At 39.6% G+C, this 72,089-nt stretch overlaps 2 protein-coding genes across 8 annotated transcripts; one reads left to right on the top strand and one right to left on the bottom strand.

Moving 5' to 3' along the window:
* Positions 1-14,530: 14,530 nt before the first annotated feature.
* On the top strand, positions 14,531-44,699 carry LOC149011297 (heat stress transcription factor A-4c-like). 7 transcript variants are annotated; one of them, XR_016174711.1, is made up of 4 exons: positions 14,619-15,150; positions 15,228-16,469; positions 41,742-43,473; positions 44,191-44,697. XR_016174711.1 is itself a non-coding variant. In XM_089163880.1 (3 exons), exons 2-3 carry the CDS (start codon positions 14,935-14,937, stop codon positions 16,395-16,397), a joined length of 1,386 nt encoding a protein of 461 aa, XP_089020006.1. In that variant the 5' UTR covers positions 14,531-14,608; positions 14,722-14,934; the 3' UTR covers positions 16,398-18,588. The 7 variants fall into 7 exon arrangements, 3 of the variants coding, with proteins under 3 accessions (XP_089020006.1, XP_089020007.1, XP_089020005.1); XM_089163880.1 differs by lacking the exons at positions 41,742-43,473; positions 44,191-44,697 and adding an exon at positions 14,531-14,608 and having other exon boundaries at positions 14,722-15,150; positions 15,228-18,588; XR_016174710.1 differs by having other exon boundaries at positions 41,742-44,699.
* Positions 44,700-50,932: 6,233 nt separating this feature from the next.
* On the bottom strand, positions 50,933-54,310 carry LOC149011296 (GDSL esterase/lipase At5g45670-like). The gene is made up of 5 exons (XM_089164065.1): positions 53,962-54,310; positions 52,663-52,787; positions 52,304-52,549; positions 51,418-51,673; positions 50,933-51,322 (listed from the first exon to the last, which is right to left on the bottom strand). Exons 1-5 carry the CDS (start codon positions 54,215-54,217, stop codon positions 51,099-51,101), a joined length of 1,107 nt encoding a protein of 368 aa, XP_089020191.1. The 5' UTR covers positions 54,218-54,310; the 3' UTR covers positions 50,933-51,098.
* Between the last annotated feature and the right edge of the window lie 17,779 nt (positions 54,311-72,089).

Below are 72,089 nucleotides of genomic sequence, written 5' to 3'. Positions count from 1 at the left end.
CAAGATGTTGCAACTAGACTAAGACATGTATGGTGTTGAGATGGACATACGTTTTATTGTATATAAAATGCTCCACCATAGCACATATATCATACTATGTGTACTTAGCGATCATTGGAAATGAGAGGATAGATCCATGCTCCTCTCATTGTGTGAGTCTTGGACTTTATAGTCTGTTAGTGTTCTTAGTGACTTTCGACGACATGAAACGAAAGATTGATGTGGCTACTTTGGGGTGTTACCTATGGTCATGATAGATTCGACCTAAAATGTAATATCCAGCCCTATTCTAACCCTGACCCTAACCCGGATCCACTGTTGTATTCAGGTCCGAAGACCCGAAGCGGTGGTAGAAGAGACCTATGGACCATTCTGATTGATGATCATGATTCGGAGAATGAGCCTATGGACATTGATGATAATACCCCTTGCTTAAATGCATTATCAGTGTTTAAGGAGATTAATCTCGTTGATGTACCTAATGACCTCCTGTGCACAATCCGAAGGTATTCCCTGAAACTAGACTTCTTGATTGAATTGTGGAAGAAAACCTCACTCAAATTGACCTTGTATAACCTTTCAAATCCCTACTTGAAGTTGCTGAACTAAACCTGTTTTTCTACTGAGAAACATTTTGGTCGATCCTTTTGGTCGATACCATCACCAAAACCATCGACCAAAGTTTCCCAGTCTGCCAAGTTAAAGATTCCATGGAATATTCCTATTCTATTTATTATGACCTCGAGCCTTGAGCCTTGTGCAATCATTTTTCTCACCTGAAATCGTGGGGAGAGCTCCCCAAGGCACCTCCTTGGCTAATGTGAAGGGCACCTCATCAGAAACTCATTGTTTACTATTGATTCTTGTATACTTCTTCCACACTAAGGTATTAATCACCATTCCACTCTCTATCCTACCATTTTCTACTCTTTTCTTTTCCTTTCTTGCTGGTGAGACATTGGAAATGGTGCTGCAACCTTGCAACCACCACTCCAAGTGTCTACACATGATTAACCTATGAGTTTCTTAGCCATCCATTGATGCTATGCCTCCACCTCATGCCTAGCTTATGTATTCCTCTATTTTTCTATTAACATCATGTCATTTTGTACCAAACTGAGTTGTAGGGCATGCTATGTTCATGTTTATCACTTCTATATGATTCCAATCGAAATCCTAGTAGTTCCCCTAGCTATTACATGCCATTTCCATGACAATGGAATCAATCCCAACTCATGCCATGATGTTTGTCACTTGAACTTGTTAGCTCAATTTGGGGCTTTTAGTTTGGACCATTGGATTGGGTAATTTTCTTGACTTATAGTGTCCTACTACTGTTGTTAAGTGTTCCTCCAAGTTTCAGATTGATCCGAACACCGGAAAACCAATTTAGGATGAAAACACCCAAAATCCATCATTCTGTCCCGAAGGAGATTTTGGTCGATCCTTTTGGTCGATACCATCGACCAAAACCATCGACCAAAGTTGTTGCTGACAGCAACCTTGGCCAGCTTTGATCCCATTGATATCCAATCTTCCTAATTTCTTCTCTAACTTATTATTGATGTTTGTTTAGGGCCTTAACAATTATTTTGGACTATTTCTTGGTACTCTCAATTCATCATCAATTCAACCCAAGGTAAGGATGGTTATCTCCATAAACATATAGATCACCAACTTATGATTTATGTTCTTGTTTATGAATGGAACTTTTTGATTACTTTTAAATCTTTATAAGACTGTTATATATGTGTTAGAACAGTAGTATTGACATCTTTATACTCTTGTCATGTTACATTACTATTCTTGTTTACTTTTGTCTATGATGATTCATTTCAATATCATGTTTTAACTTTTATGATAAAATGTATTGGATGCATGAAAGATGATGAACTTGAATATGTGATTGCTTACGTATTGACTTGGGATTGGAGAGTGTTCTATTGACACTTTTGTCCTTAGGCATCGGAGGGAATAGTATGGGATGTTCTCCGATGGTGCCTATCGACACTCTCCCGGGTTATTGGATGACATACATAGGACTGTCTAGTTGGTTGGCTAGGTTTATCCTTGTCGTGTCAGACCCGAATCGGAAGGGCATTGAGACCGAACAACCCGTGGTAGTGTATGGTTGGATGGGCGCTCTAGGCCGGTAACCAATCCAGTAGGGGACATAAACCATGCTACGGATACCTGAAAGGGGCCATTTATTGGTAGAGTTGCATATGGATAGACTTGGGCTCACGGGCACTCAAGACCGGTAACCAATCCGTGAGAGGACGTGAGAGCTTCCCGTTTACTATATGTGGATGACCAATAGGGTTGATGAGTCCGAAATCTGGGATTTCGCTGACTCTAGTGTGAAGGATACCGGAAAGGATCACCGGGGGCGAGGAATGGACGTATCTGAATCTGACTTGACCGACTGAGTAGATGACTTGCATTGGGCTAGGCTTTACTGTGACATGCGACAGTACTTGACCAAATGGTGATGTGAGAGAGCGGTGACCGATCCCCTTACCACGGTTTTTTGATGACTTTACCGATCTTCCCCGGGCATCCCCAAGATATGGAAATGGGAGAGTGACTGACGACCCAGAGAAGTACGGTGCTATGACTTAAAGCATGTCTACCCTAGAGACTAGCATTTATAGAGTTAGAATCATACTGCATCATATGTTCCATATCTCATTGCATTTGTTCTGTATGTGTATGATTTCTAATTAAGGGATAACTGCGTTGCTGAGTTCTTCGAACTCATTCCTTTTGTACAAATGTTTTTAGATTATCCCACAGGTACTGATGTGAAACCCAGCCCTAACCTTGACCCGGAAAAACCCTGTTGTTTGTAGGACCGACAACTCGAAGTAAGGCAAGAAGTCAGCTTTGGGCCATCCCAGTGGAGGACTTGGTGTCTGGCTTTGAATCCATGAGTGTTGATGTCAATGTTCTATTTATGGAAACCGAATCTTGATGAAGATCAGATTAGTTGATGGACTTGGAGTGTTCTCTATCATGGTTTGAAGGCATTTCTACCTATTTGGTAAGTCACTTGGTGTGTGTGCAAAACCCCTTTATGTTTGGATTTGATCTGAGCCTTCAATTCCCTGTTTTGAACTTGCTGAACTAATTGGTCAACTCATTGGTCGATTGGATTGGTCGAGTCGACCAATCCAATCGACCAATGGGTTCTGTCTTTGGTAATTAGGTCTTGCTTGCTCTATTTAAGTCCAATCACGAGTCTACTTCGTATTTTCTGCCTCCAAACTCTTTGGAACGAACCAAAGACCTCTGCAAGTCATCTCCCTTGCGCTCTTGGTGTTTATCTTGACGGATCTTCGTCAAAACTCGTGTTCTTATACAAAAAGGTATGTTTACACTCTCTTCTTCTTCATCATCCTTGTTTTCTTTCCTTTTTGAGTTGAGACAGTAGAGGAGATGCTGCATTCTCTGTTGCAAACATCTCTGAACTTATCTCTCATGATATTCCTAAGGATTAATGGCTAAAGCAATGTCCGTAATCATGATCATTGCAAGCTTTAGAAGGAATCATGATCTAAATCATGATTTTGTCTTCGTTTGTCTTTGATTTAAATTCTGATCTTCTTAGATCTATTTTACTGATCATATTAGTAGACAATCGCTGTGTTTTCCTTACATGATCTATCAATCTCTAGTTGTTTCTCCTCTATCATACCATGCTTTCTTCAAGTATCATGACTGATACATCTATGGTAAGTTTTGTTTCCTTATTTAGATTCATGTTCTTAGATCTATTTCTTGAAGATCTATGTATGCCTTCTATGATATCTTTATCAAAATCAATGATTCATCCTCCTATTGTTCTTGTCTATGATTTGTATTTTTAATTCTTCAAGAACCATGATCAATCTAATTATGGTAACTTTTATGTCCTAATTTGTAACTCTAAAACTTGATTCGATTAGTGTTTTGAAGTCCTCTTTATGTTAGGATACTACCAATGTAGTTTACCCCTTGTTTAGTACCCTTTTGAACCACCAAATTTGGTTCTTTATTCTTAAAACTCTGATTTTGTAGGCCACTTGTCTCTTGTTGGTCGATTGGTCGATTGGTCGACCGAGACAGTAGACCAATCCAATCGACCAATGAGTACAGCAACTCCAGATTTGGTCTGTTTTGGATGTTTTGATATCTTTTCTCTTAGGGATCTTTCCTAATATGTTGTATATACTTGTCTAGGACTTTCTTCTCAAGTTTGTCAAGGTCTTACTTGAATTCTTAAGATTCCTTTGCAAGTTATAAAAGGTAAGGATGGTTACTTCCTTAACAACATAAATTGTATATCTTAGTTTCTATATTTGAATCTTGTTAGTTTATTTCCTTAATTAGATTCTTACAATGTTATACTACTGTTGTACTGTCTTGATATCAGTAGCATTACTTGTTTATATTAAATAGGCTGATGTATGATTTACTTACCAGTTTTATACAAGTTGAATGTTATTGTTGATTTCTTTCCATATATGAAGTTACCATATATGTGAGGTTATGGATTGATGCTTGTGTATGCTTAAGTATGGTTTGGAAAGGGGAGGTGTCCTATTGACACTTCTGTCCTTGGACTACTACGGGAATATTATGGAATGTTTCCGGAGATGCCCTTTGGACACCTTCCTAAACTGTTGGATGACATATTTAGGACTGTCTAGTAGTGTTTGGTTAGGATGTCCCGTTATGTCAGACCCTAATCGGAGGGGTATTGAGACCGAACGACCCGTGGTAGCAATGGGGATTCATGGGCGCTCAAGACCGGTAACCAACCCGTGAGAGGACAGGAATCACATTGTGGGGGCCATTTATAGGTAGGATTGCATATGGATAGACTTGGGCTCACAGGCGCTCAAGACCGGTAACCAACCCATGAGGGGACGTGAGAGCTTCCCGTTTACCATATGTGGATGACCTATAGGGTTGATGAGTCCGTAGTCAGGGACTATGAGGACTCTAGTGTGAAGGATACCGAAAAGGATCGCCAGGGACGAGGAATGGACGTATCTGGATCTGACTTGATGTAACTGAGTAGGAGACTTGCATTTGGCTAGGCTTGACCCTGACATGCGCCAGTACTTAGACCAATGGTGATGTGAGAGAGCGGTGACTTAAACCCCAGCCATGGAATGTCCCGAGGGATGCGGGACCCACTACCAAAAGGCGTTGTGTGATTAGACTTTCCCAAAGAAGTATGGTGCTATGATTTAAAGCATGTCTGCCAATAAAGACCAGCATACATAGAGTTAGATTCATACATTCATTGTTTGTTTCATACCATATTGCATTTATATTGGTTTTGAAATCCTGCCATTTATGTTATTACGGTTTAACTGCCTTACTGAGTTTCTTTGAAACTCATTCCTTTTGTACAATGTTTTGTTAGATTACTCTACAGGTTCTGAGTATCATGACTGCTCGTATGAAGAAGCGTAAGGAGAAGAGGCATATCTCCAGGAAGGTGATTGCGGTTACGACAATTACACTAAAGATTTCACGGGTGGTTATGCTCCATACGATGCTTAGTCCGACCATAGAGTGGAAGCGCCCTTGTGCCATTTTTGAGATTTATACTTATAGAGACGTTGTCTATAAGATTGAGAACAATTTAGTTACCTATTGTACCTGCTATTGGGATTAGATTTTGTCTTGTTCCTTTTCTTTTAGAACTACTTTTCCGCTGGTTGTAGAGTGGGATTCCGCCTCACTTTACTTATTGATTTAGACATTCTAATTATCTTTCGTACTCTGATCATATACATGGTGTATTCTTTCCTTATTTGGATCTTTGGTTTATCTGATGCACATCGATTATTATTGTTCATGATTATGTTATTGTTTATGTGGGAGGTTGATTACTCGATACTTGATCTTCGAGGGCTGTGGATCACACTCTCGGGTATGCCAGTTAGGGTACCGGCTGGGAGGGTGTGACAACTGAAGACTACGATGGCACCCCCTTTGAGACGGACTATGATTCGGCATACTACCCTTCGGGTAGTGGCATCTATGAAGATCCGAGTGTTGGTGCCGAGGAGGATTACTATCCGCACCAGGGTTAGCCCCACGGTTGTGAGGGAGCGGCGAAGCTGGGTTTACTTCATCCGTACCATTGAGGAGACTGTTATTAGAGTAGAGGAAACCCTAGCTTAGTGCCCCATTCCCCTGGTGCATTTTTGGAGTACTTGGACCTGTAATTAATTAACTTTTTGGAATTATCTTTAATACCTGGACATGTAATTAACGTTATCACACTTCTTTTCCGCTGCTTTGAGAGAGTGGTTATCATGCCTTCTCTCACCTTTATGATTATGTTCATACTTTACTGTTATTGTCTTCCGCACTCTGATTTATTTAATCTTATCTTATTCATGATACTTAGTATTAATTGTTTTTACTTTGATTATCTTTGTTCATGATTATGTCATTGTGTATGTGGGAGGCATGGACCTATGAATCTTGATCCTTGGATTATGGATCACATTCCCGGGAATTCCAAATGGGGTACCGGCTGGGTGGATGTGACATAAAGGGGCACTACCGGGAAAGGAGTCAATCCTAAGTGTAGTGATGGTTTGGGGCGAAAGGAAAGGTTTGATTCAACTGCACCTTAAAAGTGTTTGCTGGCGCCAACTGTATGTGTCACAGTAGTGAACATTTTAAGGATAAGAAGGTGATCTCTTAGAGGGATCGAGATACCTTTAGTCTGGTGAGTTTGAATAAACCTAGGACATTGTGGTATATTAATACTTATTTGATATGTTTCTTTGGTGATGTGCCATTCTGACACTCTGGGAAGGTTTCTAGTTTGGGGCTCACACGTGCAAGTATATCACCGGTCGCACAACCCATTTTGTCAGTATGACTTGTGGATGTTAGTGTCTGGGACACATGTGGTCTATATATCTGGGATACATATCGAAGAGATCAATATATATGTATATCTAGGATATACATGTGTGTCTGGGACACAAGAGGTCTATGTATCTGGGATACATAGTAGAAAGATTGAATGTGTATATATGGGATATACATGTGTGTCTGGGACACATTAAGAGATTAACACTTGCCCTTGTGCAAGTGGGAGATATTGGAATTTATTAATATAATTAATAAATTAAATGCCCAAGGGCAAATTTGGAAACTCACTATTAGGGCGGTTACAAAATAGGGTTATATATTTTGGTAACCACCGCATAAGTGAGTGTGATTACATTACGTAAGTTTTTTTTCAAAGAAGAGGCGGCTCCCATCTCTCTCATCCCTTTCTTTAAGAAACGCAAGAAGGAGATACCCATTGGAGGTTTCCTTCCTTTACTTTAGATCACTTTTCCATCTTCTTCCCACACGGCATTTGGATTGTGGATATTATTCCATTTCCTAGTGATTGTTGAATCACCCCGGTAGAGCTTTGGTGGTGGAACGAGAACGTGGATCCAGATTTACTTCCGTTGCAAATACTTCATAACAAGGGAAAACGAATCTAGGTAAGGATCTTTCCCCATCAATTATAGAATTAAATATAAATTGAATATTACCTACACCTTTTATTTTGGGAATCGGTTGTAATCTTCTTTTTAGTTGAGCTACTTTTCTGCTTCTGTTGTAGAGTGATTTTCCGCTACACTCTACATTGATTTATTCTATTGGTATCATTTTTCGCATTCTGATTATATTGTAAATTCTCTTTAAATCTTATCTTGATTATTCTTTTATAGTAGTTAAACATTGATTTAGTCTTGTTCTTGATTGTATTATTGTAAATGTAGGAGGTTGATTTTCTCGAACTGATCTTTGGGGTTGTTGATCATACACTCAGACATGTCAGATAGGGTACTGGCAGGTGTGACACCGAACTATACATGTTATTCGAAATGCAATGCCATTGTTTATTACAATTCTCACCAGTGAAATGAAAACGAACTAAAGAAAAAGGAAATTTGGCTGTTTTCTTTCCCTCTGATCCACTAAATCGGTTTCTTTTTAACTGCAATATTACGGACCTTGCTTGGGTCCTGTGCCATAAATGCGTAGGACTATCAAGCCATACACTTTGGGCGGTGGGATCGGAATTTCGGTCGAAATTTCAATCTCGACCATCGAAATTCAATGGTCGAGATCGAAATCTCGACCGAAATTTCGGATCCTACAGCCGAAATTTTGGCTTGATGATTGTGCGCATTTATGGCGCAGGATACAAGCTTTTTCGCAATATTACCTTACATTGACTATTTCCCCAGACTACTTTTCAGATAGTTGAGTTTCCATATCACCGAACGATTAAAACAAGTTTTCTTTTCGGTTCTTAAATTTAATATGTTTTTTCTAGGTAATGTACTTCCAATATTTGGAGAATTGTTTTGGTGAAGACTGTTGTGTTAGGGTTTGAAACCTTTAATATTGGTTTACGGACTCAATCTCAAATTGGGTTTGTTTTTGCAGCTGGTGGACTTGATGTTTTAGTTATTTATTGAGATATTGTCGGTGTTCATTCATGATGGAAGATGTCCTGTTTGATTCAAACTGAAGGCCTTGTGATGGAAACGAACTTGAATTCGCAGTTTTGAGGATAATGTTGGATGAGAGTTTTGGAGATGGTTTGTATATGTTGGTTTTTGGACTTCGGAGGTTGAGATAAGAAGGTTTGGATTTAGGATGGAGGGCTCCCAGGGCAGTTCAAATGCAGCCCCTCCTTTTCTTAGAAAAACGTATGAGATAGTGGATGATCCATCCACTAACAATATTGTCTCATGGAGTCCTAGTGATCACGGCTTCATTGTGAGGAATGTACTGGAGTTTGCAAGGGATTTGTTGCCCAGGTACTTTAAGCACAACAACTTCTCCAGCTGATATTTCCAGTTCTTAATTCATGGTCGCATTTGGTGTTTAGCTTATTCGATTTATCAGATTGAAACAAGAAAAGAAACAATCTACAAACCTTAACCTAGACTATTCATTCGGTCATGTGATTTACCACAAAATTGGAAGCAAGAAGAAGAAGAGACACAGGGCATTTGATTACGGAGTTCGGCATCAGATGCCTACGTCTCCGGGACTCAAGAATGGAGTCCGATCTACTATGGAAGAAATGAAGATTTACAAGATGTCAGGGATTGATATGTACAAGATAACCATAACAGGGCAACCATATGGCACCAAACCACCGTCGAGTGTCCTTCTCACCAAGCCGAATAAAAGCCCTCTTTCATATTTGAGGATCAACTTCACCACTAAAGCATCGCATCAAGAACAGAGGTCGCCATGAACGAGCCAGAGAGACAACTCAGAAAACCCCAAATCTGAATCGTGTTTTGCATCTCAGAGATCTCTCTGATTTCCCCAAAAATACCAACGAACCTTCTTCTCCCTCCTCTGAACACTTCTTGCTCAGAGCTCCTTCAAGATTGTCCAAGAACTAGATCAATCGACGAAGAACAGAGAGAAACGAAGATCGCCATCGCCAGAGCTTTTTCCCAAATTCCCGAAACTCGTTTTGCATATAATGAATCAAATCGGACCAAGCTAGGTATATACAATGAAGTGAACCGAAGTGAACCGAAACCGGTTCAATAGAAACCAAAACCTAGGAAATACCCAGATTACCCTAACAATCTCCCCCTTAATTTGGTAAGCCTAAAAAACAACATCATAGTAGACCGGGGTTCAACCGTCATCGTCCAAGTGTACCTGCACAAACAAAAGAAAAGAGACCATAGTACAACGCAAACAAAAAATATGCAAAGTACCTAGACATGCACTAACCATGCAACACTAAAGGACTCACTGCAGATACACCATGCAACAAACTGCATCAGGTAGAGAAACCCATAAACAACAACAACTCCTTGTTCACAACTCAACCAAATCAACATGGAGAGTACATATGCACACACCAGGCATATATCTCATAACAGAGACAAACAGAACAAGAGTCATAAAAATTTGGACAGCATCTCCCCTAAACTGCAACATATGCAAACCTAATAAACAAACACAAGACATACCTGGACATCACCACACCATAGATAAATGAAAAACAAAGTATACAATCTCCACAAAAGGTAATAACCCACCACATAGACTTACTCATGCCAACCAAAGCATAATAAAAAATATGAATTAAAACAAATAAGACTTTAAACAAGAGACTAGTATAAACTTCAAGAAATCCATGGTGATATCCAAAACCAACCTAGATTAACAGAACCTCACAAACATCAATAGAAGAACAACATGGATCTGGACATAATTGACAATGCCAACACAGCCCATGAATCTACACAAATGCTTACAATATAAGCCAAGTCAAGTCTAAAACATATCACATGATACATAAGAGAACTTAACCAACTAGAGAAGAGAGATTGAACTTTTCATTCAAATATAAATCATGGCAAGTAAGCATAAATCTCTCCCCCTCAACCAGTAGATCCCAAAAACTTAGGAAATTCCTAACAGATCCAAATACTTTCATTTCAAATTCTGATTTAAAACCTTCTCCAAGGAATACAATCATGCAATCAATATGTAAACCATATAAAGGCAGATATAGGACACAGAAAAATGAAATGAGAAACTAGAGGCAACTGTCAACCTAAAAATGCAAAATACAATGCAAAAAACTCAACCATTAAGTCTTATATATATATCAATGCCAAGGGTATTCAAATGAAACCACAACATGATTCATTAACAAGTTATATTTTCAAATTCAGTTGTTAAAATGCCTAAAGAAGTTGCAAATCATTCTTTCTTCTACATTAAAGTAAAGAAAGACAACAAGTATCCAATTACCCATTAAAATAATGAAGAGAGTAACTCAGGATCGCAAAGTCTTATAGTCTTACATTTAACCAACAAGATGAAAATAATCTAGACAAACCCAATAGGCAATAACACTCGTAAATCCATCATTGGCTTACAACCACTACTCAAACCAGGACCTTTTCACCCACTCATTATAGGACGGGCACATATCAACAACTAGACAAATCCAGGTCACTTAGAGTAGAAACTAAACCAGAGATAAAAGAAGTAAACTCCATAAGACTTAACAACTCTGACCTACAAGACCAGACTCAAAGAACACATAAAAAATCTAACTGCAAACAAGACATAACCTAACCAATAAAACAGGTGCAAGTCATCTTACCAGACAACTCCATAAATCTGACAATAACTACTCCCACTCAAAACCATACAAGCTAACAGACCATATCCCCTGAATCTCATGTGAACCCCAACAACCTGTGAGGACACACCCTCTTGACAACTCCTGTGTCAAGACCAGCACCAATGCTGAACTGGAGAACAAACCTCTCCCTCTGGAGACCAAACTCTCCAAACACTTGACAACTCCTGTGTCAAAACCAGCACTCATGCTGAACATGGAGACTATACCTCTCCAAACACCGGGGATACACCTAATGCTATAACAAGTGAAATAGGGATCCTCATGTGTGTAACCAACTGTACTAAACAGTCTCAACACCACCTATTACCACTCTAGCATTCCAAAACTCAGTCAGACATGTATACCAATGCAAATAAAAGCATCCATGAGAGTACAAAACATGTTGTCTCAGATTTATTAAATAAACAGCTTCCTTACACAAGCAAATCACTTTAAAGATAAATAGACCACCTCCTTTTAAAAAAGGAACAAAATAGGATAAACCAAAGTGTGCACCCAATGGAAACCCAAATAACCAGGTCTTAAAACAAGGTCCATGCTAACACAGAAAGCACCTAGGTCATCAAAGGACCTCAAACATGTTTATTTCACCAGAACCAGAATTAGGCATATTATTGTTAGATGTCTCACCTTCTTGCAGTTTCCTCTTATATGCAAAACAAATTTTCTTAATATGGCCCACTTTATGATAGAAATAACATCTCCTGGTGCTAGAATCAAACTTATTATTATTCCCATTATTATTCTTGTTGTTATTTTCATGATTGTCAAACACTTTACCCTTCCCTTTGGACTTCCTATGTTTGTAAGAGCCCTTGCCCTTAACAAACAAATTGTCCCCACTCCCTGAAGTATTTCCAGAAGTCAACAACTCTGACTCCCTATTCCTTAGACCATCAATCAATTGTTCTAGGGAAATGTTTTGACAAGCATACTTAATTGAATTCTTAACAACAAGATAGTCATTATAAAGGGAATTCAATAGGATGATAGACAGGTCTTGGTTTTCCAATTTGGTATTTTCCCCAGTACTGGCTAAGTCTTGAATCAACTTCTTAAACACATCTAGGTTTTTATCAAGGCTGATTGTAGGGTCCATCTTAAACCCATACAATTTTTCTTTCAGATAAATCTTATTACCTAGATTCTTTTTCTAGTAGATTTGTTCAAGCTTATTCCATACTTTAATAGGGGTATTGTCATCATCATCCAAACACCTGATAACACCATCAGTGATGTTCCAGAGCATGCAACCAATTGCATTCTCCATCACTTCAGTCCTTAAGACTGGGTCAATGCTTTCAAAGAAAGCAATTGGGTCATCTATGGATCTTAGGAGTTTCTGTTGTGCCATTAAAGCCCTAACCTTCCTTTTCCAAATCCCAAAGTCCCCTGTCCCATCAAACTTCTCAATGTCTACCCTGGAACCCCCCATAGGAGTATCCAATCTTAGGTAACTAGGATTCTCCCCTAGACCTACAGCTCTACTAGAGCCTGTGGTGACCACACTGGGAGGTGAACCCTCCCCATGGTAGACTATATCCCTTGCTTAACTCCACTTTGACACCGGTAAATCTCACAAATCAGTATTTAAGAAATAATTCAAACAATACTGATATAAACAATTCTGAAAAAAAGAAGATTAAATTAATCAAGCATCAATTAATCACATTTTGTTTGCTAATATCATTAAAAACAAAAACATCAGCATTTATTTAATTAGATGTTAACACAACAAGCCAATACAAACCAAGTAAAGTGCCAAGTTAACAAAATAAATATAATAATGCAGACTTGTATCAATTTCTAGTAGAAAAACTATAACTAGTGATTAATTAAACAATTAATTAATCAGAATTAATCTCATACAGGTTATCAATTACGAAGTTAATCAGTCTCATCATATGTAGACAACATTAACAATAGCCGAATTACACATACCAGAACCAACAGTGGCAGTATTTATACAAAAACAAATTTATATGATCAAACTCTAACCAACAGAGGCAGAGACTATATAAAATCCAATGTATGTTATCAAATTAACTCTCATACATGGACTATACCAATTACAGAGTCAAGAAACAATCATACAGTTTGAAACCAAATGCTTACTGTTAGGTTACATAAGAAGCAGTAGCATATATGACCAACTTTAACAGTAATCACCTATATTCATATGAGATTAACCCAACAAATTAATTTAATCATAAAAAAAAAAAACCTCATATATAGATTAACAGCAGAAACTAACCAATTGATCAAAAAAAGAATTATCAGAAGAATCGAATGGTAACCAGCAGAAGCAATTTTCAGATCAAGAGGATTAATAATGAAATCTATAATATCTATGAGATTAGATGAATCAAATTAACCAATTTGATTCCACCGAATCACCTAACCGAAACATAGGCTGTCTCAGGTTAACAGGCTAATCGAGCTCTAATACCAATTTGATATTTTCAATTCTTAATTCATGATCGCATTTGGTGTTTAGCTTATTCGATTTATCAGATTGAAACAAGAAAAGAAACAATCTACAAACCTTAACCTAGACTATTCATTCGGTCATGTGATTTACCATGAAATTGGAAGCAAGAAGAAAAAGAGACACATGGCATTTGATTACGGAGTTCGGCATCAGATGCCTATGTCTCCGGGACTCAAGAATGGAGTCCGATCTACTATGGAAGAAATGAAGATTTACAAGATGTCAGGGATTGATATGTACAAGATAACCATAACAGGGCAGCCATATGGCACCAAACCACCGTCGAGTGTCCTTCTCACCAAGCCAAACAAAAGCCCTCTTTCATATTTGAGGATCAACTTCACCATTGAAGCATCGCATCAAGAACAGAGGTCGCCATGAATGAGACAAAGAGAAAACTCAGAAAACCCCAAATTTGAATCGTGTTTTGCATCTCAGAGATCTCTCTGATTTCCCCAAAAATACCAACGAACCTTCTTCTCCTTCCTCCTCGAACACTCCTTGCTCAGAGCTCCTTCAAGATTGTCCAAGAACCATATCAATCGACGAAGAACAGAGAGAAACGAAAATCGCCATCGCCAAAGCTTTTTCCCAAATTCCAGAAACTCGTTTTGCATATAATGAATCAAACCGGACCAAGCTAGGTATATACAATGAAGTGAACCGAAGTGAACCGAAACCGGTTCAATAGAAACCAAATCCTAGGATCCTACGGCTGAAATTTCGGCTTGATGATATGCGCATTTATGGCTCAGGATACAAGCTTTTTCACAATATTACCTTTTACGTTGACTATTTCCCCAGACTGCTTTTCAGATAGTTGAGTTTCCATATCACCGAACGATTAAAACAAGTTTTCTTTTCGGTTCTTAAATTTAATATGTTTTTTCTAGGTAATGTACTCCCAATATTTGGAGAATTGTTTTGGTGAAGACTGTTGCGTTAGGGTTTGAAACCTTTAATATTGGTTTACGGACTCAATCTCAAATTGGGTTTGTTTTTGCAGCTGGTGGACTTGATGTTTTAGTTATTTATTGAGATATTGTCGGTGTTCATTCATGATGGAAGATGTCCTGTTTGATTCAAACTGAAGGCCTTGTGATGGAAACGAACTTGAATTCGCAGTTTTGAGGATAATGTTGGATGTGAGTTTTGGAGATGGTTTGTATATGTTGGTTTTTGGACTTCGGAGGTTGAGATAAGAAGGTTTCTATTTAGGATGGAGGGCTCCCAGGGCAGTTCAAATGCAGCCCCTCCTTTTCTTACAAAAACGTATGAGATGGTGGATGATCCATCCACTAACAATATCGTCTCATGGAGTCCTAGTGATCACAGCTTCATTGTGAGGAATGTACTGGAGTTTGCAAGGGATTTGTTGCCCAGGTACTTTAAGCACAACAACTTCTCCAGCTTCGTCAGGCAGCTTAATACATATGTAAGTAGTTTAATGTGGTATTTGATTAATTTGAATTTCTCTTTTAGTTTTTGAGTTCAACTCCATCTTTTAACCAGGGTTTCAGAAAAATTGATCCTGATCAATGGGAATTTTCCAATGAGGATTTTGTGAGAGGCCAGAGACACCTTCTGAAGAACATTCATAGACGCAAACCAATCCACAGCCACTCACTACATAATCAAGGACTAGGAAATTCTTCTGGTGCGTTAACTGAATCAGAAAAGCAGGAACTTGAGGATGAAATTGAGAAGTTGAAACAGGAAAAAAACATCCTTATTTTGGAGCTACAGAGGCATAAACAAGAGCAGCAGGGCGTAGAGTTGAAAATTCAGTTTCTGGAGGAAAGGTTGCATCATATGGAGCATCGCCAGCGTAAAATGGTGGCCTTTGTGGCTCAGATCTTGCAGAGACCTGGGTTTGTTCCCAGTCTCGTGCAACAGTCAGAAAATCATAACAAGAAGAGAAGGTTGCCAAAGCTTGACTACTTATGTGATGAGGCTGTGGTGGAAAATCAGGTGGTGGCTTACCAGAGAGATATATCAGATGCTTTATCTTTTCCAGTAATTAACATTGAACCATTTGAGAAGTTGGAGTCATTGTTAAATTCTTGGGAGAATTTTCTATCTGGTGTTGTTGAAGCTTCTGGTGAGGCAGTGAGCTCTCGGGGGATACCTTTGCAGCCTTTTGCAGTTGTTCTTGCTGAAATACATTCATCATCTGGAGATCCTGATACAAACATAGGCATGCAGCCACCGTCAACTAAACTGCAGCCATCTTCACTCCATGCCAGAGATACCCAGTCCTCTCCGGAGCAGGCAGAATCTACAAGTTGTGGTGAGAGCCTCATTATTCAGTCTGTTCAGCTTAATTCAGATAGTAGGCATGCTGAAATTGACATGAATTCTAGGCCTGCTTTTGCTTCAGAGGTCCAGACTCGGAGAGAACAGTTGGTGGGGACTGTCACTCCATCCTTGCCAACAGGAGTGAATGATGTATTCTGGGAACAATTCTTAACTGAGACTCCTGGTTCATCCGAGACGCAGGAGGTTGAGTCAGAAAGGAAGGATGCTGATATCAAAGATAGTGAAAACAGTGTGTCTGGTCGTGGAAAATTTTGGTGGAACATTAAGAATGTAGATAACCTTGCCGAACAGATGGGCCAACTTAAGAATGTAGATAACCTTACTGAACAGATGGGCCAACTTACTCCAGCCGAAAGAATTTGATATTGGTTGATTGTTGCATTGACTTTTAATGACTGAATTGCTGGCTTGTTCCTAGTTAAACTTGATTAAGAGGTATGTCTGGTTTGGTTTTGTTAAATGTAACGCGCTTCAGTATCTTGAGTTTGTCATTCCTGTACAATTTTGTTCATGTACATTGGCTTCAGGCTTACAGTAGATTCGTTAATATAGATACATTTTAAATTCATTATGATATTTCAGTGAGGTTAAATGATTATGAATGATTATAGACATTCCTTCAGTTTACTCTCTCTCTTTCTCTCTCTCTTTTGATCTTACCATGAGTTTAGTCAGCCTGGAACATCCGTGGTAGCAGTCATGGAGTAATCTCTTTAGCATTCAGTCATGATTATATGCAACTCTGAATAGCTCACCTTCTCACACCCCTTGAGATAATGGCATCTTCTATTTGTTAACTGGTTGTTACTCCTCAAATGAAGAGTGTGTGTGTGTGGTGGGGATAGGGGTGATTGACGGCTTCGGTGTTTCTGGCTTGAATGTTCATAGCTGATTTTCTATTCCTAAAGGTGCTAAAGTCATAAAGATATGCTTCTATTGGTTTGCCTGATGTTTGTCTGCAGTGCATAGCATGGTTTTATATCGGTGCACAATGTTAAAGATTATCAAGCCTGGCATGGACAAGCCTTAACTTTCTTAGTACATTTGTGGCCTTTCTGGGGTCAATTTGAGCTTCACAATACTCCAGAGCTAGCAATTACAGTCCAGTTATTTCCTTACATGTATAACTGATATGGGTATTTTAGGCATTTTTTTGCATATTTTGTCTTATGTTGGATGGAATTCATTTAAGATTATCTCGTCTTTCCATTGATTTCATGAATTGCTTAGTTGGTTGCTTGGGCAATAAGGTATTCCCTGCTCTGCCAGAGTAATGACTGGAATAATGTTGGAAGGTTCTGTTTTGGTATTTATGTGTGGCTGATTTATAAAGCCTACTTTCTATTTTGCTACTTGCTGAGAATATTAGCTAAATAACCCAGCAAAGTCTATTTTCTATTTTACCGACTAGAATTTTCTATTTTTGGTTGACCTAACATTTACTCATTTACTTTATAAATATTTAATAGGTTGTTCTTGGCCACAAGAACTAATTATCGGAAGCTTTGATTTGAGTTTATTTTCTTGTCTTTAATATGAGTTCTAAGAAGGGTTAGGGCTTTGCTATTGAGAGCTAAACACCTAGGGTCGAAGGACCTACCTGAGAGAGCTTAAGCACCTTTCCACCTTTACTCTCTATTTTACTAGCTAGAGTTTTCTATTTTTGATTGGCCTAACCTGTACCCTATAAAAAGGTAATAGGTTGTTCTTGGCCACAGGAGCTAATTATCTGAAGCTTTGATTTGATTTTGTTCTCTTGTATTTAGTATGAGTTCTAAGGAGAGCTAAACACCTAGGGTCGAGGGACCTAGCTGAGGGAGCTTAAAAGCACCTTTTCACCTTTACTTTCTACTTTCCGTTTTGACTGTTCTTCTCTTGTTTGAATTGAACATGGACTGAAGACCAGCATCTGCTTCTGTTAGGTGAAGATAACTCAAAGGTGGTTGTGAATCTGCAATCATTCAACTGCTGAGTCTTTTTTTCCTGGCATTCCTCCAAATCAATCAGGTCTTGCAGCTGTTCTTAGAGTTATACCTGCTGGAGCCTACCATTTGAATCATTCCACCTTCATAACTAAGGTTGAAGCCATCAGTTCATCTTCAACAACACCATCACCACCAACAATAAGCCTTGTCCCAACTAAATGGGTTGGCTACACGGATTCTTGGCTTCCAATCAGCTTTGTTTGAGGCCATGCTAGATACAAGGCCTAGGCTATGCATATCCTTTCTCACCACTTCTCTTAAGATTATCTTAGGTCTGGCCTTTTCTCTTCTAATTCCTTCAGTCTGGATTATATCACTTCTCTATACAAGGGCATTTACAGGTCTCTGTTGAACGTGGCCACGATTTTTCGTAGATTATCACTTATTAGAACTACTCCCATACCAACTCTAATATGACCACTTCTTATCTTATCCTTCATACTTTTGCCACTCATCTATCTTAATATCCTCATTTCTACTACATTGTGTTTATTTATATGATTATTTTCAATAGCCCAACACTTTGCATTATACATTATAGTTGGTTAAATGACATCCTATAGAATTTTCCTTTAGGCTGCGTTTGTTTGCTGGAATAAAGGTGGGGTGGGAAAAAAGGGGTGGGAAAATTCTTGAAAAATGTGTAAATTTCTTATTTTTCCTTTAAATCCTAAAATGGTAGAGTGTTTGGTTGCTTGGGGTGGGAAAGTGGGAAACAAGGTTCCTTGAATCAAGGAACCTTGTCTGCTGATGTGGCAGTTCAACTTTCCCACCCCATGCTATTTTAAAACCCCACATATTTGGTGGGATTTTGTGGGAAAGTTGGGAAAAGTAAAAAAGTGGGACCCACCTGATCACTTTTCCACAAAACCCTTTCCTTTCCTTTTCTTCTCCCTCACCCCACTACATGTGGGACCCACATGTTTTTTTTTCCCACCCCTTTTTTCCCACCCCACCTTTGCAAACAAACGCAGCCTTAAGTTTTAAAGGAATATATCGATCACACAAGACCTCGGACGCACCTCTCCACTTCATCCACCTATTTTAATTCTTTGGGAAACATCATCCTCTATATCACATTTCTTATTTATGATTGAACCAAGGTACCTAAAACAATCACTCTGAGGAATCTCCTTATCATCAAGTTTCACCACCTCATTGTCTGCTCGATCATGACCAAAGTTACAAACTAGATATTCTGTCTTCGTTGTACTTAGTTTAAAGCCTTTTGATTCCAAAGCTGCTCTCCATGATTCTAACTTGGTATTAATCCCTATTTGAGTTTCATCTATCAACACAATATCATCAACAAAAAGCATACACCATGGAACCTCGTCTTGAATGTCTTTGGTTAATTCATCCATTATAAGTGCAAATAAGTTGGGCTTAAAGCTGATCCTTGATGAAGCCAAACCATAATTGGGAATTCATTATTTTGTCACCTCACTCTTCTTACACTTATCACTGAACCATTATACATATCCTTGACTATTTTCATATATTTACTTGCAACACTTCTTTTGTCTAACACTTGCCCAGATTAACGTTTTATGCATTATCATAAACTTTTTCTAGGTCAATAAATACCATATGAAGGTCTTTCCTACACTTTGCATACCTTTTTATGAGTCTCCTAATTAGGAGCCTCCATTGTAGATCTTCTTGGCATAAATCCAAATTGGTTCTCCGTAATTGTGGTTAAGTGTCTCAAAATTTTCAATTACTCCCATTTCATAGTATGGTTATCAGTTTAATGCCTCTATAGTTATTAAAACTTTGAATATCTCCTTTATTTTTGTAAATTAGAACCATGATGCTTTTCTTCCATTTATCTGGCATTTTCCCTGTGCTCATAATCTTATTAAACAACTTGGTCAACCAAGCTAGCCGTAGGTTCCTAAGCTCTTCCATACTTCTATTGGAATTTCATCAGACCTTGTGTCTTGCCTATTATTCTCTTCCTCCTTAGTGCTTCTTTTATTTAGGGCATTGAAATTCTCCGTATATATGTTCAAAAATTGCTGCCTTGGTGAATGGTGTAATCGTCCGAATCATAAAGTATGATTTTTTAGTAGACTAGAGAAATATATTTCCCATCTCTTCTTAATGTCCTTATCACGTACTAGTACTTTACCATCTTCACTTTTAATACATTTAACATGGTCAAGGTCTCTACTCTTCCTATCCTTTATTTTAGCTATCTTATAAACATATTTTCCCCCTTCTTTTGTGCCCGACTTATTATATAATTCTTCATACTTCTTCTCCTTTACTTTTCCTGCAGTTTTCTTAGCTTTATTTTTAGCCAACCTATACTCTTGAAGATCCTCAACATCCTTAGTCCTTTGCAATGTTTTAAAACTAGTTTTCTTATTCTTAATAGCTGCTTGAACCTCACTATCCCTCCACCAATTCTCTCTATAGCAATGGAGCTTTCCTTTTGATTTACCTATTATACTGTTTGCCACCTTCTTGAATCACATAACTATCTCATACCACATTGCATTAGTGTCCCCCTCAAAATTGCACTTTCCTTGTTTGACTACTTTATTAGCGAAGGATTTCAAGCACTCTCCTTTAAAGTTCCACCATTTTATTTTAGGATATTTAACCTTGCACCTTTTGTGAGTTTTTGGAGTTAGACACATATCCAAGACCATTAGTCAATGTTGTGAGGTTAAGCTTTTCCTAGTACCACTTTGCAATCCTTTCACAACAATCTATCAGACCTTCTAGTTAGGAAGAAATCTATTTGGCTTTTATGATGTCCACTTTTGAAGGTAATTAAATGTTCTCTCTCTTTTTGAAGTAAGTTTTTACAATAGGAAGATTAAAAGCGATAACAAAATCTAAAATTGAGATCCCTTCCTCATTCCTCTCTCCAAAACCATATCCTCCATCTACACTCTCATAAGCTCTTTGATTTTTCCCAGTATGTCCATTTATATCACCCCCTCTGATAATCTTTTCTCTTTGACGAATTCCTTGCATTCATCCATCCAAATTTGTTCAAAATTCAAAATTTAGATTTTCATCCATTCCAAATTGATGTGCATATGCACTAAATATATTTAAGATCTCTTTTTCTATTACAAACTTGATAGCAAAAATCCTATCACCAACTCTTTTAACATCCACCACATCGTTCCTAGAATCTTTATCCACTATTATACTTGTAGTGGTGGTAGAAAAGGAAAGGTTGCGATCTAACGGCTTAGGATCAACTATCTCGACAGTCAAGATTAAGCAACGATTGAACTTCTTGGGTCATAATTTGAAACTGTCGCAACGGTTGAGGACCAAAGGATGTAACGACGTGATCTTTGAACTTCTCGAACAACACTGACATGACGAGTTTTCGAAGAACTTGTCTTGAGAGGACCCCCAATAACTTGGACAAAAAATTGAGACAACCCTATCAAACAAGGTACTTGGCGAAAGAAGCATTCCACACGCTCGGGAAGTCGACCGTATGGAATGGGGGGGGTTGTGTAGTGGTGACAAGTAGCAAGAGTACCCTATGGTCGGGATGGTCCATAAACCCTTGGGGAAAGGCATGGAGTACCTCTGTAACAACCCCCGTATTTCTAACCCGGGATTCATATTACAGGTCCGAGAACCCGAAGGTCTAGTCTGGTAAATTTGTGGAGTGTTCGGATAGAAGTCCATGATCCATACCCTGAACCCATGGATCTGGATTCTCTGACTGAAGAGCCTGCCTTGCTTGATAGTTGGACTTCTGGAAGGCAAGTGATGTCTGGAGATGTCCGGAATGAAGGTAAGATCTCCCCCATCTCTTCTTTAGGGCTAGGTTGTACTTGGACATCAACCCCCTAGCAAAGCACCCTTGTATGGCAAAATACATGGGGGCGGTTGCTAGTGGCGGTCGATTGAACCACGCGACCGCCTGGTTCTAGTTGTGGGATTTTGCCCTATTTTGCCCCTTGACTTCTATAAATAGTAACCCTCGCCTATTTTACGAATATTTTATTCGTGGTTACCATTTTTGAAGGTTAGACGGCTGTGGAGAAGTGTTGAAAGTAGATCTGAAGTGTTGTTAGAGTCCCAGAAGGTTCTACTGTTATTCATAGTCAATCTAGTTGAGGTAAAGTGATTCCCTCCCTGTTCACTTATGCTTCACCACTTGCTATGATAAAAGTAGATTTGTACTTCTTTTTGGTTGTTCTTGATCCTTTTATTGTATCGCCTACCTTTTTGTTAATCTTGGTGAGATCAGATCCGAAAACAAAACCCTGCTTTCTTAAAAAGGGCTGATCTAATCAAGAGGGAGGTTTCTGGATAACCAATTTGATGTTTTTGTTTAAGTTTAGTATCACCCGTGGTTATGGGAGTAATAGATTTGAGATTCGGACTATGATCATTCAAAATTTGGATTGAAATCGGATGATCAAAAGCCTGAGTTTGGATGGAAAACTCTCTGTTTTTGGGGCGGTCACTAATGGCGGTAGCTCAACCTAAGCGATCGGCATGAGTGATCGGCTGGTTTCCAGTGACCAAATAACTTTTGATTTTGATCTGATTTGATTCATTTGACTTATACCTTATTGTAACTCTGTATATAGGTGTCCTTTGTTTGAAGAGAAAGTTTAATAATTGTTTACGGATTACTTTTTACGGACGAATTACTTATATGCAAGTAAGGGCATACAATCCTATCTTTATGAATTGACTTGAACATGCTAGTCCAGTGTCTGTTAGTATTAGCCATTCATTTTATATGTTGCTGTAATCATATTTAAAATGCTGATCTTGTTATATGACCGCTGTTTGTATTGTTTATACATGCACTTTGTCAATTATGAATGTGATATGATGTTGGTTGATAGTACGTGGTTCTGATGGAATAGGTATTCTATTTGGATATCTTAGCTTGGGATATCAGAAGGTTGTGGTATGGGACACATGCCTGTTGATGTCTCCAGCACTGTCATAACTACTGGATGACATACTTAGGTAAAGTCTAAAGTTGCATGGCTAGGTACCCCACTTGCTACTACCCTTTCGGTAGGGGAATTGAAGCGGATAACCCGTGATGACAGTGATGTGACGTTGGTCCACTGTTAGTCATATAAATGGTAGGGTTGCATATGTTAGGGTTGGGCTCATGGATGTCCAAGGAACGGACCGGGTGTCGTGAGGAGTCATGAGATCATTCCGCCCCAACAATATGTGGATGACCATAGGGTTATGGAATGAAGTCCAATAGCGAGTAGTCAGTCAGTGAGGGTTCTCATTCCTAGGTTGTGAAGGATACTAAACCGAGTTGGTTGATGCCATAGGGGATGTATCTGGACTTCATGTAGTATGTTACCTGTATGACCTTGCATTGGATTAGAAACCCCGACATGCGCCAGTACTCATTGCTAATGGTCGTGGTGAGATAGTGTTGACTTAACCCCATCCATGGTTTGAGAGCCAGTGTGGACTTTCCATTTTACCCAGGATCAATACGGAGGTAACCAGTCCTTGCCGGATTAGAGTGACTAAACTTACCCAGAGGAGGGTTGGTGTATATCTTAAAGCATGTCAACTGTTAGAGACTTGCATAGTTAGAACTTAGCAGCATTCATACTTTGCATTCATACATATCTATATGCATTTCTGATTTGTTTGGACATATGGATGAGAATTGTTATTGTTCTTACTGAGTTCTCCAGAACTCATTCCTTTATTTGTATATGTTTTATTAGTCTGCGCAGATGGAGGAAATGTGTCGGAAGATGGATTGGTTTCCTATGAAGGAACCTTCCCGTATGAAGATGTGGCACCGACAATGGGAAATGGAGATAGCCTGTGCGGGAGCTCCTGCGAGTGCATGGAATGCGCTTATCGCACCCATTGATGGGCATAGGAAACAAGTTGCCAAACAGTTTGCTCAGCGAATGGAGAAGAATTGGAGGACCCTTTTTTAGAAATTCATAAAAAACATTATTTAGCCTTAGAAAAAGAAACTGGAAAGAAAATAATTTGATTCTTTTTTATTGCTTCCGCTGAACTCGTATTCTTTTGATTTATTATTCTTTCATTGATTATTTTATTGGAGTATTTGGACTCCTGTGATCCTTTAATTCATTAATTGAACTATTATTGCTTTTGATTGTTTATTTGTATTTATTATTGTTGATAGACTAAAACTGTGGATCCTGTGACGGATCACTCCCACGGGTTGTCGGGCGGGTAATCGAGACCGGCGGGTGGGGTGTGACAGGGGAGTTACCGAGCCAAGTTTTACGAAGTTAGTAATAGTTGTAAGATAAGCAATTTGAGTCATAGATCCAGAAATGACTCAAAAGAACTAGAGTCGAGTAATAGAAAATCTTTCGTTAGAAACAAACTAAGAAAGTAAGTGAATCTTTCTTTTGCATAACTTACTATAAAGTCAAGTGAAACACATTCTCACATTATAATTATTTAGAAAGTGCATAAAAGACAATAATATAAATGCAACAAGCATAATTGTACTTCATTAATAAGATAATGCTTTACATAATTTGGAGCGTGCATTACACTTTACAAAAGATAGGGAATGAACATGTGCTGAATAAAAACTACAATAAACATATCTAAATCCTAAAGTCAGTCTGTACTGAATCAAAAAAAGGATAAAAGCCTAAGTCTACTGTTGTGGTGGTGGTGGTGGTGGTGCTAGTCTCATCTGGCGGAGTATGTCAAGGCACTCTGTTATCTGGCCCCTCATCTCTACCTGCCCTTGCTCAAACTGGTCCATCTGAGTGAACAGACCTCTAGCCCAAGGTGGTGCGACCTCCGAAGAATCCTGAGCCCCGGATGTGCCCCCTGTCTCGAACTGAGAAGGTGGTGGTGAGTCTGCATGATCAGCATCATCAGCCTCTACGTCCATGTCCTCCGGCTCGGCTGGCATCTCTGGTGAGTTTGATCCGCCCAGTAAGTGCATCTGAGCGACCAATCTGTGACCTATCGTGCCGCCATGACCTATCGGAATAGCCTCCTCTCCCTCGAAGTTGACCCCGAAGTGCTCGAAGATCCGTGTCAGAAGTCACCCATATCCAAGGTTTGCTCCCCTTGGATATGTCACTCGATAGATCATGGCATTCTGGATGATGTATGCCAAGTGTATCTGGTAGCGGGTGTACACTGAGAAGGTCATTATAGCATGCATGAGTGAGATCTCACTCTGATGACCTGCCTTAGGCAGTAGGTTCCGTGCTATGATCCGTGAGATGATCCGACATGAGGGAAACAGCTCAATCACTGACTTTACCCCGCTGCACTCTTGCATGCAAATGCCTGAGTAGATGAGAGCTCTCTCCTCCCAGTGGATGACATCATCTGACTTTGCCCCCGGCTTGAACCATCTCCTGTCGCTGTGGACGTATGGCACCTCTAGGATGTGAGCCAGCTCCTCAGTGGTGAAGCGAATGTCTGAAGTCTTCACCCGACTCTCTATCACCAGCCTAGTGTCATGCTCTCCCACTCTCTCTTTGTGGAAGGTCAGGTTGCTATAAAATAACCTAACTAGATTTGGATAGGCATCCTCGTTCAAAAACAAGGTACCTCTCCAGCCCACTACCGCAAACCTACTCTCAATCTAGAATTGCTGTACCTCTGAAGTCACTACTGGTCGACCATACTCGATCGGACGTTGACTAAAGTGGCTAAAGTATAGCTCCTGTGCCTCTGGTGATCTGAAGTAGTCTGGATGGATTGGGTCATGTGCGTCTCCTCTACCTGGACCACGACCTTGGCCGCGAATGGGTACTCTCCTACCTCCGCGAGCAGCCATTTAGTGTGAAAAATCTGTTTTTGGGTAACAAGAAAGCGAAATGAGAACTAAGACATGTCCAAGTAACTACTGCAAGTGTAAAAATGCATAGTGAACAATAGATCTATGCATATACATGTTTTGGGAAGTAAAAGAAACATTTTGCATCAAAGAAAACCTAGAAATAGTTGCACATTGTAGTTTCTCACATGCAAACCATGGAAAAGAAGGGCTTTGTGAGATGTTTACCTATGTAGCGTGTGTAGATCGCGTGGGAAGTAGATCTGAAGCCAACGGAGTCTCTAAAATACTTTTCTTAGCCTAAGCACGAAATCCCCAGAGCCCAAAGTCTAATTTGAGAAGTGTAGAAGTGAAATGAGCCCAAAGTTTCTGTCGCGCGAATTTTGGGGCGGTCGCTACTAGCGGTCGATTGACTTAAGCGACCGGATCAAGCGATCGGCCCGGTTCTTTGTTGCCAGATTTTTGGATTTTGGCTCTGTTTTGATTCTTTTTGGACTATGTGCTTAATGTTGACTTTGTTTATGAGTGTTGGCCTTGTTGTGGTGTTTGTTTGATTTGAAGAATCTTTTCCGGACTTGATCATATAGTGTTGCTAATTTCTGGAATTCTTTTTGCAGAATGGTTCAGTTAAGTAATCGCATTATACTTAATGGTCAAGGAGGTGAAGATGGTGGAGAAGATCAGAACTGTGTTGAGATACCTATTGGAAGCACTGGAATTGAGATTTTGAGAGTTGAAACTCCTCTTCCTGGTGGAAATCCTCCTCCAAGAGCACCGTAAGTAGTCTCTATTCAGGATGTGATGAATATTTTGGGAAACATGTTGCATCAACAATAGAATTAGTTTACTACTAGGATGCAAGGTTTGCGACTACTCAGTAGAATGCTCAAGCTGCTCTTAACCCCAATGGAGCTAGTTCTTTTGCTTTTGTGGACGGTTTTGCCTCTGGTCCTCATGCAAGACTAATGGAGCATTTCTTGAAGTTGCAGATCCTTGCTTTTACTGGTATTTCGTCAGATACATTGTTCCCTAACAAGTGGATCCAAGAGATGGAAAAAGCTTTTCGCAACCTCCATTGTAATGAAGCTTAGAAGATTCTGTGTGCGGAACAAAGACTACAACATGAAGCTGATGCGTGGTGGAATGCTACCAGACCTATTTTGGAAGCTTCGCACCCGATTCTTACTTGGGAAATTCTCAAGGATGCATTTTGCAAGAATTATTTTCCGGAGTCTGTGAGAGATGCTAAGGAAGTTGAGTTTATGGCACTCACACAGGGACCTAGTTCTGTTTTGGAGTACCAGAAAAAGTTTGAAGAGTTGTTTTACTTTGCCCCTGCAACATTCAAAGGTGATAGAGAAAAGGCAAAGAAATTCTTCAAAGGTTTGAGGCCGTCATTGAAGACTTATCTGGTGATTCATCCGATTGTGGACTATGCTGAAATGGTTCAAAATGCGAAGAAGGTGGATGATAATGAAAGAGAGAATTATCAGCTCCAGCGTTCTGTTGTGAACATGAATCATTTGGTGGACCGTAACCGAAGATTCTCTAGGCCTACTCCTTATTCTGCCCCTTCATTTCAGCCTAGAGGAGCTAGTCCCAGTTTTAGCTTTACCTCGAGCTATGGGTCTAGTAGTGCACCGGTGTGTCCTGTTGCTAGTAGTCAGGGTACTAGACCGATCTATGCTAACCCCCGTCCAGTGGTTAATAACCAGAGACCTGCATATCCTCCTTAGAAGCTCCTGTTGGTAGTAGGGATTTGACTTGCTTTAATTGTGGAAAGCCGAGTCATTATTCCCGTAATTGCACTCAGAAACCGAATCCTCAGATGTTAGCTTTGAAGCATGCTTCGAATGTTCCCTCAGGGAAAGTGTTCGTGTTGTTGGTTCAGAATCTGAGACAGATCATGATGTTGTGACAGGTATTATCCAAGTATCATCTACCTCTGCTTTTGTATTATTTGATACTAGTGCATCTCATTCATTCATAGCATTTTCTTTTGTGAGTCGTATTCTTGTTACACTTGCGAAGTTAGAAAGAGGACTAGTTATTAGTACTCTTACCAAATCTGTTGTTAGATTAGATGAAGTGGTTGAGTCATGTCCAGTTGTTATTGCTGGTAGAACCCTAAAAGCCCGTTTGATCAAGTTGGATATGTCTGATTTTGATGTGATACTTGGAATGGATTGGTTATCTAAGTATGGCGCAGTTATCCTTTGTTCTGAAAGGAAGGTACTGTTTCATCCTAAGGATGATAGCCCATTTGAGTATCAAGGTAGTCAAGGGAAGTTGAGCAAGAAGATCGTGGCTGCGACTGTGAAAGTCAGGTAGTGGACAAAGATGTTGGACTTCTTTCCTCTTCTGTGGATGTCTCGGAAGATGTGAAACAGTTGTCTGATATTGAAGTTGTCAGGGACTTTCCTGATGTTTTCCCTGATGATTTGTCTGGTTTGCCTCCAGAGAGGGAGTTAGAGTTTTCAATTGATCTAATTCCTGGAGCAGCTCCTGTTTTGAAAGCTCCGTATCGGATGGCTCCGACTGAGTTGAAGGAACTTCAGACTCAGTTAAATGATTTGACAAGCAAAGGGTTTATCCAACCGAGTGTTTAGCCTTGGGGAGCCCCGGTGTTGTTCGTGAAGAAGGATGGTAGTATGTGGATGTGCATAGACTATCGGGAATTGAACAAGTTGACGATTAAAAATAAATATCCTCTTCCTAGGATCTATGACTTGTTTGATCAGTTAAAAGGTGCCGTTGTTTTCTCGAAGATCGATTTAAGATCTGGGTATATCATCAGTTAAGAGTGAAGTCCAGTGATGTCTGCAGTACTGCATTTAAGACTAGATATGGGCATTACGAATTCCAAGTCATGCCTTTTGGTCTTACTAATGCACCGGCAGCATTCATGGATTTGATGAACCGAGTATTTCAGGATGTTTTGGATAAGTTTATCATTGTATATATTGACGACATTTTGATTTATTCGAAGAGCGAAGATGAGCATGTTGTGCACTTGAGTTTTGCCCTGCAACATTTGAGAAAGAAGAAGTTGTTTGCCAAGTTTAGTAAATGTGACTTTTGGTTACCTAAAGTTATGTTCTTAGGTCACATTGTTTCTGCAGATGATATCAAGGTTGACCTTGCAAAGGTTCAAGTTGTTGCCGATTGGGACCGACCTAATTCAGTCCCTGAGATTCGAAGTTTTCTTGGTATGGCAGGATATTATAGGCGTTTCATTGAGAATTTCTCTAGACTCTTAGGTCCTATGACAAAGCTTACCAGAAAAGGAATTAAGTTTGAGTGGAATGAAGCCTGTGAAAAGAGTTTCCAAGAACTTAAGAAAAGGTTGACTAACGCTCCGGTGTTGACAATATCAGATGACTCTGGAGGTTTGACGGTGTATACGGATGCCTTTAAAGTTGGTTTGGGTTGTGTTTTGATGCAGCATGGGAATGTTGTAGCTTATGCTTCTAGGCAGTTGAACAACTACGAGCATAACTATTTTACTCATGATTTGGAATTGGCAGTTGTGGTTTTTGCTCTGAAGATCTGGCGTCACTATCTTTATGGTGAAAAGATATCGATTTTCACTAACCACAAGAGTCTCAAGTATTTCTTTACTTAAAAGGAGTTGAATATGAGACAGGCGAAGATGGCTATAACTGGTAAAGGACTATGATTGTGATATTCAGTATCATCCAGGAAAAGCTAATGTGGTTGATGATGCTTTGAGTAGAGAGAGTAATCGAGAAAGTGTAGATTTGACATCTCTCAGTAAGCCCTTATTGTTCTCCATTGTTAGATTTGGACTTAAGATTTTGTCGGAAGGTTCCATTGCTATTTTGGCAGCTGTGTCAGTTCGACCGAGTTTGAGGGACCAAATTGTTGCTCTGCAGTTGACTGATTCGGAATTGAAGAAGAAGATTGACCTGATCACTTCAAAGACTAAGGACGTGGAAGATTTTCCCTAGCCTTTGATGGTGCTCTTGTTTTTAGAGAAAGAGTTTGCGTTCCTGCTATAGAAGACCTCAGAAAAGAAATCTTGACTGATGCTTATCAGTCCATCTTTACTATTCATCCCGGAAGTGTGAAGATGTATCATGATATGAAAGGGCATTTTTGGTGGTCTGGCATGAAGAATGATGTAGAAGACTTCATTGCTAAGTGTGGAACTTGTCAATGTGTGAAAGCTGTCTGGCAGCCTTTGTTCGGCCTTTTGCATCCTCTTCCAGTACCTAGTTGGAAGTGGGAAGAAATTGCTATGGACTTTGTCACAGGTCTACCTTGAACTAGCAAAGGGAATGACTCAGTGTGGGTGGTAGTGGATCGATTAACCAAATCGGCACACTTCATTCCAATGAAGATCACCTATACTATGGATAAGTTGGCCCGACTTTATGTTGATAATGTGGTGAGACTGCATGGTGTTCCTGTTAGCATTGTGTCAGATAGAGACCCGAGGTTTACTTCGCGTTTCTTGAATAGTCTACACAAAGCTCTGGGTACTCAGCTGAATTTGAGTACTACTCATCATCCTCAGACCGATGGCCAATTGGAAAGGACCATACAAATTTTGGAAGATATGCTTAGAGCGTGCGTCATAGATATGAGTGGTAACTGGGATGACCACCTAGCTTTGGTGGAGTTTGCTTATAATAATAGTTATCAGTCTATTATTGGAATGACCCTGTTTAAAGCTCTGTATGGAAAGACTTGTAGAACTCCTCTGTATTGGGATGAAGTTGGGGAAAGGCGTGTTTTTGGCCCTGATCTAATTGAAACCACCGGTACCATGGTGGATATAATTAGAGAAAGGATCAAAACTGCTCAGTCTCGACAAAAGTCTTATGCGGATAAAAGAAGATCAGACCTTGAGTTCAAGTTGGTGAGCGTGCGTTTTGTATTTATTATTGTTGATAGACTAAAACCGTAGATCCTGTGATGGATCACTCCCACGGGTTGTCGGGCGGGTGACCGAGACCGGCGGGTGGGGTGTGACAACCTCCCCCCTCGGGGAAAGGCATGAAGAACCTCGGCCCTCAAGGAAAGGCATTGAGAACCTCCCCCCTCGAGGAAAGGCATGGAGAACCTCCCCTCTTGGGGAAAGACATGAAGAGCCTACCTCCTCAGGGAAAAGTACGAAGAACCCCTAGTGAGGTAAGTATGAAGGATCCCTATTGAGATTAATATGAAGAACCCTCTCGAGAAGGACCCTAGTCGGGGAGCAAGTACTCCAAATATGGAGAACCACTCCAAAGACTAGTTATGGAAGTAACCGCCCAATATGCCCATAACGAGATATGGGAGAGTAACTCCTGGAGTGATGGCTCCATTAGAGTTGAGTATGGGAACTACCAAGAGTGGGGCGTGCTCCCAGAGGAAACTCACGTCACTCTTCACTAATTGGTCGAAAATCACGGAGTAACTACTTTAAGGTAACCTCTATATAAGCCCCACTAGTGGGATGACAAGGTATGGAACTATCTACTACTATTGCTTATGCTTTGAGAACCCTCTCAGAGACTTCTACTGTTGAGCCTAGACTAACTTGAGCGTCGGAGGCGATTTCCCGACCTACATTAGGTCAGGATGCTCTAACTTCCCTTGTGAGTGTGGGTCTTATTCCAACTCAGGTAACGTTGAAGAAGCCCTAAGCCGTCGTCCAACCACTCGGGTAGTGTGAAGAAGGTCTAAATGCAACAGATTGGCATCGTCTGTGAGTTTCCTCTAGGAGCACGCTCCACTCTTGGCAGTTCCCATACTTAACTTTAATGGAGCCATCACTTCGAGATTTACTCTCCCATATCTCGTTATGGGCATACTAGGCGGTTATTTCCATAACTGGCCCCTTTGACTTAGTCTTCCTACAAAGACTTCTCCGAATGTGGTACTCCATATTTGGAGTACTTGCTCCCTGACCAGGGTCCTTCGTGAGGGGGTTCTTCATATTAATCCCAGTAGGGATACTTCATGTTTTCCTTGCTAGGGGTTCTTCATACCTTTTCCCAAGGGGCCCGGTTCTTTATGTCTTTCCCCGAGGGGGGAGGTATTCCACTTTTGTTAATTTCCTTGTATACCAAAGTTTAAAGTCATCTTAGGTTTTTTACCCTTCCATATAGTCTCTTGAATGCGAACTATATTAATCCTTTTTCTCTTCATAACATCTATAATTTTGAACTCTTACTTGTTAAAAACTTAAAATATCCTATGTCCTAAGATGCCAATTTAATCCTACGTTTATGGACTAGCTTCTTTACCCGCACTTGTCCATGTCATGGGAACCCTTGCCTACTCATCATTGCATCCGGGTGCCGATGTGGCACGTCACTTATGAGGGATGTCCAAGCTAACCCTTGCCCAGTTAACACTACACTAGGGCCATAGTGTAGCCACTGTAGCACGTTGTTTCTTTTGTTGGGGAACACCCTAGCATAATGTTTATCATATAAAGTCGAATCCATGAAAAGGGTTTGGTTAGATTTTTTCTGGTGCCGGCTATTGACCAGACGTGTCAACCTTCCTCCTCTACCTCAGGCTTGGGACCGGCAACAAACACTGGCAGATTTCATCAGTTCATCTTCATTAATGTGAATGATCTTAATTTACTATTTATGCCCTGTTTCTAATTCTCTGATTTGTGGCTTGAATGGGTCTAAGTTAGCGTCAATCTTAACTTTACATTACTTATTTCCTTAAAATAAGATTATGGTTAGGTTATACTGGTTATGGCCCTTAGTTGGTCCAAAGTGAGGGTATAGGGGGTCCAAGTACGAAAATATCCAGGTTATTTCAAGTCAAGGGAAATTACGTCCTTTAGTACATTATTAGGACTTCTAAGTTGTTTTGAGTTAGTTCAGGTTAATTACATGAAAAGCTAGAAGTTTGGAATTCCTTTCAATTGGAGTAAGAAGTTTTTTTGGGGCAGATATCAATGAGCTTAGGGCCTGTTTTGTTACATGAATCCAAGGATTTGAAATGAAATGGGATTTCAAATCTACGGATTCATAGTTCAAAAAATTAACTGTTTGGTTAGCCTCAAATCTATTGAAGTTCATAGAGTTCTGTTGGGTTACACCGCATGAATCCACAAATTTCATCCATTTTATACTTATGGTGGAATCTATGGATTTCACCCAATACCCAAGAATGGCTTAATTCACATTTTTAGGCAAAAAAAGTGAAATCCTTGGATTTCATGAATTGAGGGATGTTTTACAACCAAACAGATATAAATCTCTGATTCATGAATCCAAGGATTTGAAATCTTTGATTCAGATAACCTAACAGGCCATTAGTGGCTTGAAGGTTATGGAGAGTTTGGGGACCTGGCCAATCCTAGTGGAGTTCGATTCTTTGAAGGCAATTGATCTTATTGACCTAGCTCATGTGTGCAGAGGGGCAGTGGTGAGGGTTGTGGAAGAAGTCCGCAGGCTGGCAAGAGTGAATGGGCACATACGCTTCAGGCATGTTCATACTTAATAGAGAAACAAATAAAGTTGCTGATTGGATGTTGAAGGTGAAGCTCTCTTTGGAGAATCCCTCAGCGTTTTGTAGCACTGGTTGAACACAGTGAATTATTTCAATCTTCACTTGGAGCACACCAATTAAAAATAAGAAAGACTAAATGCAAAACATTAATTAAAATAAACTAATTAAGAGACTTATTTGAAGAATTAGGTAAAACTACGAAGAGAAATCAATGAAAATGAAGAGAGATGGCAATTAAAAGCAAAACCCTTAGATGGCATGTATAGTGGTCCCAAGATATGGGCAATGAGTGATGTTAAATCATTCATTTCCTACCAAAAAACAAGCATTACACATGTAAACATATCAAAGTAAAAATGAGTAGAATTATACATGGACAGGTGCACTATTATACATACAATAATCAAATGGCATAAAAAATGTGGAGTTGGTGAGAAATGAATTACAAGCATTATGCATACAAACAATTATGAGTTGGAAATGAGCAGAATTATGTATAGACAAGTGAACAAATTATGCATATACTAATCAAATGGCATGAACAATGCAGAGTTGGCACATATTCATCTAGAAATGCTTATAAAGAATATAATCAAAGCTATGAACACCATTAATTCTTCCTAATCTCATGGTGTCATCCTACCCCTAAGTGGGGAAATTGGTTGCCCAAAGAACAATTAAAAGAAGAAAAGAACGGGAGGGACATCAATTTAAACTAAGAAAATAAAAGAGAACGAAAGAGCTGAAAATGAGATTGCATAAATCCAATGAAGAAGAAAAACTCCAACCTTGTAAGAGAAGACCTTTCACTACTCAAACCAAGAGAAACAACTTACAAAGAAATTTTAAAGAAAATTACATGTACGAACTAAGGTTTGGGGAAATAAAAACTCAGAAGATTGCTAAATCAGAAGAGTAATAAAAGAATTAGTTAAAGAGCCAATTTGTTGGGGGAGAAAAAGAGAAAAGATAATGAATGTCTTCATCCCAAGGGGAGACTGATCCTTTTATAGAGAAAGGAGATACCAACAGTAATATTAAAAAGGGAAACTTGTGGAGCTTTCTTGCTTTTGTTTGGACAATCCATAGCTCCATCTGTGTTAACTGATTTTAAACAAAATTCTGATTTCTTCTTCTTTGGAAGGTTAAAACCACCACATTAATCTTCTACCAAGCTTGACCATATCCTCCAGTTCTCATCCCAAAGTAGCATCAGATATGGAAATTAGGTAGAGAGGATCTTTCAAATTTTCTTGCATCAGAGGCAAAAAGGACCTTGGGTATTTGAGTAATCAAGGAAGACCAGAGGTTTTTTTGAGGTAGCAAGGTTACTGTTGGGTAGTGCTGGACTGTAGGTATTCTGTACCTGTTTTTGCTATTTTCTCATTCTATTTTTTCTGCTCTTGGGAATCCTATTGTGCTGCTTGTGAGACCTTATCAAATTGGCTTCAGAGCATGTTTGATCCTAGGGGAATGGTGAGTAGAAGAATGGATGGAATAGTGGTGGATTTAGAGAGGGATGTACGGGAGTTACATACAAGTGCCTAGGACTTGTAGGGGAAAGTCGTGTCCCTTGATTCCAAATTTGGTTTGCTCGTACAACAAGTCGAGATGGGAAGGCAACAACTCGAATCCTTTATGGAAGAAATAAGGGCTTACATAAAAAAGGGACTCCGAGAGGTCACAGGGAGGAGAAACTGGATTTCATGAGGTCACACTTACGGAATCCTTGCAAGGTGAAAGAGAAAAATTGATACATGATAATACTGATGGAAATTGAAGGAAAACTTACCAGCAATGTCTGTAATTGCCTGTATTCATTGGTGAAGATCCCATGGGCTAGGTAGCACACATTGAAAGATATTTGTCTATCAACGGCGTATGGGAGGAAGAGTGGATGCTGGCTGCACCGTTGCTTTGAGGGGGCTGCAGTCTTGTGAGCTCAGCGCACCCTTCCGATCATGAACAGAGATGAAGGAGAAAGTGAAGAAGAGATTCGGGTCCCCACGCTGGGTATAGAGAGAAATTCAAATGGTTGTCGGTGGCAGCAGTGGTGGGGGTTCTGGCATGGTTAGAGGAGCTGTTTCTTGCTGGTTTGCACGAAGGCATACAGGCTGATATTTGGTTTTTTGCTCCTAGCATTTTGGGCCAAATGATGGACTTGGCCCAAGCTTTAGGGCAATGCATGTACAGGAAAAGGGATTCAAGGTAATGCTAGGCAATGGGCAGTGGATTCCAAGGTAGGGTGTTTGTCGAGGGGTGCCAATTGAACTTGGCAGTGCCGTTTTCTCACTGAACTTGCTACCATTCAACTTGGGTAGTATTGATGTTATCTTGGGCATTGAATGGCTGTTAATGATGGGAGAAGTCTGGAGTAATTGGAAGCAACAGGCTATGAGCTTCGAGTATGTAGGGAAGACCTTCGTATGGTATTTATTGACCTAGAAAAAGCTTATGATAGAGTCCCTAGAGCATTAATTTGGCAAGTACTAGAGAAAAGAAGTGTTGCAAGTAAATATGTAGATATAGTTAAGGATATGTATGATGGTTCGGTGACTAGTGTTAGAACAGTGGGGGGACAAAGTAATGAATTCCCGATAACAGTTGGGCTACATCAAGAGTCAACTTTAAGCCCATATCTATTTGCACTGGTAATGGATGAATTAACCAAAGACATTCAAGATGAGGTCCCCTGGTGTATGCTTTTTGCAGATGATATTGTGTTGATTAATGAGACTTAAGGGGGGATTAATACCAAATTAGAATCATGGAGAGTAGCTTTGGAATCAAAAGGCTTTAAACTTAGTAGATCAAAGATAGAATATCTAGTTTGTAACTTTAGTCATGATCGGGCAGATGATGAGGTGGTGATACTTGACGATAAAGAGATTCCTCAGAGTGATTGTTTTAGGTACCTTGGTTCAATCATAAGTAAAAGAGGTGATTTAGAGGATGAGGTTTCCCAAAGAATTAAAATAGGGTGGATGAAGTGGAGAGGTGCGTCCGGGGTCTTATGTGATCGGCGTATTCCATTAAAGCTTAAAGGAAAATTTTATAGGACCATTGTTCGACCAATTATGATGTACGGTGCAGAGTGTTGGGCTGTTAAAAAGAATCATGTAGATAAACTCAATTTAGCATAAATGAGGATGCTAAGATGGATGAGTGGCAAAACTAGGATGGATAAGATAAGAAATGATCATATTAGAGTTGGCTTGGGAGTTGCTCCCATAAGTGATAAGCTTCGAGAAAGTCGTTTGAGGTGGCATGGCCACATTCAACGGAGACCTATAAATGCCCCTGTACGGAGAAGTGATATAATCCATATTGAAGGAACTAGAAGAGCCAAGGGTAGACCTAAGATAAACTTAGGAGAAGTGGTGAGAAAGGATATGTATAGCTTACCTCGAACAGAACTGATTGGAGGGCAAGAATCCATGTAGCCGACCCCATTTAGTTGGGACAAGGCTTATTGTTGTTGTTGTTGTTGTAGGCTATAAGCTTCGAGTGGGACAGGAAACACGTTAAATTACGAGGACACCCATCTCTGTTGCGCCAGGAGACTACGATATGCAAAATATGGAGAATGATCCAACATGGTGGAGAGGGACACTGGCTACTTCTGCTAGCACTTGAAGAACCAGAAGTACTAGAGCTCTACTTATCTGCCATTGGAATAGTTGTTGACTAAGTTTGAGCACCTTTTCATTGAGTCGAGTGGTTTGCCACTGCAACGTACCACTGATCATTGCATCATGCTAGTACATGGCAGCAACCCACCAAATATTAGTCCCAATCATTACCCGCATATATAGAAAAATGAAGTGGAGTTGGTGAGCGAGATGTTGGTCACAGGAATAATTCGGTCAAAGTGTAAGTCCTTTTTCAAGTTTTCAGTGTTTCTGGTACAGAAAAGAGACAGTGGCTGGAGGTTTTGTGTAGACTGTTGGGCATTGAACAAAATCACTATTCCTAATAGATACCCTATACTCACTGTTGATGAGCTTTTGGATAAGTTGCACGGAGCAGAAGTCTTTAGCCAGCTAGACCTCAAGGCTGGATATGACCAAATCAGGTTGGCTGAAAAGGACATTGAGAAGACAGGTTTTAGACCTCAAGTTTCTTGTAATGCCGTTTGGCTTGTCCAACGAACCAGTTACTTTTCGTGCATTGATGAATAAGGTATTTCAGGAATGCTTGTGGAAATTTATACTTGTCTTTTTGGTGGCATATTGTCGTTTAGTAGGTCACAAGAAGAGCATGTGAACCATCTACGAGTTGCCTTCTCTCTGTTAGCGCAAAATCAACTGGTTATTAGCCCCCCAAAAAAAATGCTCATTTGGAGTGTTAAAGCTGGAGTATTTAGGCCACATAATCTTTGCCAAGGAAGTGGCACCCGATCCATTGAAGATAAAGAGCATGTTTGAATGGCCCGAAAAAATTGAGACCTCACGTGGGTTTTTGGGGCTGACGAGGTATTATTGGAAGTTTGTGAAGGACTATGGGATGGTGGCTGCCCCACTTGCTTAGTTACTAAAGAAAGATACCTTCATTTGGGAAGACAAAACCATGGAAGCCTTCCAAACACTCAAGGAGGCCGTGACGATGGTGCCATTTTTGCGACGCCTGATTCAAGAAGGAATTCATGGTGGAGACCGATACCTTAGGCCTTGGGTTAGGGGTAGTACTTAGGTAGGATAAGCACCCCATTGCTTATTGGGTCAACCTTTGTCCCTTTGTGCTCAGGCCAACTCCACATATGAGAGGAGTTGATGGCGATTGTTCTTGTCGTAACAAAGTGGAGACATTATCTACTTGGTTGCGGCATCAAAGTTAGAATGGACTGTTTGAAGTACTTCTTGGAGCAAGTGGTGGTGGCTACAAATTAGTAGAAATGGGTTATGGAATTATTGGGCTACAACTTTGAGATCATCTATAAATTGGGTACAGAAAAAAGGCTGCCGATGCATTATCATGGCAGTCAAAGGGGGAATTCATTTTGGTGCATTCAACCAATGTTTGGCAGGAAGGAAAGCTTTTGATTGAGGAAGTCAACAACCATTCTCGATATTGGTCCATCATTTAGGGTTTATTATGGAGTTCACCTGACCACCCCAAGTACTAGGTAAAGAAGGGGGTTTGTAGAGTAAAAGACTCTCACCTGATTACCAAACTATTAACTCAACTCAACTCCACCCCATATGGAGGACATATAGGCTTCCTCAGAACCTATAAGCACATAGTGGCTATGGTGTATTGGGTTGGCATTAAAAATCAATATGCGAGTATGTTGCTGCTTGTGATACTTGCCAACAAGGTTGTCAAGGTGACAAGGCTAAGCGAGGCGATAGAGGGCAACAAAAACCAAGGCGACACCAGGATGCCTTGACCCGAAAAAGGGCTAGGACGCCTAGGTGTCACCTAGGCAATGCTTAGGCCACACCTTGACAACCTTGCTTGCCAATGAGTAGACATCAATTAAAGTCCTAGGGGACTTAGTCAGCCCTTACCCATTCCTGAGCGAGTTTGGGAGGATATCAACATGAATTTCATGGTATCAATGCGAGGTGATACCATACTAGTTGTAGTGGACAGGTTGACTAAGTATGGACATTTTGTAGCTCTTTCCCTTCCCTACACAGCCAGCAGCGTTGCCATAAAGTTGCAGAGAAATTGTCAAGTTGCATGGTTTACCTCTTTTTATAGACTCCAATTGAGTTTGACTTTTCTTAATAATTTTTGGTTCAATATGTTCAAGATTGCAGGTACCAACCTCTAATATGGCAGTGCATGTCATCCTCAAATGGTGATCAGATTGAGGTGGTTAACAGGTGTTTGGAAATTTATTTGTGATACTTTGTGCCCGGCAGCCCAAGGATTGGCTTTGTTGGCTCGTATGGATTGAGCATTGGTACAATACCACCTCCCATGCTTCTACAAAGATGACTCCTTTCCAGATTGTATATGGACATTAACCTCGATCCTTTACTTCGCAGGGATGGGCATCCTAGCAAGATTGATGAGGTTGATTCCTACCTTTAGGAGTGAGATAAAGTTTCAGACAAATTGAAAGCTAACTTGCTTGTAACTCAGGACCGGATGCGACATTTTTATAAACCAGCATTGGTGAGATGTATTTTGTAATGTTGGTGATAAAGTCTAACTCACGTTACAGCCCCACTGCCTCAAGAAACTTGTTAGCAGGTCAAGTGAGAAGCTGAGTCCTCTGCTTAATGGTCCCTACCCAATTCTTCAAAGGATAGGACCTGTGGCCTACAAACTACAATTGCCTGCCACCTCCCAAATTCACCCAGTCTTTTATGTATCTCAGTTGAAGAAGGTTATTGGGTAAGGAATTCAGTCACAACCATTGGCAACCTGCTTAGTTGAAGTTTGGGAGTTGACTCTTACACCTTAAGAGCTGTTAGCATATCACTATTCTGACAAAGGAATGCTAACAGTACAAGCTTTAATCAAACGTTGTAGGAATGAAATGCAAAGTTATAAAACATGAAATATAGAACCATTAGAACGTATAAATGAAAAGCAAGTGATGAGATACATCAAATAACTTAAATATTAACAGAATTCCATTTATATGAGTATAATAAAACATCACATTATCGACTCTCGAGAATACAATAATACAACCATCATAAGTTCGTAACAAAAGTGTTGGGTATGGCTCACGCTTCACATTCTGTTACTGACAAGCTTCCCCCCAATGCACATGGGGTCTTGCTCCCCGCTGAGCGGGCAGGGGGGTTTTGGGGGGGGGGGGGGCAGCACCCATGGGTCTATGGAGGCCTTATATTACATTGGGCCTTAAGATTTCCTTTGATCTTCCTTTGGTGTTGCAGATGTGTTAAGAGTAGTCGCAACTCAAGATATCGCTGAAATCCGGCGAAAATTGAGAGTTTTGGAGAGATTTGGCAAGTTCTGGTGAGAGAGAGAGAATGAGAGAGTGGTGAGAGAGGTTTTCGTGACCTCTCTTGTTCGAAAAAAGTGTCTTATAGGGATTGGTTGGACCAAATCTTGGTCCAACTGAGATATTATTGCGAGAATTCAAGATCTCGAGCGAGGTTTGAGATTTTTGAGATCTCTTGTGAGATCTTTCTCGCCTTCTCAGAAAAATGAGATCTCATGAGATCTCAAACCATGCAATCAAGTTGCTACCTGTATTGCTAGTAATCCTGTGTTCCATGAGTGCACTAAACATATAGAGGTGGATTGCCTTTTTGTTGGAGATGTTGTGATGAAGAAATTGATCGTCACTCCCTTGCTTCCTCGTTTGACCAGTTGCAGATATGTTTTCCAAGGCTTTGTTTGCTCCTAATTTTTGTTCTAATTGTACCAAACTGAGCATGGGTGATTTTTATGCTCTAGCTTGAGGAGGAGTGTTAAAGATTAGTGGTGACACTAAGTGTAATTATATCCTAATGTTGTATTAGGTTTAGGACCTTTTATTCTTATGTTTGCTCTTGCATTTCTTCCCTTCTTTCTTCTTCTCAAGTTCTTTCTCTTTTCTCTGTTGTTGATATGTTTTTTCTTCCCTATAAATGTCCTTGTATGGAGAAGTGATATAATCCAGATTGAAGGAATTAGAAGAGCTAGGTGTAGACCTAATATAACCTTAAGAGAAGTGGTTAGGATATGCATAACTTAGCCCTTGTATCTAGCATGGCCTCAAACAGAGCTGATTGGAAGGCAAGAATCCGTGAAGCTGACCTTGTTTAGTTGGGACAAGGCTCGATGTTGATGATGATGGTTTACCTTTTAGCTCCTTAGAGAGGACATTTGTGATTTCTAAGAATGTATAATTGAATCAAATTGGTGAATGAGCAACACAAGTTCATTCGCTATTTACTTCCAACAGCCTCTTCTTCCTTTCTTCTTCTCTAATTTTCTTAGGCTCTTTCTGTTCATTAACTGTTCTGATTTGTAACTGCTATTTTTTCTACTGTTCACATTCAAACATTTCGTTCTTCAATCTCTCATGAGAGAATGTTGTTCTTATGCATAGTACACAAAATAGCACCTTTCTCATAATGTGTATGTCAATAAAGCATAACAGTTTCACCCAAGAAGATGATGGAATTAAACTCTTGCTCTTGTTGTATTTGTGTTGTCTTGTTGATACATGATATGAAACAATTTCATCCTGTTATGCAAACTAGCCATTCGACTACTTGTTGAGTCAAGCCAAGCTTCCCTTTTGAACATATGAATTACACTTCCATTTCCGCAAGAAATTGTTGGGGTATCGTTTAGAACTAAAGACAGTTGGAAATATTAATGTATTACAGTTTCTAATATTGAAATTTGTAATTTCCTGGAATATTTTCTGTTGGAGCTCCTCTACAGTAGTAAACATGTTTAAGAGATCCAATCAAGTGGTTATGAGTCCATGTAGTCAAGAGTCAAAGACCTTTCAACTTCTTAATGATGCAGCATTTAACACTTTATGAAAGGCAAGAGGACATCACAGAAGATCACAGCTGCAAGAACTCAAGACAAGAGGACATCACAGAAGATCATGGCTGCCAGAGCTCAAGACACTGTCAGATGGATAGGAGGTTATGGAAGACCAATGGGTCAGATAAGGTAGTCTCAATCATTTTCATACATGCAAGAAAGTTAGTGTGGAAGACTGCAATAGTTGCTGGCTGACATGATCCTTGTATGTCAGTTGGCTTTGAGTTTGGATCTCGAAATATTTTTGATCTGCAAATTTAGTTTGGTCTTCATCCTTGAAAGATGCTGACAGCCTAGTTCTTCCTTCAACTATGCTCCTTGTAGCTTGGGCATCATCCATCAGTTAGCACATCAACACATGTTAGAATGCTTAAACTTGTTTCACATAGTTATTTTTATACCCAAAACACTTTACCTATAAATGGATTCTTCTAGCTCCAACATCAGGAAAAGATACATTCCTTGATGAAAGACTTGTATAGTTTAGCCCAAGGTTGAGAACTCACTACCAAACAATAAGGGTCTGGAGAAGATAATTTCAGCTGCATGGTTATTATATTCTGTGTAAAATGCTGCTAATTCCTAAATGTTTTCTCACTGTGCTCTCTGTCTTTCTGGGTTTTTATGGAATTGATTTTGATAATGGTTCAAACCCACAATAAAATTTAAACTAGGGTGAAGATGTGGCAACCATGTTCTAATTTATGGAATTAACAAGGTTTGTCTGCTAGTGGCAAAGAATGTGCATCTACTACTGTGAGGTTGGAGTTAAGAAATTTCCCTTTTGTTCTTGAGATGTGTTTTAAAATAGGAGATGCCAACTGAAGTATTTTGGCCTGTTATGGCAAAAGGCTTGGTCTAGGGTTCTAAAAGGATAAAGGAATGCTGAGAAATGTGGATTCAGGCATTGGAAAATAATTATCAACATTTGCTGTAGCTAAACATGTTTGCGGCCCCCAATATATTCATTAACTGTACAGTTGTTCCAGCTTTAGTTGAGCTATGTGATTGTTAGATGATTTTATGGACATGCTAAAATGCTGGAGAACTCTGGTGTATTGGCAAGATTCTGCTGAGTAGAGTTTAGCAGATATAATTGGAAGTACAAAATTTTTAACTGGTGACTTGCATGATTGTGCTTTGTGTCATCTGGAAAGCTTGTTGCATAACAGGCTCCCATCACCACCCCAACCCCTGGCAAGGCATCCTGCGTTTGTACTTTTTATAACATCTCTCTTAACTTTTAATACCCTTTTACATTTTCAACGGTGGTGTATTTTGGGCTGAGGCTTTTGGTTTTGGCCAAGGCGTTTTTTGGATGCCATGTGATGAAGGGGATCATACAACAGGGTATGGTGCGTGGTGTTCCAGTTTAGCTTATGTCAAAAGTTGTATTACTGTGAAAAGAGGAAATATAAGATTTATCATTTATTGATTAAAAAAACTGCTCTGAAATTCTGAAGCCTCTCTGGCTTTATCAGTTATCCAACTGCTAGATGAGGACCTCCCTGGATTGCACATCCGAATCTAATGTCTTAAACTATCCAAGTCCATCACTTGTTCACTTGTTTGCTTGGTCAGTATGTCATTCCATGATGATGATCAGAAAGTTTGCACACCAAAGAAACTGCCTCATGCAAGATGAACTGATATAATTCAAAGGAACAAGAACACCAGCAGCAAGCTAGGCCATCAAACTGGACCGGTGGTGAGTTATATGTTTAATTTTGAATGTGCAATGAATTTTCAGGAGACATGGGGCTTAATATTTCTTGGATTTATTACTGTAATGTCTCAATTCTGCAAACTCAAATATTATTGTTTTAAGTCAGTAGTTATCTATCTTGTAAAGATTCTACGTTGGTTTCTATTTTGAAGAAGAGAACTAAAAGTTACAAAAGAGACTCCTCCATAAATATGGTTCCTATATTGCTAATTTCAGTCGAATTTGGAACTCCTTTTCTGTGAGTAGAGTGAAATACTTGGAGAGATGCAAGTTGGAGTGGTGAGAAGTTAGTCTTGTTTTACCTGGCAAACTAGTTCGTGTCCTTCAAATTTTATATTATATCTTGTTATTCCTCTCTTCCAATAAAAAGAAAAATCAATTTGTATCTGTGTTAACATTATGCTACCCTACTTTGATTCTTGTGGCAAAACATGAACTAGCTTGCCTCTGAGTTAGGTTCTAGTTGCCATGCAAGGTACTTGTGGCAATTTCTAGTTTCTATTTTGGTTCTAGTTGCCAGTCTCTGAGTTATTCACTGCTGTCCTCTTGGTTCTATTTCTGTCTTGTTAGGTTCCAAAACCATTCACCTTCTATTTGCTTCCCATTGAATTCCACAGGTTTGAATGTTTTCTTCTCACAAGTCACAACTAATGCTGCTGACATGCAAGATTCTCATCAAATTCTTATTTTGTAATACAGAGTATTTGTCTCCCCGTATTGTAGTACCAAGAACATAGATCCAGTAACGCAAAGTGTGACAACCACATTGTTGTGGTCGAGTTCAAATTTCATCATGCAAAATATGCCGGGACTCATTTCGAGGCCTTGACGTGCCTGGGTGTTCGTTTTTTGAGATTGGCTGTCCCCGAGAAGGAGATGGATCTTGTTCAGAATTTTGATTTCTTGGAGATGACTGGTTATGGGTCCTAAATTGTTTGAAACTCATGTATTATTGTTTTGGGTGTTTTTGTGTACAGAGGCATTTTTGTCATTTTTTCGTTGGAGTAAGGTTTCTCATCTGTACCGTTGTTAGACATTAACAGTGTTGAGAGGGGAGGAAAAAGGGTTATATATGTACCCATGGATTGTTCTTTCTTTTCTAAGGTTTCTTGTAGTTATATTCCTAGAATTGGCAATGGCTTTGCTGATTTCCTTGCTAAGGGTGTTTGCAAGTTATCTCTAGACAAATCTTGGTGGGGGTATACCATCTTTGTTTATTGTGGATTCCTCTTGTTTGTATAGATCTTTTGACCTAAACTCTTTCATTTAATATAATCGCTGCTTTTTTGTTTTGGCCAAAAAAAAGTACCCATGGAGTAAGGTTTCTCATCTGTACCCATGGAATTAATTACTTAGGAACTCCATGAAAATTCGCCTCACATTATATAATTAGAATACTTTATAAATGTGAACCGGGTTTTATGGTTCTTTCCAAATCATAACTTATTATGCACTACTAGAGTGGCTTTTAGAGACAATTTCCTTGGGTGCAATTAAGGGAAGTAAGATCCGATTGCTTTGCCTTTGAGCAGGTGTTTAATGCTGCTTCTGTTCTAGGAAAGGTGTTGGATGTCCAACTGAATTTCACTGACTTAGGCTTACCCTTGAGCTGTGCTAGAGTGAAAATTCTCATGGATTTAAACCATCCCGTGAAAACATTTGTGATCATTCGTAATGTTAAAGGAGAATGGTTCAACTTGAACATTCTCTATGAGGTTCTTTTACTTTGCAAAAAGTGTGGAAAGATTACACATGAAGCTGATTTTTGTGCTCTGCATGAGGGTGGTCCCAAGACTGTTTCAAATATTACTACATGCTTCTCCCTCTTTGAATGTGTTTCTATTGAACCGATTCGCAGAGGGCCTGTAGGAGTTGGAGAGAACGTTACCTCGGGCTGTGGTTTGGGTTTCGATGTATCTAGAAGTATCACTAAACATAGGGAACTTCCAAAGTTTTCTGAAGCTGATTTTGTTGAGGCTCTGACGGGAAATGCTACAATCAGTGGCGACTTCTCTACTTTGAATTCTTGGGAATTACCTCATGAAATAAATTGTGATTTTGCTGAAAATGCTCATCTTGGGACCTCTGCTGTTGGCACAGAGGTCCTCCAACCCTGTTCAATGACCGTTGATGGTGATATGTGTACTAGAAATATTCCACCAATATCTTTGGCTGATAAAGGAAAAGGCTGTTGTTGAAGCTGAAGACTTTGCAACTGAGATCCATAAGTTAGAGCTGTGACAGATGAATAAGGTACTACTCTGAAGCAAATATTGGTACTAACATTCAAGAATCTGAGCCCAACACCATTGACCAAGAAGGAAATTTTCAAATTGGTAAAAGTACTTTACCAAAACCAAGGGAGGATGAAATCCATATCCTAAACGGAACTGCTGATGAAGAACAAAAAAACATCATTTCGGCACTTCTCTCAGAGTCGGCAGTAAGAAGCTGTTTGATTTTCTTAAAGTGAATGGAAAGGCTACGGACAACAACACTTCACGTGTCTTCAATATTCACTCAATCCAAATTAACAATGGGTGTAGTGGAGATCCTAAATGCCCTGGAGAATCCCTGCAGGAAGATAAAACCCATATTGATCATAGGACTGCTGATGCTGAAATTGTTATGGGGGGAGGACGGGAGGAAGAAGCCCTCCACAGCCGCAAACGCCAAAGAATGGAGCCACCCCTCGACCTACCTACTCCTTTGGACTTGTTTCAGTTTGCCCTCAACTCACTCCTGGCGGATTCTCCTCAACCTGAGGCCCAATTTCTCATTTTTTGGGAGGTAATGAAAGCACGATACCGCAATTTCTTTGATCACATACCACACATACCTGCTGCACCAACCTTTCAAACTGATGACATGGCTACGGCGCCCAATGCCCCTCAGGTGTTTCCCTACCACCTCTACAGTGATTTATTTGATCTTTGCATTATTTTCATTATCTCTTTGTTGGCCATTATCTACTTGTGGTGTGTCAATCTTGTCTTGAAACGTGGTACTCGTTTTAGGGCATAAGTAGTTGTCATTACTTTTCCTATCTACTAGCTACTCCTTTACCTTGGTTGGCTGTTAGGTATCTACTTCGGTTTTGTTGTCTCAACCCTTGGCCGAAAATAACTATTTGCTTGTTCCTTTGTGTGTATATTAATATATAGTTGAACTTAATTTTATTTTTATCTGTGCTTTCTTATGTATTGTCTTACTATTTCAATTACTACTCACATATTTTTACAAAACTGCTCCGCTCTTAATCATTTTTTCTCTTTGTTCGACTATTTTTCTACCCTTTTCATTATGGGTGATCTTAATTTTTTGTGTTGGAATATTAGGGGGATTAATGAGAATTTTTCAATTCAGTGCTTAAACAAAAACCTTTCCTTACACAAACCGGATCTAGTATGCCTTTGTGAAACTAAGTGCTCGGATCATCTAAAACTTTTGGAATCAAGGAAAAGTGTTTTGAAACAATTTGAGCTCATTGGCTCATCAAATAGTAAGGGTACAAAAGGTCTCAAAGGCGGAATGCTAGTCCTGGGACAAGTAGGGACATGTTTCTCCCTGGCTTCACTCGATGACAATCTTATTGCCATCAATTGTGATGACCCTGTCCCATGGGTGTTTGTATTCATATATGCCCCCCCTTCTTATCCTTTGAGAAAATCTTTCTGGAACTCCTTAGCCACTTTTGTGCCAATCTGAGGAAACCCTTTACCATTGCGGGAGATTTCAATGAGGTTCTCGATAAAGAGGGTAAATTTGGTGGAAGATTTAGACCCTCACCTTCCCTAGCTGAGTTGCAAAATTTGGTGGGAGATTTTGCTTTACATGAAATCTTAGGCTTCGGACGAATCTTTTCTTGGACTAATAAGAAAAAACCTCCACACCTTGTAAAGGAAAAAATTGACCATGTGTTCGTCTGCCCACTCTGGACTACAGTCTTCCCTTCTTTGGTGGTTAAGCGGTTGCCGGCAACTTGTTCTGATCACAACCCTTTCCTTCTTTCAACTAAAAACCAAAGGCTGGGAAAGAAGAAACTTTTCCATTATCAACTGGCTTGGCATTTACACCCTAATTTCACTCCTTTTGTCAACAATGCGTGGGATTATAATGTGCCACAACCTCTTGAAGGCAAGCTTGCTAACCTTGCTTGTAGTCTACTGGGATGGAATAAGGAGTTTTTGGTAATGTTAACCAAATCTTTGACAACCTCTCGCTTGAGATTGATTTGATGGAAAGAAGTCCGCTGCCGGATTGGGAACTAATTCAACACAAGAAGGACACCCTCTCTTGGGCTCTCAATGCTGAAGAATTGTTTTGGTTTCAAAAATCTAGGTTGATGTACATCTTGGGTGGGGATAGGAACACTAGATTTTACCATCGATCTTCGAAAATCCATATTCATCACAGGAAAATTGACTACATTGAATATGAGGGGAGGGTTGCTCGTCAGCCTTTCGAAATTACTCAGGCTTTTTCAAATTTTATGCAGGATTTGTACTCATCTGTTGGTCCCCTTGACCCCTCCTTTGTGCAAACCCTTTTTCCCAACATTATTTTGGATGTGAATTTGTCGACCATTGCTGAATCACCTTCTTTGGATGAAATTAAGCAAATTGTTTTTTCTTTCGACCCTTATAAAGCATCGGATTTTGATGGGTTTAATGCATGTTTCTACCAAAAATTTTGGGACTTGATTTCCTCGGACTTATTCAAATTTGTAAGTTCTTTTTTCTCTGACTTAATTATCCCTTGGGGTACAAACCATACCTTGCTTTGCTTTATTCCCAAAAAAGATAAACCCACAATTGTCTCTAATTTCCAGCCAATTAGCCTCTGCAATGTCACTTATAAAATCTTGGCAAAAATTCTGGCATGGAGACTAAAACTGATCCTTCCTTTCTTTATCTCGCCTCTTCAGGGTGCTTTTGTCCCGAACCGGCAGATTTCTGACAATATTTTTTTGGCACACGAAATCTTTCATTTCTTGTCCTCGACTCGCGGAAAAACTGGGTATGTGGCCCTTAAGCTGGACATGTCTAAAGCTTATGACCGAGTTGAGTGGAATGTAATTTCTAAGCTTTTCTCTTTTTAGGCTTCAACAGAAATGGTGCAGCCTTGTGGATAAATTAGTATCTTCTGCCTCTTTCTCAATTAAACTCAATGGCTCCCCTTTTCATTGGTTCTTTGGAACTAGAGGGATTAGACAGGGATGCCCCCTAAGCCCGTATCTATTTTTACTTATCGTGGAGGTCCTTTCAAGACTCCTTAATGAATACCGTGCTTTACATCTTTTCAAAGGAATCAAGATTGCAAGAAATGCACCAGAAATTTCTCACTTATTCTTGCAGACGACACTTTTCTTTTCTGCAGAGCTGAAATTGAGGATGTCCTCACCATTAAATCTGCCCTAGAGTTATTTGCTGACATCACAGGGCAAGAGATAAATTTTGAAAAAAGTGGTGCATTTTTTAGTAAGAACGTTAATACTCTAGCACCGTACCCAAATCCTGTCGATTTTGGGTATTTCAGAAATGAAAAAGGATGCTTTGTACCTTGGAACACCTTTGTTGCCAGGACAAGCTAGAACAAATAACCTTGCTTCCTTATTGGCTAAACTGAAGGGCCGGTTTGCCAATTGGAAAGCAAGTTCTCTGTCTTTTGCAGGTAGGGAGGTGCTAATCAAGTCTATATTTCAGCCCATTTCACTCTACCACATGCAATGCTTCCGGTTTCCAAAAACAATGTGTAAGCAGATGGACTCTCTGTGTCAAAGATTTTGGCTAGGAAACCCAACAAAAGCAAGACAACTTACATTAATCCCTTGGGAGAAATGTTGTAAGCCCAAAAAAGTTGGAGGCTTAGGGTTTCGTAAAATGGAAGATATCAACTCTGCATTACTTCTCAAGTAGGGATGGAGACTGATAAAAGAACCGGATTCTTTATGGGCTGCCACCATCAAAGCTAAATACTTTCCAAACACAAGCATTTTTAACCCCACCACAAGGGAAAAAAATGGGTCCTGGACATGGAAAAGTATCTGCAGCATCATACCTCTGCTTGAAAACATGGTACGAAGACAAGTTGGTAATGGAAGAGATACTTCGTTTTGGTTCGATCCGTGGAGGCAAAATAATACAAGCATTTTCAAAGATAACCCAGACACTGCCATCTGGTTTTCAGAAACAACGATAGCAGAAATGCTACTAAACGTTCAGATGAACATGGAGTATCTTTCCAGTCTTAATAATTATGCTACTATTTGCTCAAAAATTACTGTATCAAATTTAGATGATTCGTGGATTTCTACTATTGCTTCCAATGGCGAGTTCTCGGCCAAAGTGGCGGGACAAGCATTGATGAAACAGTCATTGTCTATGGAATCAAATGAGTTTTCCAGTAGGTGGGACTTTTTTTGGAAATTACCACTACACCCAAAGTTTAAAGTTTTTTTTTTGGTGTCTCTTGAATGCAGGGCTACCACTAAAGGCTGTATTATCAAAATGGTCAAATATGGAGGCTACATGTGACCTATGTGGTGACAAGACGGAGTTCGACTGGCATACATTCATTTCATGTGAATGGACCAAGAGAATTTGGGCAAGTTGGACCTATAGGGCTAAGAACAGAACACGTGGTCCAAAATTCAATTCTGCACTTGTGTAAATGCTTAATAGTCGACACAAGACTAGACAGCATTACACGGAAGTGGTTTCTGCAAATTTTTATTATTACTACTTACTTTATCTGGCTAGAAAGGAATAATGTGGTTTTTAGAGGTAGCCGGCCAAACCCCTACAATGTGTTGGGAAATGTTGATAAATGGATAAGGGACCTCCACTTGTCTCACTTCTTTGCTGAAACAACAGACAGAGATATCCAGACTAAGATCCCCAACCCAAATATAAATCTTTCTAATCTCTCCAAAATTGTAATAAATATTGACTCTAACACTATTTTATGTGTAGGGGTATCTATTGAACTACTAGGGATTATAGGATGGAGTGTGGGGATATTTTGCAACAAAAAAGTGATTTTTTTGGATACAGGTCAAATGAACAAAGGAAACGAATTGGGAGCGGTACTTCGTGCAATTACAAAGGGAATCAATTGGGCAAAATCAACAAACTTGGATATCAAAGAGATTTGATGCAACCAAAAGCATGCACTGGAAGGGCTGGCCAAACCACAAACAACAACGTGGCCTTTGGTTATGATAACAGACTTTATTAATATCTTATCTAATGTTCGCGGAGCGTCGTTTTGTAACTTTAAATCCCCAACACTCCCACATTAATTACTTTAATTCTCTAGCTCTTAAATGCTACAACTACATGCAGGAGTAGCACCGTAGATTCATCCATTACTGCATTCACAAAAACCAGCATTGATGTTATGCATTATTAACTAATACATTTTTCTCTTTATTATCAAAAAAAAAAAAAAAAAGAAAAAAAGAGACAAATTCCTTGACTACTACACCACTGATCAAAATATAAAATATACGTATAGATCAAAGATCAGCAACATTACTCGGGGACCTTTTTTTCTTGAAAGAGTGAATGAATCCTCCATAGAATAAACTCCATTAATCATCTGATCTAGAGTTGTGCTAGTCGTCGAATATCAATTGGATGAGCATCAGAAGGAGAACCTGCGCTGTATGACCTTCTAGCTATGATCGCATTAGCTGCTTCTGTGGGATGAAAAGCATCCCAGAAAAGATACTCCTTTCTGTTTGGGCATGGTGTTTGATTTGGAAGACATGTTATTTGACCATTGTTCCTTCCCACCCCACAACATCCTCTGTTTGTGACCCTAAACCCTGATCATCATCATTTGCAAACAGACACACTATTAATCTCCCAAGGCCTTTAAAAATTTTACCACTTGAATAGAGAGAACGTGAAGTTAAGTTACCATATGATGAAGGGTTCTTCAGCATATCATCAAAAATTCCATAGGCATTGATGTAGATAAATTTCGCTCCCTGTAGATTGTTGTTGAAGTTATCAACAAGTGATATAAGCTTGTCATTGAACATTCGATTTGCACTGTTGATTCTCTCTACACATGTCTGGCCATTGGTACTATATTGAGCAAGTTCATTTGGGCTACACCCTATCTGACCAATTCCAATCACTGCTACCTTCCTTGCTCCATAATCATACAAAGTCTGACAATTTTATAAACAAAAATAACGTTAATTTAGGCTCTCTTTGACATAATTTATATTTATGTTGGTGACATATTTATAAATAATCAATGATGATAATGAGTTACCAATGATAAACAGTTTTTGTTTGGTTACTATAATACATAATACATTATATAACAAGAAATAAGTTTGGCACCATTGAATGATTATATATTATGTATCATTAATTTGTTTTTGGGTTAGTCTTGGTTGACTTTGTGAAATATATATTAGCTTTTAGTCTTGGTTTCATCTTATATTTTATTAGTTTTGAGTAGTTATGATACTGTTAAAATATTGATAAAGTGGTAATAGGAGCAATGAGGAGGTTGGACTGAGAAAAACATGGTTTTGTTCTAATTTTTTCTAATTTTACCTTTTTAGAAGGCTTACTAAATAGTAATTATGCACTTGTTCATTAATGATACCTACACAAATAAAAATTAACAATTTATGTTGATAAATCATTAATAGCTCCTAGTTTATTTATGAATTTTTGTTTAAATTGATTTACTTTAATGAGAAACATGGGTCATAAATTATATGAAATACATCTATTTATGTTTATAAGTCACATAATCATAAATTTAAACTGTATCAAATACTTGCCTTTAGTTGCTGAGAGTATTGCTGGATAAGAACATTGGCGTATTGCTCCGGTGTGTATTGACGGCTCGAGGAGTAATACAATGGCATGAAGTAGTTATTAAGGTAGTCATTGCTACCCATTCCAACGGAGTAGATGCATTTGCTCAGATGATCTGCTGCTGTGTTCTCATCTCCTAATATGTTTACAAGTCGATTAACTGCCGTTTGGTAATTTCTTAGTTGTCCATTCATACTGACCCGACCACCCTATAAATTAGAAAAACCAAAAAGAGACAAGACAAACGTAATAGATATCATATCTTTTAACGTGCAATTGAAAGATAATTATTTAACTGCAATCTGCACAATTAATTAATTACCAGTTGCTGCCCGGTCTCATCTCTGATTCCAGCAGCTGCGGATGCAAAATTCACTCCTCTTAGCAGGTCTTGGTCAGTTGCAGTTGCATAGGGATGGATAAAGTCGTTGAACCCCAAGGATTGAGCTGCAATTAAAAAAATATGTATTCACATATGAGAAAGTTTGTGGGATTTGATGTCCTTAGGTTGTGTTAGGCTGAAAACCATATATGGACCTTTTGTTCAGAGAGCAGATAAGGTTCGATGAGCCTGAAAACCCAAGAACAACTGGCTTCATTTGATGATAATCCTCTTCGTGGTTTTAGAGCATGGTATTCTAATAGTATTTGCACCGATTTGTTGAATTATGCAAATTTACCCTAACATTAGTTCTGTAATTAACAAAACTGATACATATCTTGTATTGATGATCTTAATATGAAAAAAAGAAAAAGAAAAGAAAAAAGATCTAATATTCCAATGGTTCAAAACCACGCTTCCCTTCCCTCCAACGTACATTCAAGATGGGGGAGGGGGTTCCATCTTTGAATCTAACTAGATGAACCTCACGCTGGTGGGGCGGAGAGGTAACAGACGAGCCCGAGTCTGCAATTGGGTTCCTCAACCCTTGCGGGTAGATGAAAATCCTACTACTTCGACGTCCCTTCCATCATACATTTAGAAGTGATGTCAGCCTCTGAAAACACTGACATGGAATATAACATTTTTATTCCCCATGGGCCGGGTTGGCTCAACCAACACCTCATATGTGAATGTTTGGGAATTCAAATCTCAGCCTCTTCTCTATATATATGTTACTTCTTCCTTCTGAAAGGATTAATTGAGAAACTCCTAAGATGGTTCGAACACCTCAGTTATGGGAATTCTGCTAAATTATTGACCAGCTGCAAAGCAAATGATGTTATCTTTTTTGAAATGGCAACCCAAATTGAATAGCCGGTCGGCAAGGCAGAATTCAGTTGTTGGCTTTGCCGTAAGAATTAAAAACAAGTTCACCAATACTTTTGGAAAGATAAAAAATCAAAAGTAATACGTGAGTGAGGTGAACGATGCACCAGACTTGGACATGTACACTACAAATTAAAACTTAGCTATGAGCTCTTCCTTTCCTTCTGAAGAGTCATGCAGCACCATAAATACCCACCCACCTATGGAGTAAAAGCACTAAGACATACTAGCTTAGGTGCAATAAAGCTGACAGCAATCAGCGGAGGCTGACTCTGATTTTTTTGGGTAAATACAGAGGATGAGAGAAGAAGATGTAGAATGATATATAGCTAGTGAAGATTTGAGACTGACCAATAATGTCTGTGGTGGTTCTTCCGTTACAGAACCTCCCAGTTGGTCCACCAGGGAAATCAATTCCATAAGGCCTGTAATTAGCTCTAGCAACTGAAGCAATGGCGTTGTTGTTGCCATTGTCCACCAGCGAATCTCCGAAGATGAAGTAACAAGGTACCTGTGGTGCTGCCCTGACTACTATTGCCAATGCCAACATCGATGACCATAGCAACACATGAAACACCCATATTTTGCTGATCTGATCAAGACCCATTCTAAGCCCACCAGAAAACTAAATACAAAGTCAGATCGAGAAAGTGAGGACGAAGTGAAGACTAGTGGAGTTAATGAAGAAGAACAGGTGATCAGCAACTGGGTGGTGTGATATGTGTTAAACAGCCATGTATTTATATAGGTGTTGGGTTGGACAAAAACGTGAGTGAGAGACGGTGAGATGGGCCATGTTATAGCTTTTACAGTTGAGGGAGTTGGCCGACGCAATAATTACTATACGCGTAAGCAGAACTTGAGGAAATTTTTTAGTGAGTGGAGCTGAGATGGTTCCGACACCATTTCTGGAACTTTGAAAACTTCAAAGTTCCAAAAGCTTGCAAGCTGGGATTAGAAAGGGGTTCAACCTCTGGAATTGAAGAACCATAAACATTTAATCACTGAAGAGTGAGAGACCCATTTCAATTAAGTGAAAGATCTCTGCTTCTCTTGGAAAGTAAGATTACATCTTATACTTGAAGAGGTGCGGGTGACGCACCCGTCAATTCCAAAACTTAAGTGGTTTTAGATATGTTAACGTAGAACGGATAGAAACTTCATGGAAAAGGACAAATAGCTTGGACTGCGGCCGATGTTGGATATGGTTTAGGACCATGTCGATTCAGTTGATTTCTAATTGACCCGTTTGTATTTTTGGTTTAATATTAAAAGAATGGGCAAATTGCACAGCACCCCAAAATGAAGGCCTTAAGCACTAACACCTCACTTTATGTGAAAAATACAGACAACCCAAAATTAGATTTTCATTAAACACGTTAGTCTAATTTGTCACTAAAATCATTAAATCACTATTTATTTTCTTTCAATTTCAAAAATATCCCTATCAAAATATGAAGGAAAAAAAAATAGTGATTTAATGGTTTTCAGTGACAAATTGAACTAATGTGTCCAATGAAAATCTAATTTTGGGATATCTATATTTTTTAAATATAAAGTGAGGTCTCAATGCTTTAAGGCCTACATTTTGGAGTGCTAGTGCAATTTGTTCTAAAAGAATTTATATATACGTCCCCTTAGTCTGCAAACAATTACATTTACATCTCTTTTGTAAAATTTATTTTATTATAAAAGTTTCTTGTGTTTAACATTGTTAGTTTTAAATGAAAAGACAATTTACCTTCTAATCTTATTAGAAGGAAAACAAAATGGGCTACCTTCCCCATTTCCTAGCATCAGTGGTCTCATTGATAGATTCATTCTTGCCCAAACTTAACCGACGAAAAAATAAATAAATAAATTAAAAAAAATAAAAAGAAGAAGAAGAAAGAAAGAATGTAGAGGTTGAAGACGATAATTTCCTGGAAATCCAGCAGCCTTCAACCTTTCGGCTTGGCCAACTACCTCTTAAGCCTTAGTCTATCCTTCTCTCTTCCATCTCAAGTCCTATTATGTTCTAAATGAAATGAAATACCTATTTTCTTGACTAGGGTTATATTAGGAACGTGAGGGTCTTTTCGTAGTTTTACCCTGCATTAATTACTATCGACTGGGTTGGTAAGGTGGTCAATAGTATATTGACCTACTTACCAAATTGCTGGTTTTTCTGTTAGCCATGTGGCTACTATGGGTCCCGAGTCGGTCTACTTCCTTTCCTTTCCCTTATAGTTTCATGGTTCAATTCTTTTTTTTACCTACGCTTGAGCCTATAAGTCATTCATTGGAGATATGTTGAGGTTATCATTACCATTAAGTCTGTATGTATATGTGTGGGACTAAGTAATTAAATGGTTATGTTACACATAATGGAATTTTACCTAGTGGAGTCATCTCTTGGGTGCAACTCCTGGAATCTAATTGCCCATCTCCCAATCCATTTGGGTGCAAGCTACTCAAGTCCTTCTCTTGTATAACTGCCAAAGGTGAATCTTCTATTCCATGTCTATAGGTTGACTTGTGGGGGGTTTCACCCTGAAGGTTCCCAACGTGGTAGCAGCAATTCCTTTAGGCTGCATTTGTTTGTTGGAATAAAGGTGGGGTGGGAAAAATCTTGAAAAGAGTGTAGATTTCTTACTTTTCCCTTAAATCCCAAAATGGTAGAGTGTTTGGTTGCTTGGGGTGGGAAAGTGAGAGACAAGTTTCCTTGAATCAAGGAAACTTGTTTGTTGATGTGGCAGCCCAACTTTCCCACCCCAAGCCATTTTAAAACCCCACATATTTGGTGGGACTTTGTGGGAAAGTTGAGAAAAGTAAAAAGTGGGACCCATCACTATTACTTTTCCACAAAACCCTTTCATTTCCTTTTCTTCTCCCTCACCCCACTACACATGGGACCCACATGTTTTTTTTCCACCCCTTTTTCCCACCCCACCTTTGCAAACAAACGCAGCCTTAGGTTCTATGTCTTCAATGCTCATCAAGTTAGGCAAGTGGGGGATATCACACGCCCCATGCTGACACACTTGGTCTTAAGATTCCATTATTTAATAAGTCTTGTAGTTGAAACTTTAACTCTCTCAATTCTATGGGTGCCATTGTATACAGTGCCTTAGGCATGAGAGCAACTCATGGATCAGATCAATGATAAGTTCTATCTCCCTATTAGGTGTAACTATGAAATTCCCCAGATTTCTATCCCTTTAACCCATGGTTTCAGGATCACAAAATCAGAACTAGAGTAGCAATAATTGTGGACCATTCGAGTGCAGCCCGAAGGTTCGGAAATGGACCCCATGGTAGTGGATGACCCCATTGATGACGTGGCCACTCTCTTAGAATTTAAGAGAGAGAAAGTCCACCACGATGGTCTTAAAAATAGATTTTGACACGTCCGAAATTAATGAGGAGCATCCAAATGACGAGATAATACCTAAAAGTAGGCCCTTGAAAGACCTTTTTTTCAACCAAAAATCACCGGAATCGGACCCAGGCTGAGGGGGCAAACAAGGACTGCCCTTTGCCCAGTTTGGGGCAGTTTTTGGAAAACGGGTTTTAACAACAACAACAACAACAACAACAACAACAACAACAACAAGCCTTGTCCCAACTAAATGGGGTCGGCTACATGGATTCTTGCCCTCCAATCAGTTCTGTTCGAGGCCATGCTAGATACAAGGCCTAAGCTATACATATCCTTTTTCACCACTTCTCCTAAGGTTATCTTAGGTCTACCCCTAGCTCTTCTAGTTCCTTCAATATGGAAAACGGGTTTTAAAACCCTATTTTATGCTTCCACTCATCATAGAACATATTTTCAAATGCTAAAGTGGAGATGAGGCTTGGAGAGAAGAGGAAACCAAGGGAGATTCTGGATTCCTTCCACGAGGCATCGCTTCAAGACTCGAATCTTCATCGTAACGCTAAGAAAAGTGAGTGTTCTTCAACCTCTCTTTTCTAAACCTAGTTTAATGGTATTTTTCATCATTGAATGCTAGGTTTTGGTAGTTTGAGTTATTGGGTTGCAATGAATGCTTTCTTTTACTCCCCTTTATGTCTCCCTTTGTTTTTGAGAGATGATTATGTGAGTCATTGCGATCGATTTTGTGAAATCCAGCCCTATCCTAACCCTAACCCTGATTCGGAAACCCTGTTGTGTTTAGGTCCGAAGACCTGGAATAGAGGAAGAAGCTAGCTTTGGGCCATCTCAGTAGAAGACATGGTGTTTGACTCTGAACCCATGGATGTTGATGATGGTGTTCCAATCTTGGAAGTTTGTGCAGATTTAGAAAGGAAGCTGCACCTGTCTGAAGATGAGATTAGTTGAAGGACTTGGAGTATTACCTGACTTGGTTTGAAGACAATTCTACACACTAGGTATGCCATTTGATGTGTGCAAAAGCTCTTGAGGTTTAGTGTCCATTTGATCCTTCAATTCCCTGTTTGAACTTTGCTGACCTGATTGGTCGAATGATTGGTCGACTGGGTTAGTAGACCAATCAATCGACCAATGGTGTGTTAAATTCGAGAAACTCCAATTTTAGGATTTTTCACTCTCTATTTAAACACACTTCGTGTTTCTTAGTGTCCTCTGCCTCCTAAACACTTTGAGAACGTGGGAAGACTCGTTTGAAACTCTTTTCGATGATTTCGAAGATTCCTCTGCAAGATCTAAAGTCTCTCATCTCCGATTTGTTAGTCTAAGGTTAGTATCTCTTCTGTATTGTAAATTATTCTTTCTTCGATCTTGTTCTTGATTGAGATTGAGAAGAGGATGCTGCATTCTTGCAACCATCTCTTCCATGGTCTCATTCTGTCTTTAGGGTTTATGATCAACATAGAGATCTCAACCCTAATTCTTGTCAGATTCGTTTGAAACCCTAGTTCTTCTTATGGATCTGATTTTGTAACCATTTAGATTTAATTTTCATAACTTACTTGTACTTGATTATGATTACCTTTTTCTTGGCTGAGATCTAAATCATCCCTTGTCTCTTCTGTGAGTTCCATAGTTTATTTTTATCGAATTCTAGGTTTTTTCTCCCAATTGTGGAAAACCAAGATTTTAATTGAAGGTAATGTTTTTGATCATTATTAGTGCCTGATCTTTACTCCCTTAGTGTTAGAATACTATCATATAGTTTTCCTCCAAGTTTGGTGAAGTTTCGAACCCTGTAGATTGAGTTTCGGATCAGAATTTCCGTACTTGCTTCATACTGACTCTGTTGGTCGACTGATTGGTTGACTGGTTCAGTAGACCAATCAATCGACCAATGAAGATAGTAGCTTTGTTTTTTGCTCAGTTTGATTCGTTTGCTCTCTGATCTTTTAGGCATCTTTCTTAATGTTGTATCTATGATTGTTAGGGGTTTACTTACTAAGTTTGGAGCCTCTTGCTTTGATCTTTGGATTATCTTTGACGATAATCAATGTAGTAACAGTTATTTCATAATAACATAGATTGCATACTTTTGGGTTTCTAACTTAAGAAACTTTGAGTTTAACTACTGTTCTTGTATTTTATATTTTTGATGTACTACTGTAAGTACAGTAGCACTTCACTTGTGTATTCTTTTTCATTATTTAAGTTTATATGAAATGCTTATTACTATATATTGTTTAATGATTAGATCATGCTGTTTCATTCTCTTTGTATGATAAGTTGTTGAATTTGTATGTCATGACTGATCTGAGAATGTGTTTGACTAGGTATGGTTTGGGATTGAGGGGTGTCCTTTTGACACTTCTGTCCATGGACATTATCGGAAATAGTATGGGATGTTTCCGGGGTTGCCCATTGACGCTTTCCTGAATCATTGGTTGTCCTACCTAGGACTGTCTAGAAGTGTTTGGCTAGGATGTCCCCGTTATATCAGACCCGAATCAGAAGGGTATTGAGACCGAACGACCCGTGGCAGCAATGGGGATTCACGGTTGCTCAAGACCGGTAACCAACCCATGAGAGGACGGGAATCACATTGTGGGGGCCATTTATTGGAGGGTTGCATATGGATAGACTTGGGCTCATGGGCGCTCAAGACCAGTAACCAACCCGTGAGGGGACATGAGAGCTTCCCGTTTACCATATGTCGATAACCAATAGGGTTGATGAATCCATAGTCCAAGTTGGTTGTAGCCATAGGATACGCTGACTCTAGTGGAAAGGATACCGGAAAGGATCGCCAGGGGCGAGGAATGGACATATCTGGACCTAAGTTGATGTAACTGAGTAGATGACTTGCATTGGGCTAGGCTTAACCCTGACATGCGCCAGTACTTAGACCAATGGTGATGTGAGAGAGCGGTGACTTAACCCCCAGCCATGGAATGTCCCAAGGGATGAAGGAACCATTACCAACCGGAGCCGAGTGACTGAGACCTTCCCAAAGAAGTATGGTGCTATGACTTAAAGCATGTTTGCCAATAGAGACCAGCATACATAGAGTTTAGATGCATACATACATTATCTGTTTCATATTTCATTGCATCTTGTTATGATCTGTTGTATGTTATTTATGTTGTTATGAGTTAACTTGCCTTGCTGAGTTCATTCGAACTCACTCCTTTTTGTGCAATCTTTTGTAAGATTATTCTACAGGTACTAACTACTATGAATAGTATGATGAAGCGCAAACCGATGAAGCGTACTTCACGCAAAGTGCTAGCAACTATGAAGATCACATTGATGATCCCTCAAGCGATCAAGTTGCATACTACAGTTAGGCGTAACGTAGAGTTGGAACATCTATGTTGGATTGATGAAGTCCACTCTTTTGAAGATGTTATCTATAGGATAGAAAACTCGTAGTTCAGTTGACTTTCTTTCTTTGTTTTCTTTTAAACTCAGTTGTAATTCTTTTTAGACTTACGTACTACACTCCTGTAACTGTGGAGTGAGTTTCTGCCTCACTCTACTGCTTTTTTATTTGCTTACATCTAGAATCATTTCTGCACTCTGATTATACTAATTTACATTTCCTGATTAGATCTTTTATTTATAATATTACACTTGATTTTATCCATTCATGATTATGTTATTGCATATGTGGGAGGATGATTTCCTCGATACTTGATCTTTCAGGGCTGTGGATCACACACCCGGGTATGCCAGTTGGGGTACCGGCTGGGGGGATGTGACAAAGTGGTATCAGAGCCCAAAGTTCAAGGGAATCCTAACCACATAAAACAATAACAGAACATTCCTGAGTCATAGATCTAGAAGTGACTCATCTACTCTTAGAAGTGAATAATAGAACACTTGAATTAGAAACTCAATTAATGAAGCATAATTGGTTATCTGAATAATGCCCAATAACTATATTTTAATAACTGTCATATAATGCAATAAAAGGAAAGTGCATAATACACAATAATAAAGAGAAACAAAAAGAACTTCATTACTTTTAAGAAAAGTTTACATCTGAAAAAGCATAAATGAAAATCCTAAGTACAATCTATCTAGGTGATCTCCTCTGCTCTGAATGCTCTGAAGTCCTCGTCCATCTATGCAATCTGAGACTCTATCCGATCCTGCCGTGACTCCATGGCATTGTACATCTGCTCCTGTCTGACCTCCATCCTCTCTAACATGGAAGTCATCGATCTCATTTGAGCACCTAAATCAGAAGTCTTTGGGATTGAATGTGAAGGGCCTCTTGTCTCGAAGTGTGGTGATCTGGGAATCTCAGGATACTGTGGATTAGCCTCATGCATCTCTGTGTCCTCCGCCACCTGATCATCAGAATCTGGACTAGCATCACCCTCATCTGCTGGAACCTAAGCCTCATCCTCATCCTCATCTGTCTCCTCCTCACCCTCTGGACCTGGAGATCTCACAGTCTGGGTAAGCCTCATTTTCCTGATAATCCTCGTCCCAATAGTGTACCCCAATGCTCCAGTGACTACATCTGCTCCTGCTAGATCCACTCCGAAGTGCTGGAAGACTAATGTCAGTAATCTCCCGAAGCAAAGGCTCCTCATATTTGGACGTGCCACAAGGTCTATCATGATGTTCTGGATGATGTAGGACAAGTCGATCTGGAATCCCATGTAGATCCGGTAGATGACTACGGCCTCCATCACTGTGACTCTGTGGTGATGTCCGGCCTTCGGCATGATGTTTTGGCCCACAATGCGACCAATGATCCAAGCCGAGTCCACCATCTATCCGCTGTTCCACGGAAGGTAGCACTCTGAGCTGTCCCAAAGTGTAGCACAAATCTCATGAAGCTCGTAGGGTAGTAAGTATTGGTCTACCTTTACCCCTGAAGGTATCCATAGGCACTGATGAGAATAGTATGGCACCTGAAGGATCTGTGCTAGTGTCCTGGTGGAAAAGCAGATCTGTGTGTCCATGACCCTACTCTCGAGAATGAGTCTGAAAGGACGACCATGTCCCTCGGCCTCCTCGACCGACATGAGGTTATTGAAGAACAACCTCACTAGCTCAAGGTAGACGGGCAAGTCCGCCGTATAGAGATGAGTCCACCCTAGGGTATCGAATCTCTGTCGAATCCTGAATACCCTCAGCTCCCTTAAGTGAAGAAGCCGCCCGTACTTTATGTGGCAGTAGCCGAAGTACGCCCGCAGAACTCGCCCGGGGCGTACCGAAACTCTAGGTTGAGCTCGACCCGCCCCCCCCCCCCCCAGCACCGACTATCCAGCCTCAGCCTCGTCCACCTCTCTGCATGGTGTGATGTCTATGGAAAAGACAAAAAGACATTGCTTGTTAGTGTTGTTTCGAAAATTCAATCAGAAGGGCATTTTTGTAATTTTCATCAGAATTGAAAATTTGGGGAAAATGAAAATTGAACATACTAGCATGTGCATAATACTTGGAATTGCATGACTATAAAGTTTATTTGAAGAAAATCGACCAAAATCTCGGTCTAAAGTTGAAAATTCAGCAAGAAGGAATTTGGGGATTTTGAGTTTTAGGTCAAAATTGGATTTTTGAAAATTTTGAAATTGGTAGAATCAAATTACATGAACACATTCACAATATCATTTTGAGCATGTAGCATTTGATTTTGTGCGAAAACTCCAAGCGGTTTGTGAGAAATCGAAATTTTTCTAAAGTTAACGATTTCGGTTACAAAAGCGATGTGAAAGTGCAAGATTGTGTTAGAACTTGTTGTTTAAGCATGACATTGTGCTAAAAACCTAGGGAACATGTTTCTAAGTGTTCCTAAGCATGATTTCTAGCAATAGACACAAGTAAAACATGGATTTTGATGAAATGCAAGCATGAGAAGATGAAATTGAAAGTGAATATAAAGATTTACCTTGTGTGAAGATGAATGATGTTGTAGTGTTGTTGTTGAAGAACCAAACTACTTGGAAATCACTTAGAAGGACCTTAGCACTTCTTCCCCAGAGCTCCCTCTCAAGTTGGCAAAGTTTGGAATGAGTTTGAATGGGTTTTTGGCACTTAAAACCCTGAAATTCGCGTGCTGTAAGCATTGGTTGACTGATTGGTCGACTAGACCACTCGACCAACCACTCGACCAATGGACCCATTAGCTCAATTTTCTGTTGAATTTTGGAAAATTTTATTTTTGTCCCATGATTGATTGTTTGATGACTAAATGGATGTATTTAAGCATGATTTAAGATTCTTAATCATTTGGACTTGTGGATTATGTCGAAACTTCGAAATCCGGTGTTTTTGACATTTTGGTTTTTGCAGTATGGTTACGTTAAGAAGTGGGCATGGTGAATCCAGTGGTCACGGAAGTGGCGAGATACCAATAGGTGGTCATGATCAACAGACCAACACTGGTGACCAAGGTACACCTGATATACCCGGTGCCCCGAACGTCGAAAGCTTTAACGATATTGCCAACATTATGGGCAATATGATGCAACAGCAAGCAGCCCAGTTCAATCAGATGCTAACGGGTTTCATGACTCTGCACCATGAGACTCATGCCGGTGCCAACGGAATTCCTCATGCCGCAGTTTTGAATGCAGGAGGATTAGCCGGAACTCCTCATACCCGTTTGATGGAGAGTTTCCTGAAGCTTCAAGTGCCCAACTTCACTGGAGTATCCAAGGATATCTTGTTTCCTAACAAGTGGCTACGTGAGTTGGAAAAAGCTTTTTGACACCTACAATGTACTGAAGCCTAGAAAATTTTGTTTGCTGAGCAGAAGCTGCAACATGAAGCTGACGCTTGGTGGACTTCCACTTGGCCTATTTTGGAAGGTTTGCATGTGGGCGTTGTGTCGTGGGATTTGTTCAAGGAAGCTTTTTGCAAGAACTATTTCCCAGAAGAAGTGAATGATGTGAAGGAAGCTGAATTCATGGCTCTTACGCAGGGATCTCTGTCTGTGTTGGAGTACCAACAAAAGTTTGAGGAGCTTCACTTCTTTGCTCCTGACTCCTTGAAGCTTGACATTGCCAAAGCGAAGAAATTCTTCAAGGGATTGCGACTTGCAATCAGGGCATATCTCACTATTCAGCCTATTGAAAGTTATTCCCAGGTGGTGCAGAATGCCAAGAAGCTAGAAGAAACTGAAAAAGAGAATGCTAGAATGCAAAGACCTTGGTAGTCAAGGAATCCTGGATTTGCGGACCTTACTGATCTACGCTTTGTAAGACCTACGCCATACCCTACTCCTGCTTTTTAGTCTAGGAGTGTAGGTTAGAGTTCTAGATTTCAGCAGCTAGGCTAGTCTAGTCATTATGGTGGGAATCGGCCGCCGATGAATGCAAATACTAGACCGATGAATATGAATGATAGGCCTGTGAATTCTATTCCTAGGCCTTTGGATCAGAAGCCTCCAGTTGCACCTGTTCCTGTTGGATTCAGTAACCCTGTTTGCTTTTACTATAAGTAGACTGGTCACTTTGCTCGTGCCTGTCCTAAGAGGCCAGTTCAACAATCAACTCCTACAGTGAAGAGTACCCCTGCCCCTCCTTCTGGAAGAGTATTCAGTATATCTGGTACTGAACAGGATGCGAATCATGAAGTCGTTACAGGTACTTTAATTGTTGCTTCTATTCCTGCATTTGTCTTATTTGATACGGGTGCTTCTCATTCATTCATATCATTTGCATTCATCAAGAAGACTGACTTAGCACCTGAGAGTTTATCTAGTTGTTTATTGATTTGTACCCCTATTGGACCTGTTGTGAAACTAGATAAAGGATTAGTTAAGTGTCCTGTTTTGGTTGGTGGGAAGAACTTGGAAGCCAATTTGGTACTTCTGGATATGAAGGATTTTGATATCATTTTGGGTATTGTTTGGTTGACTACCCATAATGCTGTAATTCTTTGTTCTTCAAAGAGAATTCAATTTCAGATTAGTGGAAGTTCAATTTTTGAATTCCAAGGCGAGAAAGGAAGAATTTGTAAGAAGACTTTGTTTGCACTAATGCAAGTCTATGCATTAGTGAAAGGGATGCCATCTGAAGGAAAGGTTAAGGAAGGAAAGAAAGTAGAGGAAGCCAGGATTGTATGTGACTTCGTCGATGTCTTTCCGGAAGATTTATCGGGAGTGCCACCTGATAGAGAAGTGGAGTTTTCAATTGATTTAATCCCTGGTGCTGCCCTAGTATCTAAGGCTCCATATAGAATGGCTCCTACCGAGTTGGAAGAGTTGCAAAAGCAGTTAAAAGAACTTTAGATAGAAGTTTCATTCAACCTAGTGTATCACCTTGGGGTGCCCCGATCTTGTTTGTCAGGAAGAAAGATGGTAGTATGCGTCTGTGCATTGATTACCATGAGTTGAACAAGCTAACCATCAAGAATAGATACCCGCTGCCCAGAATTGATGATCTCTTTGATCAGTTGAAGGGTGCAGCAGTGTTCTCGAAGATTGATTTGAGGTCTGGATATCACCAATTGAAAGTGAAGTCTGGTGATATTTTCAAGATAGCATTTAGAACAAGGTATGGGTATTATGAATTTCAAGTCATGCCTTTCGGTTTAACTAATGCTCCTGTTGTGTTCATGGACCTCATGAACCGGGTATTTCATGATGTGCTTGATAAATTTGTGATAGTTTTCATTAATGACATCATGATTTACTTGAAGGATGAAGAAGAGCATGCAAGGCATCTAGATTTCACTTTGCAAAGACTGCGAGAAAAGAAGCTTTATGCTAAGTTTAGCAAGTGTGATTTTTTGCTCAAGAGAGTAGTATTCCTCGGCCATGTGGTTTCAGCTGAAGGTATTCATGTTGATCCCGAAAAGGTACAAGCAGTTGTTGATTGAGAAAGACTGAAGACTGTGACAGAAATAAGAAGTTTCCTTGGTTTGGTAGGTTACTACAAAAGGTTTATCGAGAATTTTTCTAGGTTGGCTACTTCCATGACTAAGCTGACTAGAAAGGAAGAGAAGTTTGTTTGGTTTGACAAGTGTGAGAAGAATTTCCAAGAATTGAAGAATAGATTGACAAGTGCCCCGGTTTTGACTATACCTGATAACTCCGGTGGTTTGACAGTCTACACTGATGTGTAGAAGATTCGTTTAGGTTGCGTGTTGATGCAACATGGTAAGGTCATAGCCTATGCTTCTTGGCAACTGAAAGATAATGAGCGGAATTACCCCACTCACAATTTAGAACTTGCCACTGTTGTCTTTGCTTTGAAGATTTGGAGACATTACCTCTATGGTGAGAAAATTTCTATTTTCACAGATCATAAAAGTTTGAAATACTTCTTTACCCAAAAGGAGTTAAATATGAGACAAAGAAGATGGTTGGAATTGGTCTCTGATTATGATTGTGACATTCAGTATCACCCAGGTAAGGCGAATGTGGTTGCTGATGCTCTTAGCAGGAAAAGTTAGAAGAAAGTATTGGACTTGAATGCTCTGAGTCAACCTCTGTTGTCTTCGATTTCAGATTTTGGTTTGGAAGTTGTCCCTAAAGGTTCGGAAGTTGTTTTGTCTGCTATGACGGCAAGATCCACCCTCAGAGACAAAATTGTTGCTCTGCAAGGTTCTGATCAGGAATTTAAGGAAAAGATTAAGAAGATTTCTTCAAATCTTGATTTAGACCCTGACTTTGGTATATCTATGGATGGTGCCCTATTGTTTAGAGGTAGACTTTGTGTGCCAGCTAATGAAGGAATGAAGAAAGAGATATTGAAGGAAGCACACCAGTCGATCTTTACAATACACCCTGGAAGCACAAAGATGTATAAAGACTTAAGAGAACATTTTTGGTGGATTGGTTTGAAGGCCGATGTTGATGATTTTGTTGCCAAGTGTGAAACTTGCCAACATGTGAAAGCCATTCATCAACCCCCATCTGGATTACTTCAGCCTCTTCTTATTCCTAGTTGGAAGTGGGAAGATATCTCTATGGATTTCGTGACTAGCTTGCCTTGGACAAGTAAAGGTAATGACACTGTATGGGTAATTGTCGATAGGTTGACCAAATCAGCCCATTTCATTCCTATGAAGATCACTCATACTTTGGATAAGCTAGCTCGGCTATATGTGGACAATGTAGTTCGTCTGCACGGAGTGCCAGTGAGTATTGTTTCTGATCGTGATCCTAGGTTCACCTCAAGGTTTTGGAACAGTTTGCAAAAAGCCTTGGGAACCCAATTAAACTTGAGTTCAGCTCGTCATCCACAGTCTGATGGACAATCTGAGCGGACAATTCAAACCTTGGAAGATATGCTTAGATTTTGTGTAGTGGATATGGGTGGAAATTGGATTGAACACTTAGCTTTGGTTGAGTTTGCCTAATTGGAAGTTCAGTACGCTTTCAATTTCGAAGGACGAAATTTCTTTTAAGGGGGAGAGAATGTGAAATCCACCCCTATCCTAACCCTAACCCTGATCCGGAAACCCGGTTGTTTTTAGGTCCGAAGACCCGGAGTAGAGGAAGAAGCCAACTTTGGGCCATCTCAGTAGAAGACATGGTGTTTGACTCTGAACCCATGGATGTTGATGATGATGTTCCAATCTTGGAAGTCTGTGAAGATTTAGAAAGGAAGTTGCACCTGTTTGAAGATGAGATTAGTTGAAGGACTTGGAGTATTACCTGACTTGGTTTGAAGGCAATTCTACACACTAGGTATGTCACTTGATGTGTGAGCAAAAGCCCTTGAGGTTAAGTGTCCATTTGATCCTTCAATTCCCTGTTTGAACTTTGCTGACCTGATTGGTCGACTGGGTCAGTAGACCAATCAATCGACCAATGGTGTGTTAAATCCGAGAAACTCCAATTTTAGGGTTTTTCACTCTCTATTTAAACACACTTTGTGTTTCTTAGTGTCCTCTGCCTCCTAAACACTTTGAGAACGTGGGAAGACTCATTTGAAACTCTTTTTGGTGATTTCGAAGATTCCTCTGCAAGATCTGAAGTCTCTCATCTCCGATCTGTCAGTCTAAGGTTAGTATCTCTTCTGTATTGTAAATTATTCTTTCTTCGATCTTGTTCTTGATTGAGATTGAGAAGAAGATGCTGCATTCTTACAACCATCTCTTCCATGATCTCATTCTGTCTTTAGGGTTTATGTTCAGCATAGAGATCTCAACCCTAATTCTTGTTAGATCCGTTTGAAACCCTAGTTCTTCATATGGATCTGATTTCATAACCATTTAGATTTAATTTTCATAACATACTTGTACTTGATTATGATTACCTTTTTCTTGGATGAGATCTAAATCATCCCTTGTCTCTTTTGTGAGTTCAATAGTTTATTTTTAGCGAATTCTAGGGTTTTTCTCCCAATTGGGGAAAACCATGATTTTAATTGAAGGTAATGTTTTTGATCATTATTAGTGCCTGATCTTTACTCCCTTAGTGTTAGAATACTGTCGTATAGTTTTCCTCCAAGTTTCATGAAGTTCCGAACCCAGTAGATTGAGTTTCGGATCAGAATTTCCGTACTTGCTTCGTACCGACTCTATTGGTTGATTGATTGGTCAACTGGGTCAGTAGACCAATCAATCGACCACTGAAGACAGTAGCTTTGTTTTTCACTCAGTTTGATTCGTTTGCTCTCTGATCTTTTAGGCATCTTTCCTAATGTTGTATCTATGATTGTTAGGGGTTTACTTACTAAGTTTGGAGCCTCTTTCTTTGATCTTTGGATTATCTTCGACGATAATCAAGGTAAGAACGGTTATTTCATAATAACATAGATCGCATACTCTTGGGTTTCTAACTTAAGAAACTCTAAGTTTAACTATTGTTCTTGTATTTTATATTTTTGATGTACTACTGTAAGTACAGTAGCACTTCACTTGTGTATTCTTTTTCATTATTTAAGTTTATATGAAATGCTTATTACTATACATTGTTTAATGATTAGATTATGCTGTTTCATTCTCTTTGTATGATGAGTTGTTGAATTTGTATGTCATGACTGATCTGAGAATGTGTTTGACTAGGTATGGTTTATGATTGAGGGGTGTCCTTTTAACACTTCTGTCCATGGACATTATCCAAAATAGTATGGGATGTTTCCGGGGTTGCCCATTGACGCTTTCCCGAATCATTGGTTGTCATACCTAGGACTGTCTAGCAGTGTTTGGCTAGGATGTCCCCGTTATATCGAACCCGAATCAGAAGGGTATTGAGACCGAAAGACCCGTGGCAGCAATGGGGATTCATGGGCGCCGGTAACCAACCCGTGAGAGGACGGGAATCACATTGTGGGGGCCATTTATTGGAGGGTTGGATATGGATAGAGTTGGGCTCATGGGCACTCAAGACCGGTAACCAACCTGTGAGGGGACATGAGAGCTTCATGTTTACCATATGTGGATAACCAATAGGGTTGATGAGTCCGTAGTCCGAGTTGGTTGTAGCCATAGGATATGCTGACTCTAGTGGAAAGGATACCGAAATGGATCGCCAGGGGCGAGGAATGGACGTATCTGGACCTGAGTTGATGTAACTGAGTAGATGACTTGCATTGGGCTAGGCTTAACCCTGACATGCGCTAGTACTTAGACCAATGGTGATGTGAGAGAGCGGTGACTTAACCCCCAGCCATGGAATGTCCCAAGGGATGAAGGACCCATTACCAACCGGAGCCGAGTGACTGAGACCTTCCCAAAGAAGTATGGTGCTATGACTTAAAGCATGTTTGCCAATAGAGACCAGCATACATAGAGTTTAGATGCATACATACATTATCTGTTTCATATTTCATTGCATCTTGTTATGATCTGTTGTATGTTATTTATGTTGTTATGAGTTAACTTGCCTTGCTGAGTTCATTCGAACTCACTCCTTTTTGTGCAATCTTTTGTTAGATTATTCTACAGGTACTAACTACTATGAATAGTACGATGAAGCGCAAACCGATGAAGCATACTTCACACAAAGTGCTGGAAACTATGAAGATCACATTGATGATCCCTCAAGCGATCAAGTTGCATACTACAGTTAGGCGTAACGTAGAGTTGGAACATCTATGTTGGATTGATGAAGTCCACTCTTTTGAAGATGTTATCTATAGGATAGAAAACTCGTAATTCAGTTGACTTTCTTTCTTTGTTTTCCTTTAAACTCAGTTGTAATTCTTTTTAGACTTACGTACTACACTCCGTTGTAACTATGGAGTGAGTTTCCGCCTCACTCTACTGCTTTTTTATTTGCTTACATCTAGTATCATTTCCGCACTCTGATTATACTAATTCACATTTCCTGATTAGATCTTTTATTTATAATATTACACTTGATTTTATCCGTTCATGATTACGTTATTGCATATGTGAGAGGATGATTTCCTCGATACTTGATCTTCAGGGCTGTGGATCACACACCCGGGTATGCCAGTTGGGGTACTGGCTGGGGGGATGTGACAGATTTTGTTTTGAACCTCTTAGAGAAGCCTGCGGGCATTCACGATAACCAAATTTGGGGCTTTTCTTTTGAGGCTTAGTTGGGATGAATTGTTGGTACTTTTAGGACCCATTACTATTAAATAGAAGACCCCAAAGTACTCTTGATTCAATCCGATTTTGAATCAGAGGTGAAATATGAATTTTTGCTCAAAACTAGGTTGATGGTGGGCTTATCAGCCATTCAACCAGACCTGTAAGCCTATGCAACCGGCCATTCAACCAGTCATATCCGGGAAGTGTGCTTTGTACCTCCTTTGAATCCCAATTGGTTCCAATTAATACTTACTCTTTTTTCTTATGCAACTAGGGTTATTTTGAGTCTAATTACATATTCTTGGGTGTGTTTTATGAGTCTTTGGAGAGTGTAACTAACTTCAAAGTGAGGAATATACTTAACCATGTATTGTATGTTTTATAATGTTATTTCAATTTCATTACTAATATCTTGCTTTATTTTTTATATTTATTATCATGTGATTGTGTGTGTGATTTTGCGCGTATGAAATGTAAGAATATATGGTTGTTTCTATTTCTTTTCGAATCTTGTGGTTGATGATATGAGAATGTGTGGGATTGGTTTGAGACTTAGCTCTCTGATTTCTACTTACCAATTAGGGTTGTGGGTTCACCCATTACCCTAGTGACCTATATGAATGTGCATCTACACCTAGGTACATGAATACTAGGTGTCACATCCACCCAGCCAGTACTCTACCTGGCATACCCGAGTGTGTGATCCACAGCCCCAAAGACCAAGTATCGAAGAAATCATCATCCCACATATACAATAACATAATCATGAACAAGATATAATCAAGTAACATTGTATAAATAAAGAGATCAAGATAAGAAGAGAGAATGACAATATAATCAGAGTGCAGAAAGAATGATATCAATAAAATAATCAAAATGTAGAGTGTGTGGAAAATCACTCCACAACTACAGCGGAAATGTAGCTTGAAACTAAAAGGAAAAGATTACAACTGATTCCGAAAAGAAAGGAAAGAAATAAAGAAACAAAACTAAGGTCTCTTCCGTCTTATAAAGAATGCCATCACAAACATAAACTCGAGAAACTAAACACGGCCACTTCCAATCCAAAACAGGGCTAATCCTGGTATGCAACATGATCACACGAGGTATATTCACCGTAATCTTCGTAACCACTAGCACCTTGAGAGTAGTATGCATCATCGGCTTGCGCTTCATAGTATTGGCCATCATACTCGTCAATACCTGTAGAATAATCTAACAAAGATATTTGCAAAAATGAGTGAGTTCAAAAGAACTCATCAAGGCAAGTTATTCCATAGCAACTTAGTAAAGCATGATAATTGCAACATAACAGATGCAATATGATATGAAACAGACAATGCATGTATGAATCTAACACTATGTATGCTGGTCTCTAAAGGCAGACATGCTTTAAGTCACAGCACCATACTCCTCTGGGTCTGGTCCAAATCACTCTCTTTCGGTTGGTAATGGTCCTGCATCCCTCGGGACATTCTATGGGTGGGGTTTAGGTCACCACTATCTCACGCCACCGTTTGGTCTGAGTACTGGTGCATGTCAGGGTAAAGCCTATCCAAATGCAAGTCATCTACTTGGTTATATCAAGTTAGAGTTAGATACATCCATTCCTCGCCCCAGGCGATCC

Source organism: Hakea prostrata, chromosome 7 (assembly GCF_041222555.1).
Source record: "Hakea prostrata isolate BN-2017 chromosome 7, UWA_Hpros_2, whole genome shotgun sequence".
NCBI classification, from domain to species: domain Eukaryota; kingdom Viridiplantae; phylum Streptophyta; class Magnoliopsida; order Proteales; family Proteaceae; genus Hakea; species Hakea prostrata.
Note: the sequence above shows the minus strand (reverse complement) of the source record. Positions and strands in the feature narration are given on the sequence as shown.

Bases quoted from the DNA above. Each gene is read 5' to 3' on its own strand.
- LOC149011296 (XM_089164065.1), bottom strand. From the start codon at position 54,217: ATGGGTCTTGATCAGATCAGCAAAATATGGGTGTTTCATGTGTTGCTA. The intron at 52,550-52,662 runs GTAATTAATTAA...TCTAATTTATAG, and splicing joins ATGAGACCGGGCAGCAACTG to GGTGGTCGGGTCAGTATGAA. The intron at 51,674-52,303 runs GCAAGTATTTGA...TAAAATTGTCAG, and splicing joins AATACTCTCAGCAACTAAAG to ACTTTGTATGATTATGGAGC.
- LOC149011297 (XM_089163880.1), top strand. From the start codon at position 14,935: ATGGAGGGCTCCCAGGGCAGTTCAAATGCAGCCCCTCCTTTTCTTACA. The intron at 15,151-15,227 runs GTAAGTAGTTTA...TCTTTTAACCAG, and splicing joins TCAGGCAGCTTAATACATAT to GGTTTCAGAAAAATTGATCC.